Here is a 72,089-nt window from a genome sequence, read left to right on the forward strand (position 1 = left end):
ATATATCCAGTTCCAAACAGTCCAAGAAGCTGTCATGTCTGTTTCCATAGTGTAGTGGTTATCACGTTCTTCTAACACGCGAAAGGTCCCCAGTTCGAAACTGGGTGGAAACAATGTCTTGTTTAAGGCTGTGGTCTGTCTTCAGACCATTTTCACATAAATCCCACTTCACAAGGTATCTCCACTTCCAAACGGAGCAAGGTCCAGTGTTGTCTGTTTCCATAGTGTAGTGGTTATCACGTTCGCCTCACACGCGAAAGGTCCCCAGTTTGAAACTGGGTGGAAAGAAATCTCTTGTTTAAGGCTGTGGTCTGTCTTCAGACCAAGTTTCACATAAAGCCCACTTTACAAGGTATCTCCACTTCCAAACGGAGCAAGGTTCAGTGTTGTCTGTTTCCATAGTGTAGTGGTTATCACGTTCGCCTAACACGCGAAAGGTCCCCAGTTCGAAACTGGGTGGAAACAATGTCTTGTTTAAGGCTGTGGTCTGTCTTCAGACCAAGTCTCACATAAAGCCCACTTCACAAGGTATCTCCACTTCCAAACGGAGCAAGGTCCAGTGTTGTCTGTTTCCATAGTGTAGTGGTTATCACGTTCGCCTCACACGCGAAAGGTCCCCAGTTCGAAACTGGGTGGAAACAATGTCTTGTTTAAGGCTGTGGTCTGTCTTGAGACATCAATCACATTTAGCCCACTTTACAAGATATATCCAGTTCCAAACAGTCCAAGACGCTGTCATGTTTGTTTCCATAGTGTAGTGGTTATCACGTTCGCCTATCACGCGAAAGGTCCCCAGTTCGAAACTGGGTGGAAACAATGTCTTGTTTAAGGCTGTGGTCTGTCTTCAGACCAAGTCTCACATAAAGCCCACTTTACAAGGTATCTCCACTTCCAAACGGAGCAAGGTCCAGTGTTGTCTGTTTCCATAGTGTAGTGGTTATCACGTTCGCCTCACACGCGAAAGGTCCCCATCCTGTCTTGAGCTCTCCAGTTCCAAATGGAGCAAGATAAGTATTGTATGTTTCCATAGTGTAGTGGTTATCACGTTCGCTTTACACGCGAAAGGTCCCCAGTTCGAAACTGGGTGGAAACAGTGTCTTGTTTAAGGCTGTGGTCTGTCTTGAGACAACAATAACATTAAGCCCACTTTACAAGATGTATCCAGTTCCAAACAGTCCAAGAAGCTGTCATGTCTGTTTCCATAGTGTAGTGGTTTTCACGTTCGCCTAACACGCGAAAGGTCCCCAGTTCGAAACTGGGTGGAAACAATGTCTTGTTTAAGGCTGTGGTCTGTCTTCAGACCAAGTCTCACATCAAGCCCACTTTACAAGATATATCCAGTTCCAAACAGTCCAAGAAGCTGTCATGTCTGTTTCCATAGTGTAGTGGTTATCACGTTCTTCTAACACGCGAAAGGTCCCCAGTTCGAAACTGGGTGGAAACAATGTCTTGTTTAAGGCTGTGGTCTGTCTTCAGACCATTTTCACATAAATCCCACTTCACAAGGTATCTCCACTTCCAAACGGAGCAAGGTCCAGTGTTGTCTGTTTCCATAGTGTAGTGGTTATCACGTTCGCCTCACACGCGAAAGGTCCCCAGTTTGAAACTGGGTGGAAACAGTGTCTTGTTTAAGGCTGTGGTCTGTCTTGAGACAACAATAACATTAAGCCCACTTTACAAGATATATCAAGTTCCAAACAGTCCAAGAAGCTGTCATGCCTGTTTCCATAGTGTAGTGGTTATCACGTTCGCCTAACATGCGAAAGGTCCCCAGTTCGAAACTGGGTGGAAACAATGTCTTGTTTAAGGCTGTGGTCTGTCTTCAGACCAAGTCTCACATAAAGCCCACTTTACAAGATATATCCAGTTCCAAACAGTCCAAGAAGCTGTCATGTCTGTTTCCATAGTGTAGTGGTTATCACGTTCTTCTAACACGCGAAAGGTCCCCAGTTCGAAACTGGGTGGAAACAATGTCTTGTTTAAGGCTGTGGTCTGTCTTCAGACCAAGTCTCACATAAAGCCCACTTTACAAGGTATCTCCACTTCCAAACGGAGCAAGGTCCAGTGTTGTCTGTTTCCATAGTGTAGTGGTTATCACGTTCGCCTCACACGCGAAAGGTCCCCAGTTTGAAACTGGGTGGAAAGAAATCTCTTGTTTAAGGCTGTGGTCTGTCTTCAGACCAAGTTTCACATAAAGCCCACTTTACAAGGTATCTCCACTTCCAAACGGAGCAAGGTTCAGTGTTGTCTGTTTCCATAGTGTAGTGGTTATCACGTTTGCCTAACACGCGAAAGGTCCCCAGTTCGAAACTGGGTGGAAACAATGTCTTGTTTAAGGCTGTGGTCTGTCTTCAGACCAAGTCTCACATAAAGCCCACTTCACAAGGTATCTCCACTTCCAAACGGAGCAAGGTCCAGTGTTGTCTGTTTCCATAGTGTAGTGGTTATCACGTTCGCCTCACACGCGAAAGGTCCCCAGTTCGAAACTGGGTGGAAACAATGTCTTGTTTAAGGCTGTGGTCTGTCTTGAGACATCAATCACATTTAGCCCACTTTACAAGATATATCCAGTTCCAAACAGTCCAAGACGCTGTCATGTCTGTTTCCATAGTGTAGTGGTTATCACGTTCGCCTAACACGCGAAAGGTCCCCAGTTCGAAACTGGGTGGAAACAATGTCTTGTTTAAGGCTGTGGTCTGTCTTCAGACCAAGTCTCACATAAAGCCCACTTTACAAGGTATCTCCACTTCCAAACGGAGCAAGGTCCAGTGTTGTCTGTTTCCATAGTGTAGTGGTTATCACGTTTGCCTCACACGCGAAAGGTCCCCAGTTCGAAACTGGGTGGAAACAATGTCTTGTTTAAGGCTGTGGTCTGTCTTGAGACACCAATCATATTAAGCCCACTTTACAAGAGCTCTCCAGTTCCAAATGGAGCAAGATAAGTATTGTATGTTTCCATAGTGTAGTGGTTATCACGTTCGCTTTACACGCGAAAGGTCCCCAGTTCGAAACTGGGTGGAAACAGTGTCTTGTTTAAGGCTGTGGTCTGTCTTGAGACAACAATAACATTAAGCCCACTTTACAAGATGTATCCAGTTCCAAACAGTCCAAGAAGCTGTCATGTCTGTTTCCATAGTGTAGTGGTTTTCACGTTCGCCTAACACGCGAAAGGTCCCCAGTTCGAAACTGGGTGGAAACAATGTCTTGTTTAAGGCTGTGGTCTGTCTTCAGACCAAGTCTCACATAAAGCCCACTTTACAAGATATATCCAGTTCCAAACAGTCCAAGAAGCTGTCATGTCTGTTTCCATAGTGTAGTGGTTATCACGTTCTTCTAACACGCGAAAGGTCCCCAGTTCGAAACTGGGTGGAAACAATGTCTTGTTTAAGGCTGTGGTCTGTCTTCAGACCATTTTCACATAAATCCCACTTCACAAGGTATCTCCACTTCCAAACGGAGCAAGGTCCAGTGTTGTCTGTTTCCATAGTGTAGTGGTTATCACGTTCGCCTCACACGCGAAAGGTCCCCAGTTCGAAACTGGGTGGAAACAGTGTCTTGTTTAAGGCTGTGGTCTGTCTTGAGACAACAATAACATTAAGCCCACTTTACAAGATATATCAAGTTCCAAACAGTCCAAGAAGCTGTCATGCCTGTTTCCATAGTGTAGTGGTTATCACGTTCGCCTAACACGCGAAAGGTCCCCAGTTCGAAACTGGGTGGAAACAATGTCTTGTTTAAGGCTGTGGTCTGTCTTCAGACCAAGTCTCACATAAAGCCCACTTTACAAGATATATCCAGTTCCAAACAGTCCAAGAAGCTGTCTGTTTCCATAGTGTAGTGGTTTTCACGTTCGCCTAACACGCGAAAGGTCCCCAGTTCGAAACTGGGTGGAAACAATATCTTGTTTAAGGCTGTGGTCTGTCTTCAGACCAAGTCTCACATAAAGCCCACTTTACAAGATATATCCAGTTCCAAACAGTCCAAGAAGCTGTCATGTCTGTTTCCATAGTGTAGTGGTTATCACGTTCTTCTAACACGCGAAAGGTCCCCAGTTCGAAACTGGGTGGAAACAATGTCTTGTTTAAGGCTGTGGTCTGTCTTCAGACCATTTTCACATAAATCCCACTTCACAAGGTATCTCCACTTCCAAACGGAGCAAGGTCCAGTGTTGTCTGTTTCCATAGTGTAGTGGTTATCACGTTCGCCTCACACGCGAAAGGTCCCCAGTTCGAAACTGGGTGGAAACAGTGTCTTGTTTAAGGCTGTGGTCTTGCTTGAGACAACAATAACATTAAGCCCACTTTACAAGATATATCAAGTTCCAAACAGTCCAAGAAGCTATCATGCCTGTTTCCATAGTGTAGTGGTTATCACGTTCGCCTAACACGCGAAAGGTCCCCAGTTCGAAACTGGGTGGAAACAATGTCTTGTTTAAGGCTGTGGTCTGTCTTCAGACCAAGTCTCACATAAAGCCCACTTTACAAGATATATCCAGTTCCAAACAGCCCAAGAAGCTGTCATGTCTGTTTCCATAGTGTAGTGGTTATCACGTTCTTCTAACACGCGAAAGGTCCCCAGTTCGAAACTGGGTGGAAACAATGTCTTGTTTAAGGCTGTGGTCTGTCTTCAGACCAAGTCTCACATAAAGCCCACTTTACAAGGTACCTCCACTTCCAAACGGAGCAAGGTCCAGTGTTGTCTGATTCCATAGTGTAGTGGTTATCACGTTCGCCTCACACGCGAAAGGTCCCCAGTTCGAAACTGGGTGGAAAGAAATCTCTTGTTTAAGGCTGTGGTCTGTCTTCAGACCAAGTCTCACATAAAGCCCACTTTACAAGATATATCCAGTTCCAAACAGTCCAAGAAGCTGTCATGTCTGTTTCCATAGTGTAGTGGTTATCACGTTCTTCTAACACGCGAAAGGTCCCCAGTTCGAAACTGGGTGGAAACAATGTCTTGTTTAAGGCTGTGGTCTGTCTTCAGACCAAGTCTCACATAAAGCCCACTTTACAAGGTATCTCCACTTCCAAACGGAGCAAGGTCCAGTGTTGTCTGTTTCCATAGTGTAGTGGTTATCACGTTCGCCTCACACGCGAAAGGTCCCCAGTTTGAAACTGGGTGGAAAGAAATCTCTTGTTTAAGGCTGTGGTCTGTCTTCAGACCAAGTTTCACATAAAGCCCACTTTACAAGGTATCTCCACTTCCAAACGGAGCAAGGTTCAGTGTTGTCTGTTTCCATAGTGTAGTGGTTATCACGTTCGCCTAACACGCGAAAGGTCCCCAGTTCGAAACTGGGTGGAAACAATGTCTTGTTTAAGGCTGTGGTCTGTCTTCAGACCAAGTCTCACATAAAGCCCACTTCACAAGGTATCTCCACTTCCAAACGGAGCAAGGTCCAGTGTTGTCTGTTTCCATAGTGTAGTGGTTATCACGTTCGCCTCACACGCGAAAGGTCCCCAGTTCGAAACTGGGTGGAAACAATGTCTTGTTTAAGGCTGTGGTCTGTCTTGAGACACCAATCATATTAAGCCCACTTTACAAGAGCTCTCCAGTTCCAAATGGAGCAAGATAAGTATTGTATGTTTCCATAGTGTAGTGGTTATCACGTTCGCTTTACACGCGAAAGGTCCCCAGTTCGAAACTGGGTGGAAACAGTGTCTTGTTTAAGGCTGTGGTCTGTCTTGAGACAACAATAACATTAAGCCCACTTTACAAGATGTATCCAGTTCCAAACAGTCCAAGAAGCTGTCATGTCTGTTTCCATAGTGTAGTGGTTTTCACGTTCGCCTAACACGCGAAAGGTCCCCAGTTCGAAACTGGGTGGAAACAATGTCTTGTTTAAGGCTGTGGTCTGTCTTCACACCAAGTCTCACATAAAGCCCACTTTACAAGATATATCCAGTTCCAAACAGTCCAAGAAGCTGTCATGTCTGTTTCCATAGTGTAGTGGTTATCACGTTCTTCTAACACGCGAAAGGTCCCCAGTTCGAAACTGGGTGGAAACAATGTCTTGTTTAAGGCTGTGGTCTGTCTTCAGACCATTTTCACATAAATCCCACTTCACAAGGTATCTCCACTTCCAAACGGAGCAAGGTCCAGTGTTGTCTGTTTCCATAGTGTAGTGGTTATCACGTTCGCCTCACACGCGAAAGGTCCCCAGTTCGAAACTGGGTGGAAACAGTGTCTTGTTTAAGGCTGTGGTCTGTCTTGAGACAACAATAACATTAAGCCCACTTTACAAGATATATCAAGTTCCAAACAGTCCAAGAAGCTGTCATGCCTGTTTCCATAGTGTAGTGGTTATCACGTTCGCCTAACACGCGAAAGGTCCCCAGTTCGAAACTGGGTGGAAACAATGTCTTGTTTAAGGCTGTGGTCTGTCTTCAGACCAAGTCTCACATAAAGCCCACTTTACAAGATATATCCAGTTCCAAACAGCCCAAGAAGCTGTCATGTCTGTTTCCATAGTGTAGTGGTTATCACGTTCTTCTAACACGCGAAAGGTCCCCAGTTCGAAACTGGGTGGAAACAATGTCTTGTTTAAGGCTGTGGTCTGTCTTCAGACCAAGTCTCACATAAAGCCCACTTTACAAGGTATCTCCACTTCCAAACGGAGCAAGGTCCAGTGTTGTGTGTTTCCATAGTGTAGTGGTTATCACGTTCGCCTCACACGCGAAAGGTCCCCAGTTCGAAACTGGGTGGAAAGAAATCTCTTGTTTAAGGCTGTGGTCTGTCTTCAGACCAAGTCTCACATAAAGCCCACTTTACAAGATATATCCAGTTCCAAACAGTCCAAGAAGCTGTCATGTCTGTTTCCATAGTGTAGTGGTTATCACGTTCTTCTAACACGCGAAAGGTCCCCAGTTCGAAACTGGGTGGAAACAATGTCTTGTTTAAGGCTGTGGTCTGTCTTCAGACCAAGTCTCACATAAAGCCCACTTTACAAGGTATCTCCACTTCCAAACGGAGCAAGGTCCAGTGTTGTCTGTTTCCATAGTGTAGTGGTTATCACGTTCGCCTCACACGCGAAAGGTCCCCAGTTTGAAACTGGGTGGAAAGAAATCTCTTGTTTAAGGCTGTGGTCTGTCTTCAGACCAAGTTTCACATAAAGCCCACTTTACAAGGTATCTCCACTTCCAAACGGAGCAAGGTTCAGTGTTGTCTGTTTCCATAGTGTAGTGGTTATCACGTTCGCCTAACACGCGAAAGGTCCCCAGTTCGAAACTGGGTGGAAACAATGTCTTGTTTAAGGCTGTGGTCTGTCTTCAGACCAAGTCTCACATAAAGCCCACTTCACAAGGTATCTCCACTTCCAAACGGAGCAAGGTCCAGTGTTGTCTGTTTCCATAGTGTAGTGGTTATCACGTTCGCCTCACACGCGAAAGGTCCCCAGTTCGAAACTGGGTGGAAACAATGTCTTGTTTAAGGCTGTGGTCTGTCTTGAGACACCAATCATATTAAGCCCACTTTACAAGAGCTCTCCAGTTCCAAATGGAGCAAGATAAGTATTGTATGTTTCCATAGTGTAGTGGTTATCACGTTCGCTTTACACGCGAAAGGTCCCCAGTTCGAAACTGGGTGGAAACAGTGTCTTGTTTAAGGCTGTGGTCTGTCTTGAGACAACAATAACATTAAGCCCACTTTACAAGATGTATCCAGTTCCAAACAGTCCAAGAAGCTGTCATGTCTGTTTCCATAGTGTAGTGGTTTTCACGTTCGCCTAACACGCGAAAGGTCCCCAGTTCGAAACTGGGTGGAAACAATGTCTTGTTTAAGGCTGTGGTCTGTCTTCACACCAAGTCTCACATAAAGCCCACTTTACAAGATATATCCAGTTCCAAACAGTCCAAGAAGCTGTCATGTCTGTTTCCATAGTGTAGTGGTTATCACGTTCTTCTAACACGCGAAAGGTCCCCAGTTCGAAACTGGGTGGAAACAATGTCTTGTTTAAGGCTGTGGTCTGTCTTCAGACCATTTTCACATAAATCCCACTTCACAAGGTATCTCCACTTCCAAACGGAGCAAGGTCCAGTGTTGTCTGTTTCCATAGTGTAGTGGTTATCACGTTCGCCTCACACGCGAAAGGTCCCCAGTTCGAAACTGGGTGGAAACAGTGTCTTGTTTAAGGCTGTGGTCTGTCTTGAGACAACAATAACATTAAGCCCACTTTACAAGATATATCAAGTTCCAAACAGTCCAAGAAGCTGTCATGCCTGTTTCCATAGTGTAGTGGTTATCACGTTCGCCTAACACGCGAAAGGTCCCCAGTTCGAAACTGGGTGGAAACAATGTCTTGTTTAAGGCTGTGGTCTGTCTTCAGACCAAGTCTCACATAAAGCCCACTTTACAAGATATATCCAGTTCCAAACAGCCCAAGAAGCTGTCATGTCTGTTTCCATAGTGTAGTGGTTATCACGTTCTTCTAACACGCGAAAGGTCCCCAGTTCGAAACTGGGTGGAAACAATGTCTTGTTTAAGGCTGTGGTCTGTCTTCAGACCAAGTCTCACATAAAGCCCACTTTACAAGGTATCTCCACTTCCAAACGGAGCAAGGTCCAGTGTTGTGTGTTTCCATAGTGTAGTGGTTATCACGTTCGCCTCACACGCGAAAGGTCCCCAGTTCGAAACTGGGTGGAAAGAAATCTCTTGTTTAAGGCTGTGGTCTGTCTTCAGACCAAGTCTCACATAAAGCCCACTTTACAAGATATATCCAGTTCCAAACAGTCCAAGAAGCTGTCATGTCTGTTTCCATAGTGTAGTGGTTATCACGTTCGCCTAACACGCGAAAGGTCCCCAGTTCGAAACTGGGTGGAAACAATGTCTTGTTTAAGGCTGTGGTCTGTCTTCAGACCAAGTCTCACATAAAGCCCACTTCACAAGGTATCTCCACTTCCAAACGGAGCAAGGTCCAGTGTTGTCTGTTTCCATAGTGTAGTGGTTATCACGTTCGCCTCACACGCGAAAGGTTCCCAGTTCGAAACTGGGTGGAAACAATGTCTTGTTTAAGGCTGTGGTCTGTCTTGAGACATCAATCACATTAAGCCCACTTTACAAGATATATCCAGTTCCAAACAGTCCAAGACGCTGTCATGTCTGTTTCCATAGTGTAGTGGTTATCACGTTCGCCTAACACGCGAAAGGTCCCCAGTTCGAAACTGGGTGGAAACAATGTCTTGTTTAAGGCTGTGGTCTGTCTTCAGACCAAGTCTCACATAAAGCCCACGTTACAAGGTATCTCCAATTCCAAACGGAGCAAGGTCCAGTGTTGTCTGTTTCAATAGTGTAGTGGTTATCACGTTCGCCTCACACGCGAAAGGTCCCCAGTTCGAAACTGGGTGGAAACAATGTCTTGTTTAAGGCTGTGGTCTGTCTTGAGACACCAATCATATTAAGCCCACTTTACAAGAGCTCTCCAGTTCCAAATGGAGCAAGATAAGTATTGTATGTTTCCATAGTGTAGTGGTTATCACGTTCGCTTTACACGCGAAAGGTCCCCAGTTCGAAACTGGGTGGAAACAGTGTCTTGTTTAAGGCTGTGGTCTGTCTTGAGACAGCAATAACAATAAGCCCACTTTACAAGATGTATCCAGTTCCAAACAGTCCAAGAAGCTGTCTGTTTCCATAGTGTAGTGATTTTCACGTTCGCCTAACACGCGAAAGGTCCCCAGTTCGAAACTGGGTGGAAACAATAGCTTGTTTAAGGCTGTGGTCTGTCTTCAGACCAAGTCTCACATAAAGCCCACTTTACAAGATATATCCAGTTCCAAACAGTCCAAGAAGCTGTCATGTCTGTTTCCATAGTGTAGTGGTTATCACGTTCTTCTAACACGCGAAAGGTCCCCAGTTCGAAACTGGGTGGAAACAATGTCTTGTTTAAGGCTGTGGTCTGTCTAAAGACCATTTTCACATAAATCCCACTTCACAAGGTATCTCCACTTCCAAACGGAGCAAGGTCCAGTGTTGTCTGTTTCCATAGTGTAGTGGTTATCACGTTCGCCTCACACGCGAAAGGTCCCCAGTTCGAAACTGGGTGGAAACAGTGTCTTGTTTAAGGCTGTGGTCTTGCTTGAGACAACAATAACATTAAGCCCACTTTACAAGATATATCAAGTTCCAAACAGTCCAAGAAGCTATCATGCCTGTTTCCATAGTGTAGTGGTTATCACGTTCGCCTAACACGCGAAAGGTCCCCAGTTCGAAACTGGGTGGAAACAATGTCTTGTTTAAGGCTGTGGTCTGTCTTCAGACCAAGTCTCACATAAAGCCCACTTTACAAGATATATCCAGTTCCAAACAGCCCAAGAAGCTGTCATGTCTGTTTCCATAGTGTAGTGGTTATCACGTTCTTCTAACACGCGAAAGGTCCCCAGTTCGAAACTGGGTGGAAACAATGTCTTGTTTAAGGCTGTGGTCTGTCTTCAGACCAAGTCTCACATAAAGCCCACTTTACAAGGTATCTCCACTTCCAAACGGAGCAAGGTCCAGTGTTGTCTGATTCCATAGTGTAGTGGTTATCACGTTCGCCTCACACGCGAAAGGTCCCCAGTTCGAAACTGGGTGGAAAGAAATCTCTTGTTTAAGGCTGTGGTCTGTCTTCAGACCAAGTCTCACATAAAGCCCACTTTACAAGATATATCCAGTTCCAAACAGTCCAAGAAGCTGTCATGTCTGTTTCCATAGTGTAGTGGTTATCACGTTCTTCTAACACGCGAAAGGTCCCCAGTTCGAAACTGGGTGGAAACAATGTCTTGTTTAAGGCTGTGGTCTGTCTTCAGACCAAGTCTCACATAAAGCCCACTTTACAAGGTATCTCCACTTCCAAACGGAGCAAGGTCCAGTGTTGTGTGTTTCCATAGTGTAGTGGTTATCACGTTCGCCTCACACGCGAAAGGTCCCCAGTTTGAAACTGGGTGGAAAGAAATCTCTTGTTTAAGGCTGTGGTCTGTCTTCAGACCAAGTTTCACATAAAGCCCACTTTACAAGGTATCTCCACTTCCAAACGGAGCAAGGTTCAGTGTTGTCTGTTTCCATAGTGTAGTGGTTATCACGTTCGCCTAACACGCGAAAGGTCCCCAGTTCGAAACTGGGTGGAAACAATGTCTTGTTTAAGGCTGTGGTCTGTCTTCAGACCAAGTCTCACATAAAGCCCACTTCACAAGGTATCTCCACTTCCAAACGGAGCAAGGTCCAGTGTTGTCTGTTTCCATAGTGTAGTGGTTATCACGTTCGCCTCACACGCGAAAGGTCCCCAGTTCGAAACTGGGTGGAAACAATGTCTTGTTTAAGGCTGTGGTCTGTCTTGAGACATCAATCACATTAAGCCCACTTTACAAGATATATCCAGTTCCAAACAGTCCAAGACGCTGTCATGTCTGTTTCCATAGTGTAGTGGTTATCACGTTCGCCTAACACGCGAAAGGTCCCCAGTTCGAAACTGGGTGGAAACAATGTCTTGTTTAAGGCTGTGGTCTGTCTTCAGACCAAGTCTCACATAAAGCCCAATTTACAAGGTATCTCCAATTCCAAACGGAGCAAGGTCCAGTGTTGTCTGTTTCCATAGTGTAGTGGTTATCACGTTCGCCTCACACGCGAAAGGTCCCCAGTTCGAAACTGGGTGGAAACAATGTCTTGTTTAAGGCTGTGGTCTGTCTTCAGACCATTTTCACATAAATCCCACTTCACAAGGTATCTCCACTTCCAAACGGAGCAAGGTCCAGTGTTGTCTGTTTCCATAGTGTAGTGGTTATCACGTTCGCCTCACACGCGAAAGGTCCCCAGTTCGAAACTGGGTGGAAACAGTGTCTTGTTTAAGGCTGTGGTCTGTCTTGAGACAACAATAACATTAAGCCCACTTTACAAGATATATCAAGTTCCAAACAGTCCAAGAAGCTGTCATGCCTGTTTCCATAGTGTAGTGGTTATCACGTTCGCCTAACACGCGAAAGGTCCCCAGTTCGAAACTGGGTGGAAACAATGTCTTGTTTAAGGCTGTGGTCTGTCTTCAGACCAAGTCTCACATAAAGCCCACTTTACAAGATATATCCAGTTCCAAACAGCCCAAGAAGCTGTCATGTCTGTTTCCATAGTGTAGTGGTTATCACGTTCTTCTAACACGCGAAAGGTCCCCAGTTCGAAACTGGGTGGAAACAATGTCTTGTTTAAGGCTGTGGTCTGTCTTCAGACCAAGTCTCACATAAAGCCCACTTTACAAGGTATCTCCACTTCCAAACGGAGCAAGGTCCAGTGTTGTGTGTTTCCATAGTGTAGTGGTTATCACGTTCGCCTCACACGCGAAAGGTCCCCAGTTCGAAACTGGGTGGAAAGAAATCTCTTGTTTAAGGCTGTGGTCTGTCTTCAGACCAAGTCTCACATAAAGCCCACTTTACAAGATATATCCAGTTCCAAACAGTCCAAGAAGCTGTCATGTCTGTTTCCATAGTGTAGTGGTTATCACGTTCGCCTAACACGCGAAAGGTCCCCAGTTCGAAACTGGGTGGAAACAATGTCTTGTTTAAGGCTGTGGTCTGTCTTCAGACCAAGTCTCACATAAAGCCCACTTCACAAGGTATCTCCACTTCCAAACGGAGCAAGGTCCAGTGTTGTCTGTTTCCATAGTGTAGTGGTTATCACGTTCGCCTCACACGCGAAAGGTTCCCAGTTCGAAACTGGGTGGAAACAATGTCTTGTTTAAGGCTGTGGTCTGTCTTGAGACATCAATCACATTAAGCCCACTTTACAAGATATATCCAGTTCCAAACAGTCCAAGACGCTGTCATGTCTGTTTCCATAGTGTAGTGGTTATCACGTTCGCCTAACACGCGAAAGGTCCCCAGTTCGAAACTGGGTGGAAACAATGTCTTGTTTAAGGCTGTGGTCTGTCTTCAGACCAAGTCTCACATAAAGCCCACGTTACAAGGTATCTCCAATTCCAAACGGAGCAAGGTCCAGTGTTGTCTGTTTCAATAGTGTAGTGGTTATCACGTTCGCCTCACACGCGAAAGGTCCCCAGTTCGAAACTGGGTGGAAACAATGTCTTGTTTAAGGCTGTGGTCTGTCTTGAGACACCAATCATATTAAGCCCACTTTACAAGAGCTCTCCAGTTCCAAATGGAGCAAGATAAGTATTGTATGTTTCCATAGTGTAGTGGTTATCACGTTCGCTTTACACGCGAAAGGTCCCCAGTTCGAAACTGGGTGGAAACAGTGTCTTGTTTAAGGCTGTGGTCTGTCTTGAGACAGCAATAACAATAAGCCCACTTTACAAGATGTATCCAGTTCCAAACAGTCCAAGAAGCTGTCTGTTTCCATAGTGTAGTGATTTTCACGTTCGCCTAACACGCGAAAGGTCCCCAGTTCGAAACTGGGTGGAAACAATAGCTTGTTTAAGGCTGTGGTCTGTCTTCAGACCAAGTCTCACATAAAGCCCACTTTACAAGATATATCCAGTTCCAAACAGTCCAAGAAGCTGTCATGTCTGTTTCCATAGTGTAGTGGTTATCACGTTCTTCTAACACGCGAAAGGTCCCCAGTTCGAAACTGGGTGGAAACAATGTCTTGTTTAAGGCTGTGGTCTGTCTAAAGACCATTTTCACATAAATCCCACTTCACAAGGTATCTCCACTTCCAAACGGAGCAAGGTCCAGTGTTGTCTGTTTCCATAGTGTAGTGGTTATCACGTTCGCCTCACACGCGAAAGGTCCCCAGTTCGAAACTGGGTGGAAACAGTGTCTTGTTTAAGGCTGTGGTCTTGCTTGAGACAACAATAACATTAAGCCCACTTTACAAGATATATCAAGTTCCAAACAGTCCAAGAAGCTATCATGCCTGTTTCCATAGTGTAGTGGTTATCACGTTCGCCTAACACGCGAAAGGTCCCCAGTTCGAAACTGGGTGGAAACAATGTCTTGTTTAAGGCTGTGGTCTGTCTTCAGACCAAGTCTCACATAAAGCCCACTTTACAAGATATATCCAGTTCCAAACAGCCCAAGAAGCTGTCATGTCTGTTTCCATAGTGTAGTGGTTATCACGTTCTTCTAACACGCGAAAGGTCCCCAGTTCGAAACTGGGTGGAAACAATGTCTTGTTTAAGGCTGTGGTCTGTCTTCAGACCAAGTCTCACATAAAGCCCACTTTACAAGGTATCTCCACTTCCAAACGGAGCAAGGTCCAGTGTTGTCTGATTCCATAGTGTAGTGGTTATCACGTTCGCCTCACACGCGAAAGGTCCCCAGTTCGAAACTGGGTGGAAAGAAATCTCTTGTTTAAGGCTGTGGTCTGTCTTCAGACCAAGTCTCACATAAAGCCCACTTTACAAGATATATCCAGTTCCAAACAGTCCAAGAAGCTGTCATGTCTGTTTCCATAGTGTAGTGGTTATCACGTTCTTCTAACACGCGAAAGGTCCCCAGTTCGAAACTGGGTGGAAACAATGTCTTGTTTAAGGCTGTGGTCTGTCTTCAGACCAAGTCTCACATAAAGCCCACTTTACAAGGTATCTCCACTTCCAAACGGAGCAAGGTCCAGTGTTGTCTGTTTCCATAGTGTAGTGGTTATCACGTTCGCCTCACACGCGAAAGGTCCCCAGTTTGAAACTGGGTGGAAAGAAATCTCTTGTTTAAGGCTGTGGTCTGTCTTCAGACCAAGTTTCACATAAAGCCCACTTTACAAGGTATCTCCACTTCCAAACGGAGCAAGGTTCAGTGTTGTCTGTTTCCATAGTGTAGTGGTTATCACGTTCGCCTAACACGCGAAAGGTCCCCAGTTCGAAACTGGGTGGAAACAATGTCTTGTTTAAGGCTGTGGTCTGTCTTCAGACCAAGTCTCACATAAAGCCCACTTCACAAGGTATCTCCACTTCCAAACGGAGCAAGGTCCAGTGTTGTCTGTTTCCATAGTGTAGTGGTTATCACGTTCGCCTCACACGCGAAAGGTCCCCAGTTCGAAACTGGGTGGAAACAATGTCTTGTTTAAGGCTGTGGTCTGTCTTGAGACATCAATCACATTAAGCCCACTTTACAAGATATATCCAGTTCCAAACAGTCCAAGACGCTGTCATGTCTGTTTCCATAGTGTAGTGGTTATCACGTTCGCCTAACACGCGAAAGGTCCCCAGTTCGAAACTGGGTGGAAACAATGTCTTGTTTAAGGCTGTGGTCTGTCTTCAGACCAAGTCTCACATAAAGCCCAATTTACAAGGTATCTCCAATTCCAAACGGAGCAAGGTCCAGTGTTGTCTGTTTCCATAGTGTAGTGGTTATCACGTTCGCCTCACACGCGAAAGGTCCCCAGTTCGAAACTGGGTGGAAACAATGTCTTTTTTAAGGCTGTGGTCTGTCTTGAGACACCAATCATATTAAGCCCACTTTACAAGAGCTCTCCAGTTCCAAATGGAGCAAGATAAGTATTGTATGTTTCCATAGTGTAGTGGTTATCACGTTCGCTTTACACGCGAAAGGTCCCCAGTTCGAAACTGGGTGGAAACAGTGTCTTGTTTAAGGCTGTGGTCTGTCTTGAGACAACAATAACATTAAGCCCACTTTACAAGATGTATCCAGTTCCAAACAGTCCAAGAAGCTGTCATTTCTGTTTCCATAGTGTAGTGGTTTTCACGTTCGCCTAACACGCGAAAGGTCCCCAGTTCGAAACTGGGTGGAAACAATGTCTTGTTTAAGGCTGTGGTCTGTCTTCAGACCAAGTCTCACATAAAGCCCACTTTACAAGATATATCCAGTTCCAAACAGTCCAAGAAGCTGTCATGTCTGTTTCCATAGTGTAGTGGTTATCACGTTCTTCTAACACGCGAAAGGTCCCCAGTTCGAAACTGGGTGGAAACAATGTCTTGTTTAAGGCTGTGGTCTGTCTTCAGACCATTTTCACATAAATCCCACTTCACAAGGTATCTCCACTTCCAAACGGAGCAAGGTCCAGTGTTGTCTGTTTCCATAGTGTAGTGGTTATCACGTTCGCCTCACACGCGAAAGGTCCCCAGTTCGAAACTGGGTGGAAACAGTGTCTTGTTTAAGGCTGTGGTCTGTCTTGAGACAACAATAACATTAAGCCCACTTTACAAGATATATCAAGTTCCAAACAGTCCAAGAAGCTGTCATGCCTGTTTCCATAGTGTAGTGGTTATCACGTTCGCCTAACACGCGAAAGGTCCCCAGTTCGAAACTGGGTGGAAACAATGTCTTGTTTAAGGCTGTGGTCTGTCTTCAGACCAAGTCTCACATAAAGCCCACTTTACAAGATATATCCAGTTCCAAACAGCCCAAGAAGCTGTCATGTCTGTTTCCATAGTGTAGTGGTTATCACGTTCTTCTAACACGCGAAAGGTCCCCAGTTCGAAACTGGGTGGAAACAATGTCTTGTTTAAGGCTGTGGTCTGTCTTCAGACCAAGTCTTACATAAAGCCCACTTTACAAGGTATCTCCACTTCCAAACGGAGCAAGGTCCAGTGTTGTGTGTTTCCATAGTGTAGTGGTTATCACGTTCGCCTCACACGCGAAAGGTCCCCAGTTCGAAACTGGGTGGAAAGAAATCTCTTGTTTAAGGCTGTGGTCTGTCTTCAGACCAAGTCTCACATAAAGCCCACTTTACAAGATATATCCAGTTCCAAACAGTCCAAGAAGCTGTCATGTCTGTTTCCATAGTGTAGTGGTTTTCACGTTCGCCTAACACGCGAAAGGTCCCCAGTTCGAAACTGGGTGGAAACAATGTCTTGTTTAAGGCTGTGGTCTGTCTTCAGACCAAGTCTCACATAAAGCCCACTTCACAAGGTATCTCCACTTCCAAACGGAGCAAGGTCCAGTGTTGTCTGTTTCCATAGTGTAGTGGTTATCACGTTCGCCTCACACGCGAAAGGTCCCCAGTTCGAAACTGGGTGGAAACAATGTCTTGTTTAAGGCTGTGGTCTGTCTTGAGACATCAATCACATTAAGCCCACTTTACAAGATATATCCAGTTCCAAACAGTCCAAGACGCTGTCATGTCTGTTTCCATAGTGTAGTGGTTATCACGTTCGCCTAACACGCGAAAGGTCCCCAGTTCGAAACTGGGTGGAAACAATGTCTTGTTTAAGGCTGTGGTCTGTCTTCAGACCAAGTCTCACATAAAGCCCACGTTACAAGGTATCTCCAATTCCAAACGGAGCAAGGTCCAGTGTTGTCTGTTTCCATAGTGTAGTGGTTATCACGTTCGCCTCACACGTGAAAGGTCCCCAGTTCGAAACTGGGTGGAAACAATGTCTTGTTTAAGGCTGTGGTCTGTCTTGAGACACCAATCATATTAAGCCCACTTTACAAGAGCTCTCCAGTTCCAAATGGAGCAAGATAAGTATTGTATGTTTCCATAGTGTAGTGGTTATCACGTTCGCTTTACACGCGAAAGGTCCCCAGTTCGAAACTGGGTGGAAACAGTGTCTTGTTTAAGGCTGTGGTCTGTCTTGAGACAACAATAACAATAAGCCCACTTTACAAGATGTATCCAGTTCCAAACAGTCCAAGAAGCTGTCTGTTTCCATAGTGTAGTGGTTTTCACGTTCGCCTAACACGCGAAAGGTCCCCAGTTCGAAACTGGGTGGAAACAATATCTTGTTTAAGGCTGTGGTCTGTCTTCAGACCAAGTCTCACATAAAGCCCACTTTACAAGATATATCCAGTTCCAAACAGTCCAAGAAGCTGTCATGTCTGTTTCCATAGTGTAGTGGTTATCACGTTCTTCTAACACGCGAAAGGTCCCCAGTTCGAAACTGGGTGGAAACAATGTCTTGTTTAAGGCTGTGGTCTGTCTTCAGACCATTTTCACATAAATCCCACTTCACAAGGTATCTCCACTTCCAAACGGAGCAAGGTCCAGTGTTGTCTGTTTCCATAGTGTAGTGGTTATCATTTGCCTCACACGCGAAAGGTCCCCAGTTCGAAACTGGGTGGAAACAGTGTCTTGTTTAAGGCTGTGGTCTTGCTTGAGACAACAATAACATTAAGCCCACTTTACAAGATATATCAAGTTCCAAACAGTCCAAGAAGCTATCATGCCTGTTTCCATAGTGTAGTGGTTATCACGTTCGCCTAACACGCGAAAGGTCCCCAGTTCGAAACTGGGTGGAAACAATGTCTTGTTTAAGGCTGTGGTCTGTCTTCAGACCAAGTCTCACATAAAGCCCACTTTACAAGATATATCCAGTTCCAAACAGCCCAAGAAGCTGTCATGTCTGTTTCCATAGTGTAGTGGTTATCACGTTCTTCTAACACGCGAAAGGTCCCCAGTTCGAAACTGGGTGGAAACAATGTCTTGTTTAAGGCTGTGGTCTGTCTTCAGACCAAGTCTCACATAAAGCCCACTTTACAAGGTATCTCCACTTCCAAACGGAGCAAGGTCCAGTGTTGTCTGTTTCCATAGTGTAGTGGTTATCACGTTCGCCTCACACGCGAAAGGTCCCCAGTTCGAAACTGGGTGGAAAGAAATCTCTTGTTTAAGGCTGTGGTCTGTCTTCAGACCAAGTCTCACATAAAGCCCACTTTACAAGAGCTCTCCAGTTCCAAATGGAGCAAGATAAGTATTGTATGTTTCCATAGTGTAGTGGTTATCACGTTCGCTTTACACGCGAAAGGTCCCCAGTTCGAAACTGGGTGGAAACAGTGTCTTGTTTAAGGCTGTGGTCTGTCTTGAGACAACAATAACATTAAGCCCACTTTACAAGATGTATCCAGTTCCAAACAGTCCAAGAAGCTGTCATGTCTGTTTCCTTAGTGTAGTGGTTTTCACGTTCGCCTAACACGCGAAAGGTCCCCAGTTCGAAACTGGGTGGAAACAATGTCTTGTTTAAGGCTGTGGTCTGTCTTCAGACCAAGTCTCACATAAAGCCCACTTTACAAGATATATCCAGTTCCAAACAGTCCAAGAAGCTGTTATGTCTGTTTCCATAGTGTAGTGGTTATCACGTTCTTCTAACACGCGAAAGGTCCCCAGTTCGAAACTGGGTGGAAACAATGTCTTGTTTAAGGCTGTGGTCTGTCTTCAGACCAAGTCTCACATAAAGCCCACTTTACAAGGTATCTCCACTTCCAAACGGAGCAAGGTCCAGTGTTGTGTGTTTCCATAGTGTAGTGGTTATCACGTTCGCCTCACACGCGAAAGGTCCCCAGTTCGAAACTGGGTGGAAAGAAATCTCTTGTTTAAGGCTGTGGTCTGTCTTCAGACCAAGTCTCACATAAAGCCCACTTTACAAGATATATCCAGTTCCAAACAGTCCAAGAAGCTGTCATGTCTGTTTCCATAGTGTAGTGGTTATCACGTTCGCCTAACACGCGAAAGGTCCCCAGTTCGAAACTGGGTGGAAACAATGTCTTGTTTAAGGCTGTGGTCTGTCTTCAGACCAAGTCTCACATAAAGCCCACTTCACAAGGTATCTCCACTTCCAAACGGAGCAAGGTCCAGTGTTGTCTGTTTCCATAGTGTAGTGGTTATCACGTTCGCCTCACACGCGAAAGGTCCCCAGTTCGAAACTGGGTGGAAACAATGTCTTGTTTAAGGCTGTGGTCTGTCTTGAGACATCAATCACATTAAGCCCACTTTACAAGATATATCCAGTTCCAAACAGTCCAAGACGCTGTCATGTCTGTTTCCATAGTGTAGTGGTTATCACGTTCGCCTAACACGCGAAAGGTCCCCAGTTCGAAACTGGGTGGAAACAATGTCTTGTTTAAGGCTGTGGTCTGTCTTCAGACCAAGTCTCACATAAAGCCCACGTTACAAGGTATCTCCAATTCCAAACGGAGCAAGGTCCAGTGTTGTCTGTTTCCATAGTGTAGTGGTTATCACGTTCGCCTCACACGCGAAAGGTCCCCAGTTCGAAACTGGGTGGAAACAATGTCTTGTTTAAGGCTGTGGTCTGTCTTGAGACACCAATCATATTAAGCCCACTTTACAAGAGCTCTCCAGTTCCAAATGGAGCAAGATAAGTATTGTATGTTTCCATAGTGTAGTGGTTATCACGTTCGCTTTACACGCGAAAGGTCCCCAGTTCGAAACTGGGTGGAAACAGTGTCTTGTTTAAGGCTGTGGTCTGTCTTGAGACAACAATAACAATAAGCCCACTTTACAAGATGTATCCAGTTCCAAACAGTCCAAGAAGCTGTCTGTTTCCATAGTGTAGTGGTTTTCACGTTCGCCTAACACGCGAAAGGTCCCCAGTTCGAAACTGGGTGGAAACAATATCTTGTTTAAGGCTGTGGTCTGTCTTCAGACCAAGTCTCACATAAAGCCCACTTTACAAGATATATCCAGTTCCAAACAGTCCAAGAAGCTGTCATGTCTGTTTCCATAGTGTAGTGGTTATCACGTTCTTCTAACACGCGAAAGGTCCCCAGTTCGAAACTGGGTGGAAACAATGTCTTGTTTAAGGCTGTGGTCTGTCTTCAGACCATTTTCACATCAATCCCACTTCACAAGGTATCTCCACTTCCAAACGGAGCAAGGTCCAGTGTTGTCTGTTTCCATAGTGTAGTGGTTATCATTTGCCTCACACGCGAAAGGTCCCCAGTTCGAAACTGGGTGGAAACAGTGTCTTGTTTAAGGCTGTGGTCTTGCTTGAGACAACAATAACATTAAGCCCACTTTACAAGATATATCAAGTTCCAAACAGTCCAAGAAGCTATCATGCCTGTTTCCATAGTGTAGTGGTTATCACGTTCGCCTAACACGCGAAAGGTCCCCAGTTCGAAACTGGGTGGAAACAATGTCTTGTTTAAGGCTGTGGTCTGTCTTCAGACCAAGTCTCACATAAAGCCCACTTTACAAGATATATCCAGTTCCAAACAGCCCAAGAAGCTGTCATGTCTGTTTCCATAGTGTAGTGGTTATCACGTTCTTCTAACACGCGAAAGGTCCCCAGTTCGAAACTGGGTGGAAACAATGTCTTGTTTAAGGCTGTGGTCTGTCTTCAGACCAAGTCTCACATAAAGCCCACTTTACAAGGTATCTCCACTTCCAAACGGAGCAAGGTCCAGTGTTGTCTGTTTCCATAGTGTAGTGGTTATCACGTTCGCCTCACACGCGAAAGGTCCCCAGTTCGAAACTGGGTGGAAAGAAATCTCTTGTTTAAGGCTGTGGTCTGTCTTCAGACCAAGTCTCACATAAAGCCCACTTTACAAGAGCTCTCCAGTTCCAAATGGAGCAAGATAAGTATTGTATGTTTCCATAGTGTAGTGGTTATCACGTTCGCTTTACACGCGAAAGGTCCCCAGTTCGAAACTGGGTGGAAACAGTGTCTTGTTTAAGGCTGTGGTCTGTCTTGAGACAACAATAACATTAACTTGTTACTGCTTTAACGCCCCCTAATGGACCCGGGGGCGGGCCCGTACTGGATAAATCGCCAAAACAAATCCTGAAAATTCTATTTCTGAAAATATGATTCAAACTCCCATTTAATATTTTTTTGTGGTAATCCAACTATATGTAAACCGATTTTCAGTTGTCTACATGCATCCGTTACAAATAAATACAATTTTAAACACACCATGACACATCCTCATTTTTTACATATGGAGCAGCCTCCTCCCATAACTAAGCCATTTAAATGTGTTTCTGCATTATCCGTACCTTAAATAACGTTATAGAACATTCATTTACCTTCAAAACATCTAAAAAAACAGACTTGAACTGCATGGTTATGTCCATAAAGTTGTTTATTCACTTGCTCACGACATTGAGAAAAAACGTTCACTTTCTTGTATGTTTCTGATGGCGATCTCCTCGCTCTCTTCCTGACAACACTACACGAAGTTATCACGTGATGTTATATATAGTTACAAAGCTTAAGACCCCCTCTTTCAGAATCTTTGGATTTTATTGGCTGTTAAACACATGTTTGTCATGAGTGACAGGCATTACCACCAATGGCATCAGCTCTCAATCATGCAGCTGCTCAGGCATGTCCTATCATATCACTTTACACTTCTTGTAAGACTTCTCAGTAGTGATTGACACCTGTTTTACCGAATAATAGAGATTCTAACAAAAAAGTAGGTAGGTCATTTGCCCTGATTGCTCAGTCCTGGAGTTTAGATTTTTGAAAGCGCAACTCAAGAGTCTCAGCTGCGCTCCCGGTGCGTAAATGGGCCATTTTGTTTACCTTCAAATGCGCACAGCAAGTGGTTTGGTCCACACGATCCTGAGGGCTTGTTTGTGCATATTTTTGGCTGCAATTTGTCTCCCTTGTACTCATCCATCATGGCAAGACGAGGATTGCAGATGAGTGAAATATATGGGATGATTTTTGATGAAGACGTCGACGGAAGCCAGTGGACTCAGCATGGACTAGCATGCTAGCATGGACTCAGCATGGACTCAGCATGGACTAGCATGGACTCGGAAGAGTGAATGGAATCGATGCCATCCTCGATGCGTAAGTAATTTAAATCAACTACTTTTTAGTGCATACCAGTAAGCTATGCATATGCCTTATTCTCTTTAGTGCTTTATTTTTTTTTTTATCATTGTGGGATGTAGTTTGTTAGTAATGGATATTGGTTAGCATGCTGCTGCTGTATTCACGTAGCTGCAATGTAGGTTACAACATACTAACATAGCACAACCTGCTTCTTGCCTCAAATCGCATAGAAATGTTTTATTTACATCTGCTAAATGCATGCTGAATGCATAATGCCTATGTTATTATCACACTTCAACTTGACTATGGTGTTTTTTACGTATGTTTACATTTTACACATTTGTGCATTAGCTTAGTAAATAACATGAAGCAACATTCAATTGTAAGGCATGACCCAGTCAAAATATTGATATTGTCCAACGTTTTTATCTTGCAGTGACCCAGCTCCAGCTTCAGTATCACCCTCACCCCCACCACCACCCCTGTCGCCACCACCACCACCACCACCACCCCTGTCGCCATCACTACTACCAGCTGCACAGTCTCCAACAGTGACACAATCCAATCTCAAAAGAAATTATAATATTAGTCTAAAATGGAGTTATATATGTCTGTACAACGAAAAAAAACAATGATATACAATGAGAACATTTTTTATGCATTTGGAGAGCTTGGAGAGGTTTTGGACACTTGGAGACGCCTGAATGCACCATTTAGATATTGCTGTGCAACACCTGGACATTTTTAGATATCTGCTCCAAACTTTGTACTTTGTTTCTCAGGAACATGTTGAATCAGGAAATATAGGACATGACAGTTTTTTTTTTCCTTGAAACCATCCACACACTGTCAAACATAAAAATGAAAGGCGTTTTTTACATTTTTTACATTTTGTTCTGTATATGATGCTTTGAAATTGATACTTAATGATGAAAATAAAAGTCAGGAGGTGAATGCATGTCTTGGCCCATTTGTCTTCTTCAATTTAAGATATGACTGATCTTTGTATCTTGTGTACAACTTCAGATATTGAGTGTTATTATGTGTAAGTACAAATCGTTCCAAATTAAGGCGAAATATCCCACTGCAGTAACAGGTTAAGCCCACTTTACAAGATGTATCCAGTTCCAAACAGTCCAAGAAGCTGTCATGTCTGTTTCCATAGTGTAGTGGTTTTCACGTTCGCCTAACACGCGAAAGGTCCCCAGTTCGAAACTGGGTGGAAACAATGTCTTGTTTAAGGCTGTGGTCTGTCTTCAGACCAAGTCTCACATAAAGCCCACTTTACAAGATATATCCAGTTCCAAACAGTCCAAGAAGCTGTCATGTCTGTTTCCATAGTGTAGTGGTTATCACGTTCTTCTAACACGCGAAAGGTCCCCAGTTCGAAACTGGGTGGAAACAATGTCTTGTTTAAGGCTGTGGTCTGTCTTCAGACCATTTTCACATAAATCCCACTTCACAAGGTATCTCCACTTCCAAACGGAGCAAGGTCCAGTGTTGTCTGTTTCCATAGTGTAGTGGTTATCACGTTCGCCTCACACGCGAAAGGTCCCCAGTTCGAAACTGGGTGGAAACAGTGTCTTGTTTAAGGCTGTGGTCTGTCTTGAGACAACAATAACATTAAGCCCACTTTACAAGATATATCAAGTTCCAAACAGTCCAAGAAGCTGTCATGCCTGTTTCCATAGTGTAGTGGTTATCACGTTCGCCTAACACGCGAAAGGTCCCCAGTTCGAAACTGGGTGGAAACAATGTCTTGTTTAAGGCTGTGGTCTGTCTTCAGACCAAGTCTCACATAAAGCCCACTTTACAAGATATATCCAGTTCCAAACAGCCCAAGAAGCTGTCATGTCTGTTTCCATAGTGTAGTGGTTATCACGTTCTTCTAACACGCGAAAGGTCCCCAGTTCGAAACTGGGTGGAAACAATGTCTTGTTTAAGGCTGTGGTCTGTCTTCAGACCAAGTCTCACATAAAGCCCACTTTACAAGGTATCTCCACTTCCAAACGGAGCAAGGTCCAGTGTTGTGTGTTTCCATAGTGTAGTGGTTATCACGTTCGCCTCACACGCGAAAGGTCCCCAGTTCGAAACTGGGTGGAAAGAAATCTCTTGTTTAAGGCTGTGGTCTGTCTTCAGACCAAGTCTCACATAAAGCCCACTTTACAAGATATATCCAGTTCCAAACAGTCCAAGAAGCTGTCATGTCTGTTTCCATAGTGTAGTGGTTATCACGTTCTTCTAACACGCGAAAGGTCCCCAGTTCGAAACTGGGTGGAAACAATGTCTTGTTTAAGGCTGTGGTCTGTCTTCAGACCAAGTCTCACATAAAGCCCACTTTACAAGGTATCTCCACTTCCAAACGGAGCAAGGTCCAGTGTTGTCTGTTTCCATAGTGTAGTGGTTATCACGTTCGCCTCACACGCGAAAGGTCCCCAGTTTGAAACTGGGTGGAAAGAAATCTCTTGTTTAAGGCTGTGGTCTGTCTTCAGACCAAGTTTCACATAAAGCCCACTTTACAAGGTATCTCCACTTCCAAACGGAGCAAGGTTCAGTGTTGTCTGTTTCCATAGTGTAGTGGTTATCACGTTCGCCTAACACGCGAAAGGTCCCCAGTTCGAAACTGGGTGGAAACAATGTCTTGTTTAAGGCTGTGGTCTGTCTTCAGACCAAGTCTCACATAAAGCCCACTTCACAAGGTATCTCCACTTCCAAACGGAGCAAGGTCCAGTGTTGTCTGTTTCCATAGTGTAGTGGTTATCACGTTCGCCTCACACGCGAAAGGTCCCCAGTTCGAAACTGGGTGGAAACAATGTCTTGTTTAAGGCTGTGGTCTGTCTTGAGACATCAATCACATTAAGCCCACTTTACAAGATATATCCAGTTCCAAACAGTCCAAGACGCTGTCATGTCTGTTTCCATAGTGTAGTGGTTATCACGTTCGCCTAACACGCGAAAGGTCCCCAGTTCGAAACTGGGTGGAAACAATGTCTTGTTTAAGGCTGTGGTCTGTCTTCAGACCAAGTCTCACATAAAGCCCACTTTACAAGGTATCTCCAATTCCAAACGGAGCAAGGTTCAGTGTTGTCTGTTTCCATAGTGTAGTGGTTATCACGTTCGCCTCACACGCGAAAGGTCCCCAGTTCGAAACTGGGTGGAAACAATGTCTTGTTTAAGGCTGTGGTCTGTCTTGAGACACCAATCATATTAAGCCCACTTTACAAGAGCTCTCCAGTTCCAAATGGAGCAAGATAAGTATTGTATGTTTCCATAGTGTAGTGGTTATCACGTTCGCTTTACACGCGAAAGGTCCCCATTTCGAAACTGGGTGGAAACAGTGTCTTGTTTAAGGCTGTGGTCTGTCTTGAGACAACAATAACATTAAGCCCACTTTACAAGATGTATCCAGTTCCAAACAGTCCAAGAAGCTGTCATGTCTGTTTCCATAGTGTAGTGGTTTTCACGTTCGCCTAACACGCGAAAGGTCCCCAGTTCGAAACTGGGTGGAAACAATGTCTTGTTTAAGGCTGTGGTCTGTCTTCAGACCAAGTCTCACATAAAGCCCACTTTACAAGATATATCCAGTTCCAAACAGTCCAAGAAGCTGTCATGTCTGTTTCCATAGTGTAGTGGTTATCACGTTCTTCTAACACGCGAAAGGTCCCTAGTTCGAAACTGGGTGGAAACAATGTCTTGTTTAAGGCTGTGGTCTGTCTTCAGACCATTTTCACATGAATCCCACTTCACAAGGTATCTCCACTTCCAAACGGTGCAAGGTCCAGTGTTGTCTGTTTCCATAGTGTAGTGGTTATCACGTTCGCCTCACACGCGAAAGGTCCCCAGTTCGAAACTGGGTGGAAACAGTGTCTTGTTTAAGGCTGTGGTCTGTCTTGAGACAACAATAACATTAAGCCCACTTTACAAGATATATCAAGTTCCAAACAGTCCAAGAAGCTGTCATGCCTGTTTCCATAGTGTAGTGGTTATCACGTTCGCCTAACACGCGAAAGGTCCCCAGTTCGAAACTGGGTGGAAACAATGTCTTGTTTAAGGCTGTGGTCTGTCTTCAGACCAAGTCTCACATAAAGCCCACTTTACAAGATATATCCAGTTCCAAACAGCCCAAGAAGCTGTCATGTCTGTTTCCATAGTGTAGTGGTTATCACGTTCTTCTAATACGCGAAAGGTCCCCAGTTCGAAACTGGGTGGAAACAATGTCTTGTTTAAGGCTGTGGTCTGTCTTCAGACCAAGTCTCACATAAAGCCCACTTTACAAGGTATCTCCACTTCCAAACGGAGCAAGGTCCAGTGTTGTCTGTTTCCATAGTGTAGTGGTTATCACGTTCGCCTCACACGCGAAAGGTCCCCAGTTCGAAACTGGGTGGAAAGAAATCTCTTGTTTAAGGCTGTGGTCTGTCTTCAGACCAAGTTTCGCATAAAGCCCACTTTACAAGGTATCTCCACTTCTAAACGGAGCAAGGTTCAGTGTTGTGTGCTTCCATAGTGTAGTGGTTATCACGTTCGCCTAACACGCGAAAGGTCCCCAGTTCGAAACTGGGTGGAAACAATGTCTTGTGTAAGGCTGTGGTCTGTCTTCAGACCAAGTTTCACATAAAGCCCACTTCACAAGGTATCTCCACTCCCAAACGGAGCAAGGTCCAGTGTTGTCTGTTTCCATAGTGTAGTGGTTATCACGTTCGCCTCACACGCGAAAGGTCTCCAGTTCGAAACTGGGTGGAAACTATGTCTTGTTTAAGGCTGTGGTCTGTCTTGAGACACCAATCACATTAAGCCCACTTTACAAGATATATCCAGTTCCAAACAGTCCAAGAAGCTGTCATGTCTGTTTCCATAGTGTAGTGGTTATCACGTTCGCCTAACACGCGAAAGGTCCCCAGTTCGAAACTGGGTGGAAACAATGTCTTGTTTAAGGCTGTGGTCTGTCTTCAGACCAAGTCTCACATAAAGCCCACTTTACAAGGTATCTCAACTTCCAAACGGAGCAAGGTCCAGTGTTGTCTGTTTCCATAGTGTAGTGGTTATCACGTTCGCCTCACACGCGAAAGGTCCCCAGTTCGAAACTGGGTGGAAAAAAATCTCTTGTTTAAGGCTGTGGTCTGTCTTCAGACCAAGTTTCACATAAATCCCACTTTACAAGGTATCTCCACTTCCAAACGGAGCAAGGTTCAGTGTTGTCTGTTTCCATAGTGTAGTGGTTATCACGTTTGCCTCACAAGCGAAACCTCCCCAGTTCGAAACCGGGTGGAAACAATCTCTTGTTTAAGGCTGTGGTCTGTCTTGAGACACCAATCATATTAAGCCCACTTTACAAGAGCTCTCCAGTTACAAATGGAGCAAGATAAGTATTGTATGTTTCCATAGTGTAGTGGTTATCACGTTCGCTTTACACGCGAAAGGTCCCCAGTTCGAAACTGGGTGGAAACAGTGTCTTGTTTAAGGCTGTGGTCTGTCTTGAGACAACAATAACATTAAAACCACTTTACAAGATATATCCAGTTCCAAACAGTCCAAGAAGCTGTCATGTCTGTTTCCATAGTGTAGTGGTTATCAAGTTCGCGTAACACGCGAAAGGTCCCCAGTTCGAAACTGGGTGGAAACAATGTCTTGTTTAAGGCTGTGGTCTGTCTTCAGACCAAGTCTCACATAAAGCCCACTTTACAAGGTATCTCCACTTCCAAACGGAGCAAGGTCCAGTGTTGTCTGTTTCCATAGTGAAGTGGTTATCACAATCGCCAAACACGCGAAAGGTCCCCAGTTCGAAACTGGGTGGAAAAAAATCTCTTGTTTAAGGCTGTGGTCTGTCTTGAGACAACAATCACATTAAGCCCACTTTACAAGATATATCCAGTTCCAAACAGTCCAAGAAGCTGTCATATCTGTTTCCATAGTGTAGTGGTAATCACGTTCGCCTAACACGCGAAAGGTCCCCAGTTCGAAACTGGGTGGAAACAATGTCTTGTTTAAGGCTGTGGTCTGTCTTCAGACCAAGTCTCACATAAAGCCCACTTTACAAGATATATCCAGTTCCAAACTGTCCAAGAAGCTGTCATGTCTGTTTCCACAGTGTAGTGGTTATCACGTTCTTCTAACACGCGAAAGGTCACCAGTTCGAAACTGGGTGGAAACAATGTCTTGTTTAAGGCTGTGGTCTGTCTTCAGACCAAGTCTCACATAAAGCCCACTTTACAAGGTATCTCCACTTCCAAACGGAGCAAGGTCCAGTGTTGTCTGTTTCCATAGTGTAGTGGTTATCACGTTCGCCTCACACGCGAAAGGTCCCCAGTTCGAAACTGGGTGGAAAGAAATCTCTTGTTTAAGGCTGTGGTCTGTCTTCAGACCAAGTTTCACATAAAGCCCACTTTACAAGGTATCTCCACTTCCAAACGGAGCAAGGTTCAGTGTTGTCTGTTTCCATAGTGTAGTGGTTATCACGTTCGCCTAACACGCGAAAGGTCCCCAGTTCGAAACTGGGTGGAAACAATGTCTTGTTTAAGGCTGTGGTCTGTCTTCAGACCAAGTCTCACATAAAGCCCACTTCACAAGGTATCTCCACTTCCAAAGGAGCAAGGTCCAGTGTTGTCTGTTTCCATAGTGTAGTGGTTATCACGTTCGCCTCACACGCGAAAGGTCCCCAGTTCGAAACTGGGTGGAAACAATGTCTTGTTTAAGGCTGTGGTCTGTCTTGAGACATCAATCAAATTAAGCCCACTTTACAAGATATATCCAGTTCCAAACAGTCCAATACGCTGTCATGTCTGTTTCCATAGTGTAGTGGTTATCACGTTCGCCTAACACGCGAAAGGTCCCCAGTTCGAAACTGGGTGGAAACAATGTCTTGTTTAAGGCTGTGGTCTGTCTTCAGACCAAGTCTCACATAAAGCCCACTTTACAAGGTATCTCCACTTCCAAACGGAGCAAGGTCCAGTGTTGTCTGTTTCCATAGTGTAGTGGTTATCACGTTCGCCTCACACGCGAAAGGTCCCCAGTTCGAAACTGGGTGGAAACAATGTCTTGTTTAAGGCTGTGTTCTGTCTTGAGACACCAATCATATTAAGCCCACTTTACAAGAGCTCTCCAGTTCCAAATGGAGCAAGATAAGTATTGTATGTTTCCATAGTGTAGTGGTTATCACGTTCGCTTTACACGCGAAAGGTCCCCAGTTCGAAACTGGGTGGAAACAGTGTCTTGTTTAAGGCTGTGGTCTGTCTTGAGACAACAATAACTTTAAGCCCACTTTACAAGATGTATCCAGTTCCAAACAGTCCAAGAAGCTGTCATGTCTGTTTCCATAGTGTAGTGGTTTTCACGTTCGCCTAACACGCGAAAGGTCCCCAGTTCGAAACTGAGTGGAAACAATGTCTTGTTTAAGGCTGTGGTCTGTCTTCAGACCAAGTCTCACATAAAGCCCACTTTACAAGGTATCTCCACTTCCAAACGGAGCAAGGTCCAGTGTTGTCTGTTTCCATAGTGTAGTGGTTATCACGTTCGCCTCACACGCGAAAGGTCCCCAGTTCGAAACTGGGTGGAAAGAAATCTCTTGTTTAAGGCTGTGGTCTGTCTTCAGACCAAGTCTCACATAAAGCCCACTTTACAAGATATATCCAGTTCCAAACAGTCCAAGAAGCTGTCATGTCTGTTTCCATAGTGTAGTGGTTATCACGTTCTTCTAACACGCGAAAGGTCCCCAGTTCGAAACTGGGTGGAAACAATGTCTTGTTTAAGGCTGTGGTCTGTCTTCAGACCAAGTCTCACATAAAGCCCACTTTACAAGGTATCTCCACTTCCAAACGGAGCAAGGTCCAGTGTTGTCTGTTTCCATAGTGTAGTGGTTATCACGTTCGCCTCACACGCGAAAGGTCCCCAGTTTGAAACTGGGTGGAAAGAAATCTCTTGTTTAAGGCTGTGGTCTGTCTTCAGACCAAGTTTCACATAAAGCCCACTTTACAAGGTATCTCCACTTCCAAACGGAGCAAGGTTCAGTGTTGTCTGTTTCCATAGTGTAGTGGTTATCACGTTCGCCTAACACGCGAAAGGTCCCCAGTTCGAAACTGGGTGGAAAAAATGTCTTGTTTAAGGCTGTGGTCTGTCTTCAGACCAAGTCTCACATAAAGCCCACTTCACAAGGTATCTCCACTTCCAAACGGAGCAAGGTCCAGTGTTGTCTGTTTCCATAGTGTAGTGGTTATCACGTTCGCCTCACACGCGAAAGGTCCCCAGTTCGAAACTGGGTGGAAACAATGTCTTGTTTAAGGCTGTGGTCTGTCTTGAGACATCAATCACATTAAGCCCACTTTACAAGATATATCCAGTTCCAAACAGTCCAAGACGCTGTCATGTCTGTTTCCATAGTGTAGTGGTTATCACGTTCGCCTAACACGCGAAAGGTCCCCAGTTCGAAACTGGGTGGAAACAATGTCTTGTTTAAGGCTGTGGTCTGTCTTCAGACCAAGTTTCGCATAAAGCCCACTTTACAAGGTATCTCCACTTCCAAACGGAGCAAGGTTCAGTGTTGTCTGTTTCCATAGTGTAGTGGTTATCACGTTCGCCTAACACGCGAAAGGTCCCCAGTTCGAAACTGGGTGGAAACAATGTCTTGTGTAAGGCTGTGGTCTGTCTTCAGACCAAGTCTCACATAAAGCCCACTTCACAAGGTATCTCCACTTCCAAACGGAGCAAGGTCCAGTGTTGTCTGTTTCCATATTGTAGTGGTTATCATTAGCCTCACACGCGAAAGGTCCCCAGTTCGAAACTGGGTGGAAACAATCTCTTGTTTAAGGCTGTGGTCTGTCTTGAGACAACAATCACATTAAGCCCACTTTACAAGATATATCCAGTTCCAAACAGTCCAAGAAGCTGTCATGTCTGTTTCCATAGTGTAGTGGTTATCACGTTCGCCTAACACGCGAAAGGTCCCCAGTTCGAAACTGGGTGGAAACAATGTCTTGTTTAAGGCTGAGGTCTGTCTTCAGACCAAGTTTTACATAAAGCCCACTTCACAAGGTATCTCCACTTCCAAACGGAGCAAGGTCCAGTGTTGTCTGTTTCCATAGTGTAGTGGTTATCACGTTCGCCTCACACGCGAAAGGTCTCCAGTTCGAAACTGGGTGGAAACAATCTCTTGTTTAAGGCTGTGGTCTGTCTTGAGACAACAATCACATTAAGCCCACTTTACAAGATATATCCAGTTCCAAACAGTCCAAGAAGCTGTCATGTCTGTTTCCATAGTGTAGTGGTTATCACGTTCGCCTAACACGCGAAAGGTCCCCAGTTCGAAACTGGGTGGAAACAATGTCTTGTGTAAGGCTGTGGTCTGTCTTCAGACCAAGTCTCATATAAAGCCCACTTTACAAGGTATCTCCACTTCCAAACGGAGCAAGGTCAAGTGTTGTCTGTTTCCATAGTGTAGTGGTTATCACGTTCGCCTCACACGCGAAAGGTCCCCAGTTCGAAACTGGGTGGAAACAATGTCTTGTTTAAGGCTGTGGTCTGTCTTCAGACCAAGTTTCACATAAAGCCCACTTCACAAGGTATCTCCACTTCCAAACGGAGCAAGGTCCAGTGTTGTCTGTTTCCATATTGTAGTGGTTATCATTAGCCTCACACGCTAAAGGTCCCCAGTTCGAAACTGGGTGGAAACAATGTCTTGTTTAAGGCTGTGGTCTGTCTTGAGACAACAATCACATTAAGCCCACTTTACAAGATTTATCCAGTTCCAAACAGTCCAAGAAGCTGTCATGTCTGTTTCCATAGTGTAGTGGTTATCACGTTCGCCTAACACGCGAAAGGTCCCCAGTTCGAAACTGGGTGGAAACAATGTCTTGTTTGAGGCTGTGGTCTGTCTTCAGACCAAGTCTCACATAAAGCCCACTTTACAAGGTATCTCCACTTCCAAACGGAGCAAGGTCCATTGTTGTCTGTTTCCATAGTGTAGTGGTTATCACGTTCGCCTCACACGCGAAAGGTCCCCAGTTTGAAACTGGGTGGAAAAAAATCTCTTGTTTAAGGCTGTGGTCTGTCTTCAGACCAAGTTTCACATAAATCCCACTTTACAAGGTATCTCCACTTCCAAACGGAGCAAGGTTCAGTGTTGTCTGTTTCCATAGTGTAGTGGTTATCACGTTCGCCTCACAAGCGAAACCTCCCCAGTTCGAAACCGGGTGGAAACAATCTCTTGTTTAAGGCTGTGGTCTGTCTTGAGACACCAATCATATTAAGCCCACTTTACAAGAGCTCTCGAGTTACAAATGGAGCAAGATAAGTATTGTATGTTTCCATAGTGTAGTGGTTATCACGTTCGCTTTACACGCGAAAGGTCCCCAGTTCGAAACTGGGTGGAAACAGTTTCTTGTTTAAGGCTGTGGTCTGTCTTGAGACAACAATAACATTAAAACCACTTTAAAAGATATATCCAGTTCCAAACAGTCCAAGAAGCTGTCATGTCTGTTTCCATAGTGTAGTGGTTATCACGTTCGCGTAACACGCGAAAGGTCCCCAGTTCGAAACTGGGTGGAAACAATGTCTTGTTTAAGGCTGTGGTCTGTCTTCAGACCAAGTCTCACATAAAGCCCACTTTACAAGGTATCTCCACTTCCAAACGGAGCAAGGTCCAGTGTTGTCTGTTTCCATAGTGAAGTGGTTATCACGTTCGCCTCACACAAGAAAGGTCCCCAGTTCGAAACTGGGTGGAAACAATCTCTTGTTTAAGGCTGTGGTCTGTCTTGAGACAACAATCACATTAAGCCCACTTTACAAGATATATCCAGTTCCAAACAGTCCAAGAAGCTGTCATGTCTGTTTCCATAGTGTAGTGGATATCACGTTCGCCTAACACGCGAAAGGTCCCCAGTTCGAAACTGGGTGGAAACAATGTCTTGTTTAAGGCTGTGGTCTGTCTTCAGACCAAGTCTCACATAAAGCCCACTTTACAAGGTATCTCCACTTCCAAACGGAGCAAGGTCCAGTGTTGTCTGTTTCCATAGTGTAGTGGTTATCACGTTCGCCTCACACGCGAAAGGTCTCCAGTTCGAAACTGGGTGGAAACAATCTCTTGTTTAAGGCTGTGGTCTGTCTTGAGACAACAATCACATTAAGCCCACTTTACAAGATATATCCAGTTCCAAACAGTCCAAGAAGCTGTCATGTCTGTTTCCATAGTGTAGTGGTTATCACGTTCGCCTAACACGCGAAAGGTCCCCAGTTCGAAACTGGGTGGAAACAATGTCTTGTTTAAGGCTGAGGTCTGTCTTCAGACCAAGTTTTACATAAAGCCCACTTCACAAGGTATCTCCACTTCCAAACGGAGCAAGGTCCAGTGTTGTCTGTTTCCATAGTGTAGCCGTTATCACGTTCGCCTCACACGCGAAAGGTCCCCAGTTCGAAACTGGGTGGAAACAATGTCTTGTTTAAGGCTGTGGTCTGTCTTGAGACACCAATCATATTAAGCCCACTTTACAAGAGCTCTCCAGTTCCAAATGGAGCAAGATAAGTATTGTATGTTTCCACAGTGTAGTGGTTATCACGTTCGCTTTACACGCGAAAGGTCCCCAGTTCGAAACTGGGTGGAAACAATGTCTTGTTTAAGGCTGTGGTCTGTCTTCAGACCAAGTGTCGCATAAAGCCCACTTCACAAGGTATCTCCACTTCCAAACGGAGCAAGGTCCAGTGTTGTCTGTTTCCATAGTGTAGTGGTTATCACGTTCGCCTCATAGCGAAAGGTCCCCAGTTCGAAACTGGGTGGAAACAATGTCTTGTTTAAGGCTGTGGTCTGTCTTGAGACACCAATCATATTAAGCCCACTTTACAAGATATATCCAGTTTCAAACAGTCCAAGAAGCTGTCATGTCTGTTTCCATAGTGTAGTGGTTATCACGTTCGCCTAACACGCGAAAGGTCCCCAGTTCGAAACTGGGTGGAAACAATGTCTTGTTTAAGGCTGTGGTCTGTCTTCAGACCAAGTCTCACATAAAGCCCACTTTACAAGATATATCCAGTTCCAAACAGTCCAAGAAGCTGTCATGTCTGTTTCCATAGTGTAGTGGTTATCACGTTCTTCTAACACGCGAAAGGTCCCCAGTTCGAAACTGGGTGGAAACCATGTCTTGTTTAAGGCTGTGGTCTGTCTTCAGACCAAGTCTCATATAAAGCCCACTTTACAAGGTATCTCCACTTCCAAACGGAGCAAGGTCCAGTGTTGTCTGTTTCCATAGTGTAGTGGTTATCACGTTCGCCTCACACGCGAAAGGTCCCCAGTTCGAAACTGGGTGGAAAGAAATCTCTTGTTTAAGGCTGTGGTCTGTCTTCAGACCAAGTTTCACATAAAGCCCACTTTAAAAGGTATGTCCACTTCCAAACGGAGCAAGGTTCAGTGTTGTCTGTTTCCATAGTGTAGTGGTTATCACGTTCGCCTAACACGCGAAAGGTCCCCAGTTCGAAACTGGGTGGAAACAATGTCTTGTTTAAGGCTGTGGTCTGTCTTCAGACCAAGTCTCACATAAAGCCCACTTTACAAGGTATCTCCATTTCCAAATGGAGCAAGGTCCAGTGTTGTCTGTTTCCATAGTGTAGTGGTTATCACGTTCGCCTCACACGCGAAAGGTCCCCAGTTCGAAACTGGGTGGAAACAATGTCTTGTTTAAGGCTGTGGTCTGTCTTCAGACCAAGTTTCACATAAAGCCCACTTCACAAGGTATCTCCACTTCCAAACGGAGCAAGGTCCAGTGTTGTCTGTTTCCATAGTGTAGTGGTTATCACGTTCGCCTCACACGCGGGGGCCAGCCGCGTATACCTGTAGAACGCTGACTAGCCAATCACAAGAGAGGAAAAAATGACACGTGCCAGCGGGTTTATTAATAGTTTTCCCACTGAAAACATCGTTTCGAATCCCGGTTAAGGTGAAAATGTAGGTGTTATTTTTCACCTTTAGACCTTTATATTAAATAAGAAACACTTTACTAAAATGAAATAGGTTTTTAAAAATAAACTTATGCAATGTTATGGTAGAAGTATGTTATAAGCTGTGCTTGTGAAAAAATAACAGTCAGGATTTTTTTCAGTAAAAGCAATGAACACACTTTTAATGAACACATAACCATTCACAATCAAACAACAATTAACAATAAACAATAACAGACATTAAATTAGAGCAGAATAAATATGCATCTTATATAAGAGAATTTAACCAAATAAATGAAAGAATAAATAACTAATACACAAAAAAATATATATCTACATAAATAAGCAAGTGTAACAAAATATAAAATGTATACACACTATAAAGTAAAAAAATAAACAAATACAATTTCAATATATACTGTTTATGTTTACACTATATAAAATCACCCTCTCCTACATCATATACAATTTATACTTTACTATATATATTTACACTATACCATATTATATTATTATTATATTTATTATTACATATCAATTATTATATTATATTACATTAGGCTATATTATATTATATATAGATTATTAATTAATATTATAATATAGGCAAGGAGAGGCCAGTCCCAACTCTGGTTGACACTGGTGGGACCCAGGTCCACCTAGCGCTGCGTGTTCAGCTCCTCCAGGTGCACCTGGAACACCCCCAGGAACCGTCGCTGAGGACTCACCGTCTCCACATGCATCTCTCTCTCTGTGTGTGTGTGTGTGTGTGTGTGTGTCAAGATGATGTGATAGGAGTCAGAACATGGATGTGTATCCGTATAAATAACAATCAAACTGGAAACATTGCCCCTTAATGATACAAACTTTCAAATGCACAACAATTTCAGCAAAAGCAACTAGATTGAATGAACAATAAGAAAACAGCAAACGTGTGTGTGTGTGTGTGTGTGTGTGTTTCAAGATGGTGTCATAGGAGACAGAACAGGGATGTCTATCCGTACAAATAACAATACAACTGGAAACATTGCAACAAGAATACAAACTTTAACATGCATAATAATTTGAGCAAAAGCAACTAGATTGAATGAAAAAAACAGTGTGTGTCTATCTGTGCGTCTGAGTGAGTGAGTGAGTGTGTGTGCAACTGTGCATATTTACAATCCCTTTGCTTTCTCTGTGGCCCATCTCTCCTTTTCAGCTTCATAAAAGGAGGTTTGTAAGAATTCAGCCCAAGTCATCTCGTGAGTCATCCCCTCTGATTGATAGAGGGAAAAGACTCTGGCAGGACAATACACATATTTCCCTGCCACACCAGGGAACCCAGTATGTACATGTGGACTGTCTGGACCTTGTTTGAGCGGCTTGTGGCAGAACCTGCAAAGCCGACCAGTCGGATGCTGCTCAAGGGCCTTCCGCTTCCCCCGCTCCTCAATGACCCGCCTGGATTCTGCAGAACGCTGCTTTGCAGCCTCTAGTTCACGCTTAAAAAAAGGCGTCTCTGCAAAGTCCAGAAACGGCATCCGAGGGTCAGTGAGGCCTTCCCCTGCATAGGTCTGGTGCATCTTTGTGGAGCAGTAAAAGTACTTCACCTCTCCCGACTGATAAAAGAAGTGAATGGAGGAGCCATCACCAAGGTAACGGGACTTAGGTTGACCACATGCGAGACAGTTCCTCGTCCTCTTTGGCAAAGGCTGCTGATGCTGTTGCTGTTGCACGAGCTCCTTCACCAGTTGTTCTATCTCCCCCTTAGTTAGAGAGGACTCCTGGGTCTTACAAGGCGGATTCACCGGTGCAGGTGGGAGGGTTACCACTGGAACGGTCACAGTTTCACTCCCCTCCGTTAGGTGACGCCATAGTTGCTGGGTCTCCAGGAGCTTCTCTGGGCTGGTGTTGAGACATGAACTGGTGTTTGTCAGCTTGGCCAGGTGCTTCACGTACCGTGAGAGATGCTGCTTGGTGGTGGGGTGTAACAGGCTGTTAGGATCCCTGGAGGCAGCCTGTACAAGAGCAGCATACTCAAAGTCCACTTTGGTGAGCAGGTCTTTCTGGCCATGGTGCTTTGCCAGAAGGCCATCAATGGCATCCCTCATTGGCTGTGTCCAGCGAGAGTGATCCAGCACATAAAGTATACCACCTGCCTTGATGGGACCTGTGCGTGCAGCACGTGGAGATACAGACCGGGGCAAAGGCGGAGTCACCGGGACAGCTAAAGGAAAGGAAGAGAGAGAGAGAGAAAAAAAAAACAGCCATTTATTTTCACTTTGTTCCTCATGAAATTATTGTAGCATTCATATACAAAGTCAGTTATTTTAAGAGAGAAAAAAAATAGCTAAATTACCTTCCACTTTGACAGGCTGTGCAGGTTGACTCACAGCATGTGAGTCAAGAGTAGTCACAGCAAAGCGGTCATCCAGGAACATCTCCTCAGGAGCATCATCTGTGAATACCTCACAGAGAGCAGTCAGATCTGAGAGATGCTCTCCCTCTCCAGCAACGGGCACCTTCTGGGACTTGTGCTTGTCCCAGTCCAGCGGGACAGGGCGACAGCCAGGCTCCAAGTACTGCAGGCCAAACCTTTCTCCTGTGTCTGTGTGTGAGACACGTAAGACAGGATACTTTGCCTGGCCTGTCACCGCCTCAGAGAGCTTATTCAGCTCCATGATCAGGACCGGATCAAAAACTGCAGGCAGCTTAATGTTTGGCAACTTCAGGTCCACAAGGCGCTGAAAATTCCAGCGAGCCACGCCAGTCATGCCCTGCGCCTGAAAAAGTTCTGTGGAGACCTGAGTGCCGGTGACCCATTTTGCCTGGTGAAAATGGAACCCCTCCTGCTGAGAGGTGCCTCTCACAGGGATCCACAGGGGTACTGCTGCCCCCTCTCCCTTGACATGGTTCAGCTGCACTGTTCCACCATGCCTGTACAGGATTCCCTCTCCAACCACGGGGTCACTCAGGCATCCTCTGAGGATGTGGACACGCTGAATCCTCCACACCTTCAGCATTGATGGCTTAAACAGTGGCACACCATCAGGATCACACTCTGCGTAGAATCTGCGCAGGATGCTCTCCACTCTCTCCAGCAGCTCTTTGGGGGGCGGGATCCTGGTGCGACAGTGTTCCCGGATGTGCTGCTTTGTTGGACTAGCAGGCACAATCCCACAAAAAATGTAGACCTGGGTCAGTCGCTGCAGGTCGGTCTGGTCCACAACGCTAAAAGCTGCTGAGAGGAACTTGCAAAAAGAGCTGTGCAGTGGATGGTGCTCTGACACACACTCTCTGGAGAAGCGTCGCATGCAGTGAAACAAGTCCAGCTTGATGTTCATGCCGCAGTTAAACTTGCTGCGGGAGGCACAGGTGTTGGGGAGGTGCCCAGAGGTTGCCTCAGCCATGATAGCCTCGGTGGTCTTCCAAGCGTCCCAGAGGAGGTGCTCCTGGGGCCCGGTGTTTGGCACCCTGAAGGCTGCACAGCAATCCCTGACCAGACACAAAGAAAAGTTACAGTTACAAGCATGCAGTTGATTTGCTTTATTTAGTGTCACTACACAGAAATAACTGGAAAGGCAAATGTGGCTGTTGGCTCTTACCTGTCAACCCACTGGTAGTTTGCTTTTGGAAGCCCTGCCGAAATGTAACGGCGGGACAGCCCCTCGTACATCGGCTCCAAGGATTTGTCACTCTCTGACTGCAGCATCACCCATGACAATATCATCCAATTCTCATTCATAATGGCATAGGATGACATAGTGCCTGATGCCAGCACTACCTTTCGGGCCACCTTGCGTGTGTGGTCAGCCCTTAAGGCCTGTCCAAAAGTGCCTTGCAGCAGCAGAGTGAGGGTGTCTTCCTGCCTGTGGTACTCCTGAATGAGACAGTCAACCAGGTAGTGAGCTGAAACTGTCACTCCATACCAGCCATCCACATCACCATACCCACCAAAGGGAGCAGGAGTTGCAGTTGTTCTCACTGCCCCTGTGATGGTTCGCTGTCCATAAAGGCCACCGTCTCCATCCAGGACGTTCTTGACAGTGTACATGTAAGCCAAATGCGCACGCTCGTACCGGAGATTGAGAGACTCATTCACCTGATTGGCCATGTCGTTGGAAGACTTTCCGGAGCGGCGCAGCTCATCCAACACAGTCTTACATATCGCCTTTTTGTGTGTCAGAAAAGCTGGCAAGATGTTCCTGAAGCGGCTTGGCAGCATGTCCACCCACTGCGGTTTGTCAGCAAACCAGTACCTCTTACAGGCTCTGCAACTGAGCCGAGAGGCCAGTATGTAGTACTGGCCGCTTGTGCCGATGATGACACAAGGTCGTCCAACTCCCGATGACACCACGTGAGGATTCGGACAGCCGTACAGGCACGGCAGGGTGTAGGTGCTCTTTACCCTTTCCATGATGGTGTGCTCTGGCTTCCATATAAAGAATGGATGAAGCTGGAAGTACTTTGGAGATGGCAGTTCGTACACCGAATCAATGAGCTCAGGCTGAGGTGGATGACGCCACAAGGAGAGCATGTTCATCAGGTGTCTCACTGGTCGAGAGCCTGGCCACAGTCCCAAGGCTTCCATCTCAGTCTTCATCCACATTCTCTGCTGGTGAGAGCAGTTCCATCGGCTCACATCCTGGTCGTAGCTTGGGAGTGGTGGTGCTGCTGAGGGTGCTGCAGACGGGGCAGAGACTGCTGAGGGTGCTGCAGACGGGGCAGAGACTGCTGAGGGTGCTGCAGACGGGGCAGAGACTGCTGAGGGTGCTGCAGACGGGGCAGAGACTGCTGAGGGTGCTGCAGATGCAGTACAGACTGCTGGAGTGATAGTGAGAAGTAGGGGGGAGGGAAGAAAGGGGGACAGAGACAGAGTTAAAGAGTGAAAAACATATTACAAAATAAATAATTCACACTGAACGTCTGAGAAAGTGCAGTGTGTTTCATAGACACAGAAACTTTAAAGAGTGCTACTGCTGTGTGTGTGTGTGTGTGTGTGTGTGTGTGTGTGTGTGTGTGTGTGTGTGTGTGTGTGTGTGTGTGTGTGTGCGCATGCGTGCGTGTGATCAAAGTGGTTGTAGGAGAACCAAAGACCATTGGCTGCAGAGGCTGCTCTGGGAGGACGCACCGGTCTCAAAGGTGATGTGGTCTTGCTTGCAGATAACCCCAAGGCAAGCAGCTCGGGAGGCACTGGCAATGGAACCCTCACTGGAACTGGTAGAACAAAATTAGAACACTGATGTCCGTCAAGTAGAGTTAAGTTAGCAGGTGTATGTGTGCTTATACCAACCTGGAGGTGGAGATGCAAGGGCACTAACAGGCCGGTCTGGTTTGGAGAGCGTTGCTGTTGGTTTCAGCCTCCCTAACACAGGAAAAATATGTCAGTCTTATCCCTTTTTAGCATTATCCATTAGTAAATGTGTTAATTATCACCATGTAACGCATGCAAACCCATAGAACATATGTTAGGGTGTGGTATTTTTATGTATCTACACCGCATGGGTAATCTACAGCTTCATGTATCAAACTGAATGTAATTAAAGTCCAAAATATATATAAAAAAGCTAAATATTTGCTATACCACCTATGCATATTGGAAGCGTAGTTATTTTATGCTGTAGATCATTTAAAATACCAAACCCTTAAGGTATAGCAACAAAATAACATGCAAAACAAGAACTGAACTGTACTTACCCTCAACAATGAGCTATAAATGCCTTCAATGTTAGTAGAACAATTGAACACAAGCATTAGAACAGACCAGAACGTGGCCTTACCAACAAATCAATGTAGAACAGATAATCCTGATTCATGTCAGGATCATCAGAACAGACCAGAACGTGGCCTAACCAACAAATCAATGTAGAACAGATAATCCTGATTCATGTCAGGATCATCACTAGAATGCAGTAGGAGTAAACCTTTGACCACTGGGACTCCAACAACTCCTGAACCTGAAAGTAGAGTAAGGACAGTTTAAGTTTCCAAGCATTTTCTGCTTAAACAAACGGAGTGGTGAATAAACACCTCTACTATTTGCAATTCATGGGCATTATAACAGGCCTGATGTTGGCCTAGAAAACTCATAAGGCAGTGCGGAGTAGATAAGATTGATGTCAGAATCATCCCCAGTGTGCAGTAAGATCGTTGACCACAGTAGTATAACGCCAGCATACAACCATATTGTTAGATGAACATGGCCAGAACACAAATGGGATAACAGTTTATGTTATGGTTCAGTTTTGGAAGGCAATTCATCATGTAAAAGAACCGTACCAGTCCTGAAATATTTTATTTAAAAACCTGTCTTTGCTCCTGGTGACACTCCTGGTATGGCAGCTGCTGCTGCTGCTGCTACTGGTACAGCAACTGGTTACACACAGACACAGAGAAATCAATTGGAAAGACATCAGATACAAAATGGACATAGCCATCATTACTTCTGACATTCCACCAGTGTAATAAGAGCATACTTACAGCTCTGCAGTTGTAGCTTAGCGGGTGACATGCTCAACATCGCCTTCTCCAGTTCTTCATCCTCATCCATCCCTGTGGCACAGACAAGGAATAAAGTGAATGAAAACATCAATTAATATGCCCGATTTATGACTAAAATGATCTAGAATTAAAAACATTTGTCATCAAGACATTTAAACAAAAATATGACTAAAGTGACTTACTCAGGGGTTCAGCTAGGGCTCTTGAGGCAGGCTCAGTGGGTGTGGAAGCAGAGGCGGATTGCTGCCTCTTCCGTAGGTACTGCTGCAGCTTGTACATACGTGTCCCTGGGACGCAGCTCTTCCCCATGATGAAGGCTGCGTAGCGATCAGATCTGCTGTCCCATATCTCCTTCCAGGTGCTCTTAGCCCGGGCCCCAAAGCCAACCAGCTGGTCATCTTCTGATGGGGCTGCCACAGCACCTACTCTACTGGCCTCATAGGCGAGAAGAGACTGGATATCTGAAAAACTGAGAGCAAAACTCACAAACGACAGTAGGCTGTCCTTGATATGCCCCTCGGCCTTACAGATACCTTCAGCCTCCTCCTTACGGAGATGCTTGATAAGATAACATGTGTAGCCTACATCATTCTCCAAAAGCCACCTGAAAGTCTTCCCTTTGTACTTGCCAAACTGCAGGATGTAGTCTCCTAGCACCTCCGTCCTGTCTGAGGCATCGCCCCCTCTCTGACGGACCACAGCCAGAGCATTCTGCCGCACGAGGTCCTCCCTCATAGGAGCAGACTTGTCCTGCCGACTGGGGTCATCCTTCATCCGTCTAGCTTCTTCAGACGGGTCCTGTCTGAGAAATCCGAGTGTTCCCCTGCGGAACACAACACTTACCTTCCCTGGGAAGAACAGCACTCTCTGCATCTTGACCTAAAAAAAAATATATGTTTGGGTTATTTTACTGTAAGAAGATGCATGAAAAAGATTCTTGTCAAATAAATACTGATATTGTAGGTATTTCTCACATCATAATAAATAGCCTCACTCAAAAAGAATCCGCATTTAAAAAATCGTACTGCAGTACATCTTCTCTGAACTTCAGTCAAATAGTTCAGAGGGCAGAGAAAACAATAGTTCCTCACACCTCTTTGATCCTTATCTACTCGGCGTGCACGTGCACGTGTCTGTGAAATCAACAGGGGGGTGGGAGGGTCTTTGCAGTAGCAGGAGTTGAAAGCACAGTGTGTGTGTGTGTGTGTGTGTGTACGCACGCGCGTGCATGTGTCTTTGAAATCAACAGGGGGGTGGGAGGGTCTTTGCAGCAGTAGGAGTTGAAAGCACTGTGTGTGTGTGTGTGTGTGTGTGTGTGTGTGTGTGTGTGTGTGTGTGTGTGTGTGTGTGTGTGTGTGTGTGTGTATGTGTGTGTACACGCGCGTGCACGTGTCTTCGAAATCTGTGTGTGTGTGTGTGTGTGTGTGTGTGTGTGTGTGTGTGTGTGTGTGTGTGTGTGTGTGTGTGTGTGTGTGTGTGTGGTTAAAATTCGTATGAATTCGTCAGACAGACAGTAGCCCATCCAAGCCTATAAATAACCTGCCACAAGGCCCACAACAACTAATTATGTTATATATACACATGCTGAGTATTGGTTATTTACCGTCACACCATTCACATACAAGTAAAACACGATCATTTTAATTCATGATGGACCTATAGGACATAAACGTTAGCGTCAGTCTACCAGTAGAACGATGCTGAGGTAAAAAATACCTGACGTGACGTCACCGCTAACTTACGCGGTTAACAGGACTTTGGAATAAACCGACTGACACCGACGTTAACATTATAAAATGAAATCTAAACACTTGAATATATAAAACGATCATGTTATTTCACTCTTCAATACGTTATTTTACCACAAGCTATCAAAACACCAGCGTTACGTTACGCCAGCGTCATTCAATAATACTAGGGATGCGATGCTAACGTTGGCGATATATCAATTTATGTATGTATTGTCAGATACGGACTGACAAGTTAATGTATTGCAATGATATGAAAACTGTACATATGAACGTGTAAAACCATCGTTTTTATTAATTATATAGTGCGCAGTTTAACTACAATCCCTATTTGTATCGCTTGGCAACCAAGCGGTGCTAGCCTAGCCAAACGATGGCACAAAATATAGTGTTAGAAGGGCGCTGACTGAATAAAAGCACGTAAAACCATATAAATTGGCACATTACCCCAAAAATATCGATATCTTCATTCATTAATTGATATGTAATTAGACCAAACATGTCTGAGAGGGAAAAGCCGGTCGGCTCACTCATCAATCCAACGAATTAGCAGCGATCAAAAATATTACTATTGGCAAGCTTACTGCTATTAAAAACAACTAACGATATGGTGGTACATTTAATATTGTTGCTGTAAATGTATTCTAAAAAACATATCTTACCTTAGATCGATAAATACTGAATAAAATCCGAGTAGCGAGTCGCTTGACCTGTCGTCTCCACCGTCTCCTCAGAATAAACTTTTTTCAAAGTTGCGCGGCTCTAAAAAAAAATCGACTGCTCAACAGCGCCAAAATATCCACCGGTGGCTAAAGTTATATTACATCCGTACTGTTAAGACTACCATAGAGAATGAATGGGAAAAGTTAAGAAAGTTAGTCTTAGCCATCCACGGCTCCCGCGCGGGAGGTCCCCAGTTCGAAACTGGGTGGAAACAATGTCTTGTTTAAGGCTGTGGTCTGTCTTGAGACATCAATCACATTAAGCCCACTTGACAAGATATATCCAGTTACAAACAGTCCAAGACACTGTCATGTCTGTTTCCATAGTGTAGTGGTTATCACGTTCGCCTAACACGCGAAAGGTCCCCAGTTCGAAACTGGGTGGAAACAATGTCTTGTTTAAGGCTGTGGTCTGTCTTCAGACCAAGTTTTACATAAAGCCCACTTCACAAGGTATCTCCACTTCCAAACGGAGCAAGGTCCAGTGTTGTCTGTTTCCATAGTGTAGCCGTTATCACGTTCGCCTCACACGCGAAAGGTCCCCAGTTCGAAACTGGGTGGAAACAATGTCTTGTTTAAGGCTGTGGTCTGTCTTGAGACACCAATCATATTAAGCCCACTTTACAAGAGCTCTCCAGTTCCAAATGGAGCAAGATAAGTATTGTATGTTTCCACAGTGTAGTGGTTATCACGTTCGCTTTACACGCGAAAGGTCCCCAGTTCGAAACTGGGTGGAAACAATGTCTTGTTTAAGGCTGTGGTCTGTCTTCAGACCAAGTGTCGCATAAAGCCCACTTCAAAAGGTATCACCACTTCCAAACGGAGCAAGGTCCAGTGTTGTCTGTTTCCATAGTGTAGTGGTTATCACGTTCGCCTCACACGCGAAAGGTCCCCAGTTCGAAACTGGGTGGAAACAATGTCTTGTTTAAGGCTGTGGTCTGTCTTGAGACACCAATCATATTAAGCCCACTTTACAAGATATATCCAGTTTCAAACAGTCCAAGAAGCTGTCATGTCTGTTTCCATAGTGTAGTGGTTATCACGTTCGCCTAACACGCGAAAGGTCCCCAGTTCGAAACTGGGTGGAAACAATGTCTTGTTTAAGGCTGTGGTCTGTCTTCAGACCAAGTCTCACATAAAGCCCACTTTACAAGATATATCCAGTTCCAAACAGTCCAAGAAGCTGTCATGTCTGTTTCCATAGTGTAGTGGTTATCACGTTCTTCTAACACGCGAAAGGTCCCCAGTTCGAAACTGGGTGGAAACCATGTCTTGTTTAAGGCTGTGGTCTGTCTTCAGACCAAGTCTCATATAAAGCCCACTTTACAAGGTATCTCCACTTCCAAACGGAGCAAGGTCCAGTGTTGTCTGTTTCCATAGTGTAGTGGTTATCACGTTCGCCTCACACGCGAAAGGTCCCCAGTTCGAAACTGGGTGGAAACCATGTCTTGTTTAAGGCTGTGGTCTGTCTTCAGACCAAGTCTCATATAAAGCCCACTTTACAAGGTATCTCCACTTCCCAACGGAGCAAGGTCCAGTGTTGTCTGTTTCCATAGTGTAGTGGTTATCACGTTCGCCTCACACGCGAAAGGTCCCCAGTTCGAAACTGGGTGGAAAGAAATCTCTTGTTTAAGGCTGTGGTCTGTCTTCAGACCAAGTTTCACATAAAGCCCACTTTACAAGGTATGTCCACTTCCAAACGGAGCAAGGTCCAGTGTTGTCTGTTTCCATAGTGTAGTGGTTATCACGTTCGCCTCACACGCGAAAGGTCTCCAGTTCGAAACTGGGTGGAAACAATCTCTTGTTTAAGGCTGTGGTCTGTCTTGAGACAACAATCACATTAAGCCCACTTTACAAGATATATCCAGTTCCAAACAGTCCAAGAACCTGTCATGTCTGTTTCCATAGTGTAGTGGTTATCACGTTCTTCTAACACGCGAAAGGTCCCCAGTTCGAAACTGGGTGGAAACAATGTCTTGTTTAAGGCTGTGGTCTGTCTTCAGACCAAGTCTCATATAAAGCCCACTTTACAAGGTATCTCCACTTCCAAACGGAGCAAGGTCCAGTGTTGTCTGTTTCCATAGTGTAGTGGTTATCACGTTCGCCTCACACGCGAAAGGTCCCCAGTTCGAAACTGGGTGGAAACAATGTCTTGTTTAAGGCTGTGGTCTGTCTTCAGACCAAGTTTCACATAAAGCCCACTTCACAAGGTATCTCCACTTCCAAACGGAGCAAGGTCCAGTGTTGTCTGTTTCTATAGTGTAGTGGTTATCACGTTCGCCTCACACGCGAAAGGTCCCCAGTTCGAAACTGGGTGGAAACAATGTCTTGTTTAAGGCTGTGGTCTGTCTTGAGACATCAATCACATTAAGCCCACTTTACAAGATATATCCAGTTCCAAACAGTCCAAGATGCTGTCATGTCTGTTTCCATAGTGTAGTGGTTATCACGTTCGCCTAACACGCGAAAGGTCCCCAGTTCGAAACTGGGTGGAAAAAAATCTCTTGTTTAAGGCTGTGGTCTGTCTTCAGACCAAGTTTCACATAAATCCCACTTTACAAGGTATCTCCACTTCCAAACGGAGCAAGGTTCAGTGTTGTCTGTTTCCATAGTGTAGTGGTTATCACGTTCGCCTCACAAAAGAAACCTCCCCAGTTCGAAACCGGGTGGAAACAATCTCTTGTTTAAGGCTGTGGTCTGTCTTGAGACACCAATCATATTAAGCCCACTTTACAAGAGCTCTCGAGTTACAAATGGAGCAAGATAAGTATTGTATGTTTCCATAGTGTAGTGGTTATCACGTTCGCCTCACAAGCGAAACCTCCCCAGTTCGAAACCGGGTGGAAACAATCTCTTGTTTAAGGCTGTGGTCTGTCTTGAGACAACAATAACATTAAAACCACTTTACAAGATATATCCAGTTCCAAACAGTCCAAGAAGCTGTCATGTCTGTTTCCATAGTGTAGTGGTTTTCACGTTCGCCTAACACGCGAAAGGTCCCCAGTTCGAAACTGGGTGGAAACAATGTCTTGTTTAAGGCTGTGGTCTGTCTTCAGACCAAGTCTCACATAAAGCCCACTTTACAAGATATATCCAGTTCCAAACAGTACAAGAGGTTGTCATGTCTGTTTCCATAGTGTAGTGGTTATCACGTTCTTCTAACACGCGAAAGGTCCCCAGTTCGAAACTGGGTGGAAACAATGTCTTGTTTAAGGCTGTGGTCTGTCTTCAGACCAAGTCTCACATAAAGCCCACTTCACAAGGTATCTCCACTTCCAAACGGAGCAAGGTCCAGTGTTGTCTGTTTCCATAGTGTAGTGGTTATCACGTTCGCCTCACACGCGAAAGGTCCCCAGTTCGAAACTGGGTGGAAACAATGTCTTGTTTAAGGCTGTGGTCTGTCTTGAGATATCAATCACATTAAGCCCACTTTACAAGATATATCCAGTTCCAAACAGTCCAAGACACTGTCATGTCTGTTTCCATAGTGTAGTGGTTATCACGTTCGCCTAACACGCGAAAGGTCCCCAGTTCGAAACTGGGTGGAAACAATGTCTTGTTTAAGGCTGTGGTCTGTCTTCAGACCAAGTCTCACATAAAGCCCACTTTACAAGGTATCTCCACTTCCAAACGGAGCAAGGTCCAGTGTTGTCTGTTTCCATAGTGTAGTGGTTATCACGTTCGCCTCACACGCGAAAGGTCCCCAGTTCGAAACTGGGTGGAAACAATGTCTTGTTTAAGGCTGTGGTCTGTCTTGAGACACCAATCATATTAAGCCCACTTTACAAGAGCTCTCCAGTTCCAAATGGAGCAAGATAAGTATTGTATGTTTCCATAGTGTAGTGGTTATCACGTTCACTTTACACGCGAAAGGTCCCCAGTTCGAAACTGGGTGGAAACAATGTCTTGTTTAAGGCTGTGGTCTGTCTTGAGACAACAATAACATTAAGCCCACTTTACAAGATATATCCAGTTCCAAACAGTCCAAGAAGCTGTCATGTCTGTTTCCATAGTGTAGTGGTTATCACGTTCGCCTCACACGCGAAAGGTCCCCAGTTCGAAACTGGGTGGAAACAATGTCTTGTTTAAGGCTGTGGTCTGTCTTCAGACCAAGTTTCACATAAAGCCCACTTCACAAGGTATCTCCACTTCCAAACGGAGCAAGGTCCAGTGTTGTCTGTTTCCATAGTGTAGTGGTTATCACGTTCGCCTCACACTCGAAAGGTCCCCAGTTCGAAACTGGGTGGAAACAATGTCTTGTTTAAGGCTGTGGTCTGTCTTGAGACATCAATCACATTAAGCCCACTTTACAAGATATATCCAGTTCCAAACAGTCCAAGATGCTGTCATGTCTGTTTCCATAGTGTAGTGGTTATCACGTTCGCCTAACACGCGAAAGGTCCCCAGTTCGAAACTGGGTGGAAACAATGTCTTGTTTAAGGCTGTGGTCTGTCTTCAGACCAAGTCTCACATAAAGCCCACTTTACAAGGTATCTCCACTTCCAAACGGAGCAAGGTCCAGTGTTGTCTGTTTCCATAGTGTAGTGGTTATCACGTTCGCCTCACACGCGAAAGGTCCCCTGTTCGAAACTGGGTGGAAACAATGTCTTGTTTAAGGCTGTGGTCTGTCTTCAGACCAAGTCTCACATAAAGCCCACTTTACAAGATATATCCAGTTCCAAACAGTCCAAGAAGCTGTCATGTCTGTTTCCATTGTGTAGTGGTTATCACGTTCTTCTATCACGCGAAAGGTCCCCAGTTCGAAACTGGGTGGAAACAATGTCTTGTTTAAGGCTGTGGTCTGTCTTCAGACCAAGTCTCACATAAAGCCCACTTTACAAGGTATCTCCACTTCCAAACGGAGCAAGGTCCAGTGTTGTCTGTTTCCATAGTGTAGTGGTTATCAAGTTCGCCTCACACGCGAAAGGTCCCCAGTTCGAAACTGGGTGGAAAGAAATCTCTTGTTTAAGGCTGTGGTCTGTCTTCAGACCAAGTTTCACATAAAGCCCACTTTACAAGGTATCTCCACTTCCAAACGGAGCAAGGTTCAGTGTTGTCTGTTTCCATAGTGTAGTGGTTATCACGTTCGCCTAACACGCGAAAGGTCCCCAGTTCGAAACTGGGTGGAAACAATGTCTTGTTTAAGGCTGTGGTCTGTCTTCAGACCAAGTCTCACATAAAGCCCACTTTACAAGGTATCTCCACTTCCAAACGGAGCAAGGTCCAGTGTTGTCTGTTTCCATAGTGTAGTGGTTATCACGTTCGCCTCACACGCGAAAGGTCCCCAGTTCGAAACTGGGTGGAAACAATGTCTTGTTTAAGGCTGTGGTCTGTCTTCAGACCAAGTTTCACATAAAGCCCACTTCACAAGGTATCTCCACTTCCAAACGGAGCAAGGTCCAGTGATGTCTGTTTCCTTAGTGTAGTGGTTATCACGTTCGCCTCACACGCGAAAGGTCCCCAGTTCGAAACTGGGTGGAAACAATGTCTTGTTTAAGGCTGTGGTCTGTCTTGAGACATCAATCACATTAAGCCCACTTTACAAGATATATCCAGTTCCAAACAGTCCAAGATGCTGTCATGTCTGTTTCCATAGTGTAGTGGTTATCACGTTCGCCTCACAAGCGAAACCTCCCCAGTTCGAAACCGGGTGGAAACAATCTCTTGTTTAAGGCTGTGGTCTGTCTTGAGACACCAATCCTATTAAGCCCACTTTACAAGAGCTCTCCAGTTACAAATGGAGCAAGATAAGTATTGTATGTTTCCATAGTGTAGTGGTTATCATGTTCGCTTTACACGCGAAAGGTCCCCAGTTCGAAACTGGGTGGAAACAGTGTCTTGTTTAAGGCTGTGGTCTGTCTTGAGACAACAATAACATTAAAATCACTTTACAAGATATATCCAGTTCTAAACAGTCCAAGAAGCTGTCATGTCTGTTTCCATAGTGTAGTGGTTATCACGTTCGCCTAACACGCGAAAGGTCCCCAGTTCGAAACTGGGTGGAAACAATGTCTTGTTTAAGGCTGTGGTCTTTCTTCAGACCAAGTCTCACATAAAGCCCACTTTACAAGGTATCTCCACTTCGAAACGGAGCAAGGTCCAGTGTTGTCTGTTTCCATAGTGTAGTGGTTATCACGTTCGCCTCACACGCGAAAGGTCTCCAGTTCGAAACTGGGTGGAAACAATCTCTTGTTTAAGGCTGTGGTCTGTCTTGAGACAACAATCACATTAAGCCCACTTTACAAGATATATCCAGTTCCAAACAGTCCAAGAAGCTGTCATGTCTGTTTCCATAGTGTAGTGGTTATCACGTTCGCCTAACACGCGAAAGGTCCCCAGTTCGAAACTGGGTGGAAACAATGTCTTGTTTAAGGCTGAGGTCTGTCTTCAGACCAAGTTTTACATAAAGCCCACTTCACAAGGTATCTCCACTTCCAAACGGAGCAAGGTCCAGTGTTGTCTGTTTCCATAGTGTAGCCGTTATCACGTTCGCCTCACACGCGAAAGGTCCCCAGTTCGAAACTGGGTGGAAACAATGTCTTGTTTAAGGCTGTGGTCTGTCTTGAGACACCAATCATATTAAGCCCACTTTACAAGAGCTCTCCAGTTCCAAATGGAGCAAGATAAGTATTGTATGTTTCCACAGTGTAGTGGTTATCACGTTCGCTTTACACGCGAAAGGTCCCCAGTTCGAAACTGGGTGGAAACAATGTCTTGTTTAAGGCTGTGGTCTGTCTTCAGACCAAGTGTCGCATAAAGCCCACTTCACAAGGTATCTCCACTTCCAAACGGAGCAAGGTCCAGTGTTGTCTGTTTCCATAGTGTAGTGGTTATCACGTTCGCCTCACACGCGAAAGGTCCCCAGTTCGAAACTGGGTGGAAACAATGTCTTGTTTAAGGCTGTGGTCTGTCTTGAGACACCAATCATATTAAGCCCACTTTACAAGATATATCCAGTTTCAAACAGTCCAAGAAGCTGTCATGTCTGTTTCCATAGTGTAGTGGTTATCACGTTCGCCTAACACGCGAAAGGTCCCCAGTTCGAAACTGGGTGGAAACAATGTCTTGTTTAAGGCTGTGGTCTGTCTTCAGACCAAGTCTCACATAAAGCCCACTTTACAAGATATATCCAGTTCCAAACAGTCCAAGAAGCTGTCATGTCTGTTTCCATAGTGTAGTGGTTATCACGTTCTTCTAACACGCGAAAGGTCCCCAGTTCGAAACTGGGTGGAAACCATGTCTTGTTTAAGGCTGTGGTCTGTCTTCAGACCAAGTCTCATATAAAGCCCACTTTACAAGGTATCTCCACTTCCAAACGGAGCAAGGTCCAGTGTTGTCTGTTTCCATAGTGTAGTGGTTATCACGTTCGCCTCACACGCGAAAGGTCCCCAGTTCGAAACTGGGTGGAAACAATGTCTTGTTTAAGGCTGTGGTCTGTCTTCAGACCAAGTTTCACATAAAGCCCACTTTACAAGGTATCTCCACTTCCAAACGGAGCAAGGTTCAGTGTTGTCTGTTTCCATAGTGTAGTGGTTATCAAGTTCGCCTCACACGCGAAAGGTCCCCAGTTCGAAACTGGGTGGAAAGAAATCTCTTGTTTAAGGCTGTGGTCTGTCTTCAGACCAAGTTTCACATAAAGCCCACTTCACAAGGTATCTCCACTTCCAAACGGAGCAAGGTCCAGTGTTGTCTGTTTCCATAGTGTAGTGGTTATCACGTTCGCCTCACACGCGAAAGGTCCCCAGTTCGAAACTGGGTGGAAAGAAATCTCTTGTTTAAGGCTGTGGTCTGTCTTCAGACCAAGTTTCGCATAAAGCCCACTTTACAAGGTATCTCCACTTCCAAACGGAGCAAGGTTCAGTGTTGTCTGTTTCCATAGTGTAGTGGTTATCACGTTCGCCTAACACGCGAAAGGTCCCCAGTTCGAAACTGGGTGGAAAAAATGTCTTGTGTAAGGCTGTGGTCTGTCTTCAGACCAAGTCTCACATAAAGCCCACTTTACAAGGTATCTCCACTTCCAAACGGAGCAAGATCCAGTGTTGTCTGTTTCCATAGTGTAGTGGTTATCACGTTCGCCTCACACGCGAAAGGTCCCCAGTTCGAAACTGGGTGGAAACAATGTCTTGTTTAACCTGTTACTGCAGTGGGATATTTCGCCTTAATTTGGAACGATTTGTACTTACACATAATAACACTCAATATCTGAAGTTGTACACAAGATACAAAGATCATTCATATCTTAAATTGAAGAAGACAAATGGGCCAAGACATGCATTCACCTCCTGACTTTTATTTTCATCATTAAGTATCAATTTCAAAGCATCATATACAGAACAAAATGTAAAAAATGTAAAAAACGCCTTTCATTTTTATGTTTGACAGTGTGTGGATGGTTTCAAGGAAAAAAAAAACTGTCATGTCCTATATTTCCTGATTCAACATGTTCCTGAGAAACAAAGTACAAATTTTGGAGCAGATATCTAAAAATGTCCAGGTGTTGCACAGCAATATCTAAATGGTGCATTCAGGCGTCTCCAAGTGTCCAAAACCTCTCCAAGCTCTCCAAATGCATAAAAAATGTTCTCATTGTATATCATTGTTTTTTTTCGTTGTACAGACATATATAACTCCATTTTAGACTAATATTATAATTTCTTTTGAGATTGGATTGTGTCACTGTTGGAGACTCTGCAGCTGGTAGTAGTGGTGGCGACAGGGGTGGTGGTGGTGGTGGTGGCGACAGGGGTGGGCGTGGGGGTGAGGGTGATACTGAAGCTGGAGCTGGGTCACTGCAAGATAAAAACGTTGGACAATATCAATATTTTGACTGGGTCATGCCTTACAATTGAATGTTGCTTCATGTTATTTACTAAGCTAATGCACAAATATGTAAAATGTAAACATATGTAAAAAACACCATAGTCAAGTTGAAGTGTGATAATAACATAGGCATTATGCATTCAGCATGCATTTAGCAGATGTAAATAAAACATTTCTATGCGATTTGAGGCAAGAAGCAGGTTGTGCTATGTTAGTATGTTGTAACCTACATTGCAGCTACGTGAATACAGCAGCAGCATGCTAACCAATATCCATTACTAACAAACTACATCCCACAATGATAAAAAAAAAATAAAGCACTAAAGAGAATAAGGCATATGCATAGCTTACTGGTATGCACTAAAAAGTAGTTGATTTAAATTACTTATGCATCGAGGATGGCATCGATTCCATTCACTCTTCCGAGTCCATGCTAGTCCATGCTGAGTCCATACTAGCATGCTAGTCCATGCGGAGTCCACTGGCTTCCGTCGACGTCTTCATCAAAAATCATCCCATATATTTCACTCATCTGCAATCCTCGTCTTGCCATGATGGATGAGTACAAGGGAGACAAATTGCAGCCAAAAATATGCACAAACAAGCCCTCAGGATCGTGTGGACCAAACCACTTGCTGTGCGCATTTGAAGGTAAACAAAATGGCCCATTTACGCACCGGGAGCGCAGCTGAGACTCTTGAGTTGCGCTTTCAAAAATCTAAACTCCAGGACTGAGCAATCAGGGCAAATGACCTACCTACTTTTTTGTTAGAATCTCTATTATTCGGTAAAACAGGTGTCAATCACAACTGAGAAGTCTTACAAGAAGTGTAAAGTGATATGATAGGACATGCCTGAGCAGCTGCATGATTGAGAGCTGATGCCATTGGTGGTAATGCCTGTCACTCATGACAAACATGTGTTTAACAGCCAATAAAATCCAAAGATTCTGAAAGAGGGGGTCTTAAGCTTTGTAACTATATATAACATCACGTGATAACTTCGTGTAGTGTTGTCAGGAAGAGAGCGAGGAGATCGCCATCAGAAACATACAAGAAAGTGAACGTTTTTTCTCAATGTCGTGAGCAAGTGAATAAACAACTTTATGGACATAACCATGCAGTTCAAGTCTGTTTTTTTAGATGTTTTGAAGGTAAATGAATGTTCTATAACGTTATTTAAGGTACGGATAATGCAGAAACACATTTAAATGGCTTAGTTATGGGAGGAGGCTGCTCCATATGTAAAAAATGAGGATGTGTCATGGTGTGTTTAAAATTGTATTTATTTGTAACGGATGCATGTAGACAACTGAAAATCGGTTTACATATAGTTGGATTACCACAAAAAAATATTAAATGGGAGTTTGAATCATATTTTCAGAAATAGAATTTTCAGGATTTGTTTTGGCGATTTATCCAGTACGGGCCCGCCCGCGGGTCCATTAGGGGGCGTTAAAGCAGTAACAAGTTAAGGCTGTGGTCTGTCTTCAGACCAAGTTTCACATAAAGCCCACTTCACAAGGTATCTCCACTTCCAAACGGAGCAAGGTCCAGTGTTGTCTGTTTCCATAGTGTAGTGGTTATCACGTTCGCCTCACACGCGAAAGGTCCCCAGTTCGAAACTGGGTGGAAACAATGTCTTGTTTAAGGCTGTGGTCTGTCTTGAGACAACAATCACATTAAGCCCACTTTACAAGATATATCCAGTTCCAAACAGTCCAAGAAGCTGTCATGTCTGTTTCCATAGTGTAGTGGTTTTCACGTTCGCCTAACACGCGAAAGGTCCCCAGTTCGAAACTGGGTGGAAACAATGTCTTGTTTGAGGCTGTGGTCTGTCTTCAGACCAAGTCTCACATAAAGCCCACTTTACAAGGTATCTCCACTTCCAAACGGAGCAAGGTCCAGTGTTGTCTGTTTCCATAGTGTAGTGGTTATCACGTTCGCCTCACACGCGAAAGGTCCCCAGTTCGAAACTGGGTGGAAAAAAAATCTCTTGTTTAAGGCTGTGGTCTGTCTTCAGACCAAGTTTCACATAAATCCCACTTTACAAGGTATCTCCACTTCCAAACGGAGCAAGGTTCAGTGTTTTCTGTTTCCATAGTGTAGTGGTTATCACGTTCGCCTCACAAGCGAAACCTCCCCAGTTCGAAACCGGGTGGAAACAATCTCTTGTTTAAGGCTGTGGTCTGTCTTGAGACACCAATCATATTAAGCCCACTTTACAAGAGCTCTCCAGTTACAAATGGAGCAAGATAAGTATTGTATGTTTCCATAGTGTAGTGGTTATCACGTTCGCCTCACAAGCGAAACCTCCCCAGTTCGAAACCGGGTGGAAACAATCTCTTGTTTAAGGCTGTGGTCTGTCTTGAGACAACAATAACATTAAAACCACTTTACAAGATGTATCCAGTTCCAAAGAGTCCAAGAAGCTGTCATGTCTGTTTCCATAGTGTAGTGGTTATCACGTTCGCGTAACACGCGAAAGGTCCCCAGTTCGAAACTGGGTGGAAACAATGTCTTGTTTAAGGCTGTGGTCTGTCTTCAGACCAAGTCTCACATAAAGCCCACTTTACAAGGTATCTCCACTTCCAAACGGAGCAAGGTCCAGTGTTGTCTGTTTCCATAGTGAAGTGGTTATCACGTTCGCCTCACACAAGAAAGGTCCCCAGTTCGAAACTGGGTGGAAACAATCTCTTGTTTAAGGCTGTGGTCTGTCTTGAGACAACAATCACATTAAGCCCACTTTACAAGATATATCCAGTTCCAAACAGTCCAAGAAGCTGTCATGTCTGTTTCCATAGTGTAGTGGTTATCACGTTCGCCTAACACGCGAAAGGTCCCCAGTTCGAAACTGGGTGGAAACAATGTCTTGTTTAAGGCTTTGGTCTGTCTTCAGACCAAGTCTCACATAAAGCCCACTTTACAAGATATATCCAGTTCCAAACAGTCCAAGAAGCTGTCATGTCTGTTTCCATAGTGTAGTGGTTATCACGTTCTTCTAACACGCGAAAGGTCCCCAGTTCGAAACTGGGTGGAAACAATGTCTTGTTTAAGGCTGTGGTCTGTCTTCAGACCAAGTCTCACATAAAGCCCACTTTACAAGGTATCTCCACTTCCAAACGGAGCAAGGTCCAGTGTTGTCTGTTTCCATAGTGTAGTGGTTATCACGTTCGCCTCACACGCGAAAGGTCCCCAGTTCGAAACTGGGTGGAAAGAAATCTCTTGTTTAAGGCTGTGGTCTGTCTTCAGACCAAGTTTCACATAAAGCCCACTTTACAAGGTATCTCCACTTCCAAACGGAGCAAGGTTTAGTGTTGTCTGGATCCATAGTGTAGTGGTTATCACGTTCGCCTAACACGCGAAAGGTCCCCAGTTCGAAACTGGGTGGAAACAATGTCTTGTTTAAGGCTGTGGTCTGTCTTCAGACCAAGTTTCACATAAAGCCCACTTCACAAGGTATCTCCACTTCCAAACGGAGCAAGGTCCAGTGTTGTCTGTTTCCATAGTGTAGTGGTTATCACGTCCGCCTCACACGCAAAAGATCCCCAGTTCGAAACTGGGTGGAAACAATGTCTTGTTTAAGGCTGTGGTCTGTCTTGAGACATCAATCACATTAAGCCCACTTTACAAGATATATCCAGTTCCAAACAGTCCAAGACACTGTCATGTCTGTTTCCATAGTGTAGTGGTTATCACGTTCGCCTAACACGCGAAAGGTCCCCAGTTCGAAACTGGGTGGAAACAATGTCTTGTTTAAGGCTGTGGTCTGTCTTCAGACCAAGTCTCACATAAAGCCCACTTTACAAGGTATCTCCACTTCCAAACGGAGCAAGGTCCAGTGTTGTCTGATTCCATAGTGTAGTGGTTATCACGTTCGCCTCACACGCGGGGGCCAGTCGTGTATTCCTGTAACGGATTACCGGCCAATCGGATTGAAGCATTTTCCTGGGTCCGTGCATTTGATTATTTATTTTATATTCCCCAAGATAGAGGGTTCGTATCCCCATTGAGGCGTTATCGAATGTGAAATAAATGAGTAGAAAGCATTGGAAATACTTGGGGATTAAAAAAACAATTACAACTTTCTATGTAAAATTAGTTTTTTTGTAGTTTATATCAAATGTATAGTAATGCTACTACTTTGAACATAGTACAATTACTACTCCATCAGATTGTCAGTATCTTTGGAGAAATGTAGTAATGTTGTTTAGTTCTTTTCTTGTTTGTCAAAGTGTGTTTATTATTAATATCCCCTGCAGTGCTTAAATCAACCGAACCAGCAGACTTGGATTCATTCTTATGACACAGAGCCTATTGTTGTAGATGGTATAATTACGCTGAGAAAAAGCTATATGGTTTTCATTTAAGCAGGAGTAAAGGCAGTGTGTAATATTTCAAAGAAAGTTCAATTTTTATTAGTCATCATAGTTTTATTGACATTATCTGAAATAATTTGTACTTGTCTCAATATTTACACAAATGGAATAGCGTGGACTGTATGTAAAGATACATGTTTTAGAAATAACATGTATCATTTAAGGCCAACAATTAAATATAACTGCTAACAATGACAAAAGAAAATGACTAACAAATAGCTATTAACAATGACAAACTTCCCTTTAAAAAGATGGAAACTTGATCAAAAGGGAGCATCTGCCTGGCTGGCCTGATGCATTGAGGTCAGTTTAACATACAGTCTTATGTGCACAGATAAAAGAAAGTCAAATATATAACTGACAAAATATACGCATCAAATTATATGTATCAATAGGACTGCATGGTTTTTACAAATGTAGTATGGTAATTATAAGATAAGCATTTCAGAAATGATATGGAACATTTTAAGGCCAGCTTTCAAATATACCTTTTCACAATGACTAAATGAAACTGACAAGCATAGACATACATCCCCTTGCTCCAAATTAGTACTTTATGCGTGTGTTCAATACATGTGAATGTGCACTGTCGTCATGGTGAAGACCTCAGCATCAGGGGCAGAGCATGTGAGATTTCAATAAATACATTAAAGCTCCTTCATCAGTCTCATATTTAGACCTGGGCTGTCCACAGGCAAGACAGGTCTTTGTCTGTCTTCTCTTCTGTTCTGGCTGGTGCTGCTGCTTCTCCTAGATGCCTCCCACAATTTTCTAAATGGAGTCTTGTGTCAGACGTGTGGACAGAGCCACTGTACTGCCCCTGTCAGCCCTGGGCCTGGAACAATTCAGTGGCCATCCACTCTCTTCTTGGCACTGCCAAACTCTTTACACCTGGTTAGGCTGGAGCCTAGGGGACAGTAAAATAAACCAGTTATTATTTTTATGTGACTGAAATGAACACATTTGATTAGCAGGCAGGAAGGCACGCAGAAACACGCAGGCAGGCACACACACACACAGACGCACACATCCACACAGATGCACGCACGCACGCATAAACACAGGCATACGCAGGCAGGCACGCACAGATTCAGGCAGACACATACAGACAACATGCACCCATGCACCCACAGACGCACACACAGACAGACGTACGCACGCAGGCAGGCATAGACGCATGCACGCACACACAGAGGTACACACGCAGAAAGGCATGCACAAACACAGGCAAGCACACACAGATGCACGCATGCATACACAAATGCACTCATGCACACACAGACGTACGCACGCAGGCACGCACAGACGTAGGCAGGCACACACAGACGCACGCACGCACACACACAGAGAGGTACACAGGCAGGCAGGCACACACAGAAGCACGCACGCACGCAGGCAGGCAAGCAGGCAAGCAGGCAGGCACGCGCCGGCAGACGTAGGCGGGCCGGCACGTACAGACATACGCACTCACAGATGCACGCACGCACACACACACTCACACAGACGTACGCACCCAGGCAGGCAGGGACACACAGACGCATGCACACACGCACAGACGTACGCACGCAGGCACGCACACACAGTGCTTTAAGTAGATACTCGTACTTCTACTCAGAAGAAGTGCTGTGCGTGCAGGCATTAGTGTGTGTGTCCTAGCGTGTGTGTTGTAAGAATATTAAGAGTAGTCAGTTTTTAGTCTGCATAGAAAAATATTATGCCAGTATAAGGTACATAGGAACAGGGGGTTCCCCCTTGTAGCAGGCGCACCCATGCACAGGAAGTGTAGAGGCAGTGGAGACCTTTGAAGTCTCTAGAACATTAGACGTGCCACAGGGTCAAACAGAGGGCAAGGATAGAAACTGTCAATACTGTCGAGCAGACAATTTTTTGTCAACAACTATCTGATGGAAACTGCCTGACAACCAAAAACCACCTGAAGCAAGTTGGAAAATCACTTTGATCACAACAGTATAAGAGGGCCGCCTAACCGCCCTCCCTTCAGAAGGCGCCTTCTCCAACTTTACCTTTGTATCGTTGTACTTGGTATCTCTCAGTAAACTTTTTTACTTGAACCTTTATTCGACCGTGTGAGTCTCTACTTTATTCCTGACCAACACTGGACGCAACTTTTCTTACAAATTGGTAACCCCGACGTGTCTACGAACTGGTCAGTTGGTCCAGCTGTTGGCGGAGGTGGGGACCACACCACCTAAGGGCAGGAGGCCCGAAGGTCTAACGGCCTACGGGGATACAGACAAAAACACCGCGGTGAAAACACAAGGTAAAGAGAAACCTTTTTAAAAGAATTCTCCATAGTGTAGTCATTCTTTAGTTTGTCTGTATTCAAGTAGAGCGGTTTCTAAATTTAACAAAACTGAGATATACCAATTGAAAAACTGAATTGCATGCTTCAGTTTGGGTGTGTGGGAAAAGAAGGTTAAGCGACTCAGCCCATGGTACGCTAGTGTGTGCTGTGGGAGGCTCGCAATAACCCAAACTAAAGATTCACTAACAACTCAGCCCAGAAGATCCGGAGTTAGTCCGCGATTGAAGGGAGGCTTGTGAAGTGACAACACACTCAGATTCGGGTACGCAACAAAAGCAGCGACTGAATGTCGCTAGAGAAAAGATTGACTGGATATTAAGATTTTGAGCTATGTGGTAGTTTAACTGTGTGGTGTGTGAAATTAAGTATTTTACTGGATATTAAGATTTTGATCTAGGTGGTAGTTTAACTGTGGTGTGTAAAATTAAGTATTTTACTGGATGTTAAGATTTTGAGCTAGGTGGTAGTTTAACTGTGTTGTGTAGAATTGAGTATTTTACTGGATATTAAGATTTTGATCTAGGTGATAGTTTAACTGTGGTGTGTAAAATTAAGTATTTTACTGGATGTTAAGATTTTGAGCTAGGTGGTAGTTTACCTGTGTTGTGTAGAATCGGAGATTAGTGAAAAGTTTGACTAAGTATTGACTGGATGTCAGAATTTTGAGCCATTTGGCATTGTAACTGTGTTGTGTAGAATCGGAGATTAGTGAAAAGTTTGACTGAGTATTGACTGGATGTCAGAATTTTGAGCCGTGTGACATTATAACTGTGTTGTGTAGAATCAGGGATTTGGCTAAGGGAATAGTTTGACTGAGTACCGGCTGGGATACTATGATATTTTAATGTGATACTGCAATAAGTCACTGTTATTGTTGTTTTAGTGCATCTACTGCCTTATGGCAAACATTGACTATAAAGCAATAGAGAGAAAGATAGAACCAAATAGTGAAAATAGGTGGTGGAAACTCTCGTTTGGTCACACATATAGTCAGTGACAGTGTATACTTACTGAGTGTAGTCAGTGTAGACTTCTTGAGTGTAGTCAGTGACAGTGTATACTTACTTAGTGTAGTCAGTGACAGTATAGACTTTCTGAGTGTAGTCAGTGCCAGTTGAAAAATTGCCTGTGGGCCACTATGTATTTTATAAAGAATACAGAAGAGGATACAGTTAATAAGAGAATACAGAAGAGACTACAGAGAATAAGAGAATACAGAAGAGAGTAAAGATAATAAGAGTATAAAGAAGAGTAAAGAGAATAAGAAAAAAGACAATAAGAGAAGAACTTAAACAGGGGGAGTACTGAAGTCCAATGATAGCAAACCTAGGTAGCAACTGACGTGGTAATTGAAGCAGTGTCTGAGCACGTTAGCCTGCTCTTAGCCCACACTCTTGGCCTACAGCTGGGCCTATATTGGAGTTGCTGTTGAGACCTAAAAGTTATTTACGAAGAATAGTTAGGGAGAGTTTAGTTTTAAGTGTTTTATGAAGTGTTTTTGTGTGGGTCATAGGATAAAAGGGGATGGAATTGTGTGCAAAGAGACATTGTACACGCCTGTGGGTCAATAGGGAAAACATGTATGAGACCGTTTCTTTTTCAGAATAGAAAAAGAAGGGGGGAAGTGTGAATGTGTATTTGACTTGACTTGTGACTTGACTTGACTTGTGACTTGTGTATATTCAATAGAAGGAACATAACTGTTGTGTTTAGTACCAGTATCAAATTGGATACTGATAATACACACCTAAGCTGGTTGCAACCAAACAGCCAAGAACTATAAAAATATATATATATATACAGTATAGTGAGAAATAGGGATTAAAATAGTAAGAAAATAATAAAGAATACCAAAGTCCGCCTCCTTATAGAGACGCAGACGAGGGAGAGGGCATCATCATCGTAGCCTTAAAGAGGCAGAAATATAATGTGGGCATTATGATAATGATACTGCTAAAATAAATAATACAAGTGCAGATCGATTTGAGGATGAGGAATTTCGGTCTGGCCAACCGAAAAGTCTCTATCCAATGATCGAATTGCCAAATACACCCATAGGGGTAGAGGGTGCAGAGCCCAAGATGTATGTTTTACCGACACTGAACACATGCAGAAATGATGAAGGTAGTAGAAGGGGTGCCGCATCCCTCAAAGGGAGCGGAGAGGTGCACTAGGGAATTTAGATTATTAGTGCAAAGTTATTAATTAAACTTAATCAAAATTGAAAGAGCATTGAGAGTCTGTATGCTAAAGGAAAAATTGTCATAAGAAAGTAGTTAGAACAAGGTAAGCTTCAGGGCACTAAGAATTAAGAAACTGTAACAGTGGCAACAATGTTCACTGATAAAGTTAACCTGCTCTGTGAGAGTAGAAAAGGAGGGGGCAAGACAGAAAGACACACACAGAGGAACACACACACACACACACACACATACAAAGACATAAGTCTTGAAAATACAGAGTTAAGAAGAGAGTTGTGGAAGTAATTGATATTACAATGGGGTTCCCTTATAAGCAAGAGCAGCAGGCATAAGGGGCATATGAAGGTTTGTTTGTTGTGAGAGAAGTTCAAGTTAGAATGGGCTATGTATATTATGGATAAGGACTTAACTGAATAAATGAGGGTTTAAAACATTAAATCATTTCTTGAAATAAAATTAAGAACAGATGTAATTACATATGTATTTAGAGATTAAGGGAAGAGGAAAATGGATAGACAAATGGAAAGTGGTTTGAAGTAGGAAAATGTAAAGTAAGATAAAGGAGGTAAATGGAAAAGTTAAATAAATGGAGAAAGAGGGGTAGGATATGAGAGGAGTAACAGAGAGAAGGGGAGCCGTGCGCAGGCGTCAGTGGAACCTGGAAGCAAGCCAGTTTGAGAATGAGATCAAATGGCCGATATCTAAGGTTGTTTGTGTTGGGTTTTGTGTTAACACCTTAGAAGTATCTATGAATTAGGGCTGGGCGATATGGGAAAAAGTTATATTTCGATTTTTTCCCCCAAAAATTTTCGATTTCGATTTTATATCACGATATGAACAAAACCACCCCAAATTTTTTTGAAAAACGTACATGCAAATACCCGCATTCTGGTGCATTTTACCATGTTTTTCTCTGAGATGTAAATCATGTTATCAGCATATCAAATTCACAATTGATATAGGTTTGGTGGCCTGATAATTATGTTGGCTACATTCAAACTGACCACCTCATTAAAGTATGACTGTTCAGGTCAGAAATGGCCAAATGTGTATTGAAACCCAAAGTCTTTAAGGATGGAAGCTGCCAGAAGTAAACGGTTCACGTAGGGGAAATAGTTTTCATACATGGCAAAGCTTGACAGCATGCCCAGCACACCAATGTTCATTTTATTTGTGGCATTGACATCATCTTTCGTGTGTGAGTCAAAGAGAGGTATACAAGTGAGTGACACATTAAAAAAAAAAAATCTTCGTTGGTGAGTGTGTGTTTAGTCGCTGCTGTCGTTAGAAAAACTGCCATTAGCTAGCTAACGTTAACGCCAGATTAGCTCACGGTTGTTATGGCAATAACAATACGATTATAGCCAGATAATGTCCATTGGGTGGTCCTTAATTGTCCACTACAGGTAAAACTTGGGCAACTCTGACTTACTTTCCTCTTCTTCGAAAAAAAAATCCGTATGTCCATTTCTGTGGTCTGCTTCTAGCGCGACGCTCCGATCAAATCAGAGAATGAATGAACATTAATGACAGTTGAATCTGCGTGCGTGATGAGGCTGCGTAGTACACCAGGAAAACGCGGAGTGGATTTATATTGCTGTGGGTATTCCCCACTGATAAAGTTGAACGGATTTAATTGTGAAGCAATGGAAAGAATAATGGACTAGTAGACCAGCAGTCACGCACGCACTATTTTGACTGCAAAAGTGGGGGGGTCGAAACGACTTGTTTTGAAAAGTGAGGGGGTCTTGTACCCCCCCCCCCCCCCCAATTACATTGTCGCGACGCCCATGGGCTACGTGCGGCGCTGTATTCGCGGGTCTGTGAAAACATTGATTTTTTTTTTTTTTTTTTGAAGGCGCCGTCTAATCGAACGTCTCATTTAAAACCGTAGAAAAAAATTACATCGCGATTAAAATCGAAATCGAAAAATCGCCCAGCCCTACTATGAATATAACATGGATTTAAGTGTCCCTTGCAGGTTGAGTGGTAGAATGGAAAACCCGAAGGCCCCTTCACACCTGATTGCCCTAAAGGCAACCTCTACTTCGGAGGTGGTGAAAAAGCTAAGAGCAGACAAACTTCGGTATCAGGATACAATAGCTGTGGGGACGGGGTATAGGGACACCAATGCATGAATAGACCGCATGGTACAGACGGCCTCACGGGCAAAGGGGGAAATTGGTGGTATGTTCGAGGGCATGTCCGGTTCGAGGTGCTGTGGATGTTTGGGACCGCATTTGGGGACCGAGGGAGCACAGGCAGGACGAGACATTGAGGGGATGCTGGGCCTGGTGTCCGAGGGGGCCCAGAGCGGGGTTGCACCGGGTGGGAGTAGCACTCCCCTGTGGCACCCAGGGAGGTGGGTGGTGCCCCCAGTTTTTTGACCCGGGCATGAAGCCAAACGCAGCTTGTATGGCAGGTTCCAGCTCAGCCAGCAGATCCACATGGGTGACTCCGAAGGGTGCGGACGCGGGCAGCTGTTGTGGGGCAACGATTGATTTAACGGGGAAAGGCTTAGCGGTAGAATTGACAGTGGCGAGAGCAGACCTATGGTGGAATTGTGGGGGAGGCAAATTATATAACTTCCTTCCAGTCAATTGGAAGGGTACGTGTGCATTAGTAGTACTGGTCTCGCCTATTGAAATACGCACAGACGCAGAAATAACCGGGGGAAAGAAAAGTAGGCGCAGAACGGCTGTACTCGACCGAGATGAAGAAGGTCGCAACCCAGATGGTGTTTGAATAGATGACATAGGACAAGCTCGGAGCATACCCAACCAGTACAAGCTAGAACATGAGAGCCTAGCGGGGTTGGAAGCATTCCCGATAAGGGGGGGCAATATTTTTTGGTAACTATTAACAAAAATGTGAACCGCAACAACCTCATCCACTATAATGTGCAGAGACTAGCCAACCTCACAACGGCAGCTATTGACCCAATTCATGAGCAACTGTCACAACCGTCGCTTATTGCATTACAGAATAGAATGGCATTGGACATGCTGTTAGCTAAGGAGGGCGGGGTAGGTGAAATATTTGGGGGAATGTGCTGTATGATCATAGCTAACAACAACGCACCGGATGGGAAGCTAACCAAAAGTCTGGGTAAATTGAGAGCACTGGCGGCAGAATTGAAACAACAATCTGGAGTGAGTGGGTGGGCAGCAAAAGTGGCTGCAAAAGCATCCTTGTTGGCCCATACACCCCGGACTGTCCCATGGGGAACCCATGGTGTAAATGGGGCCAAAAAGTCAAGGTGGCCGGATGGCTGTGCTGGAGGTTGGCAGAGATATTCGCACCTGAGAAACGTGAGTTGCTAAAGTCCAGCATGATGATCAGGAACGTGAGATTGAAACTGCATTGGATTATTACAAAGATAGTTTTGATAGCATGTATGGCCCCTCGGCTGTTGAGGCTGAGGGGTTTATGAACTAACCTCTGTCTCAGTTCTTCTGAAACCCCCACAGGTGAAGCAGGATGGAAAATGGGGATGCTCTTCTCATTAAATTGCTTAGGGAAACTGCTCATGTTAATGCATAATACGCTTTGCTGTGGCGAATGGGGGAAACTACTGATTTACACAAGACACACCACACAGCAACACACTCCACACAGAACATGCAAAACAACACATTGATAGTACATAACAAGGTATGGGGTGTGTATCAAGCCTGAGCCCCGAGCTTGTCATTTGGGAGACCCATGAGTAAAAGCCGCTAGCAACCCAATCCATGCTGGATGGGCCAGTCTCCGGGAAGGGGGCCCGAGACCTAGCGGGGGTTACGGGTGAAGGACTCAGCTTGATGGCTCATAACTGCTGATGTGCGCTTGCTTGTATGATATCCCTGGTTGATAGCGTAAATTGTATGTGTTAACATAACTTAATATTTTTAGGGGAACATGCTGTTTGCTAGAAGCTAGTGTTAACCCATTAAATGGGTTAAAAGGAGGGAGATGTAAGAATATTAAGAGTAGTCAATTTTTAGTCTGCATAGAAAAATATTATGCCAGTATAAGGTACATAGGAACAGGGGGTTCCCCCTTGTAGCAGGCGCACCCATGCACAGGAAGTGTAGAGGCAGTGGAGACCTTTGAAGTCTCTAGAACATTAGACGTGCCACAGGGTCAAACAGAGGGCAAGGATAGAAACTGTCAATACTGTCGAGCAGACAATTTTTTGTCAACAACTATCTGATGGAAACTGCCTGACAACCAAAAACCACCTGAAGCAAGTTGGAAAATCACTTTGATCACAACAGTATAAGAGGGCCGCCTAACCGCCCTCCCTTCAGAAGGCGCCTTCTCCAACTTTACCTTTGTATCGTTGTACTTGGTATCTCTCAGTAAACTTTTTTACTTGAACCTTTATTCGACCGTGTGAGTCTCTACTTTATTCCTGACCAACACTGGACGCAACTTTTCTTACAGTGTCCACATGTGTTTTCTGCGCGACATGTTGTGCAACCCACACATGATGACTGGAGAGAGCTGAGGGGAGATAGGAGGGAGAATAGGCCTCAGACACACACACCACAGGGAGATACTCCTATCTAAAACACACACACACCATCTCACAGCATACACACACATTCACACAGACACAGAGGTTGTACTCACACTCTGTTCCCTCAGCTTGTCATACAGCAGCTCCTGGCGTTTATTGGCGACATCCAGCTTTCTCTTGGTTTGCTGAAACAGAGGGAGGAGATGAGAGCAGGAAGGAGGTCAGATACTCAACTTGAACAGCCACCAAACACTCTCTTCTGTGTGTGCGTGTGTCCTGGCGTGTTTGTGAGTGTAAGTGTATGTATGTGTGCGTGCGTGCGTGCGTGCGTGCGTGCGTCTGTGTGTTCTTTCACATTCTGTGAGCCTGGGCAGAAGAAGTGCTGTGTGTGTGTGTGTGTGTGTGTGTGTGTGTGTGTGTGTGTGTGTGTGTGTGTGTGTGAGAGAGAGAGCAAGATGGGAGAAGGAAGAGAGGGGGGCAGGAGAGGTGTTGCATAGATCAAAGACTGAGGGGAAATTACATAACATTTGATTAACACTGTAGACAGACTTCAGTTGATTGTTTGAAAGTCTACTGTGGTTCTAGTATAGTATTTACAACGTAATTTGTACATTATATGTAGCCTATGTTATATTGTATATTGTAAAAGAGAGCTCGTATCAATCCCTTAGTAGTCCAGCTGTTAGTTGGTGCAATGCATTAAGCCAATAGCTCTTACCAAGCCAGTGATTCTGACGAGTTATCAACACATTACAAGTCAAATCCATGGTGTAAGGATGAGTTAACATCACAACATGAAAACCGTGCACATAAATATAAAATACAATCATGTTCATTCATTATTACGTTATTTAAACACAAGCCTGTAGCGTCAATCTCTTAGCAAGCTAGCAATGCTGAGGTATAGGTAGCTAACTCATCAACACAACATTACAACCCTGTCAGAAACGAACTGACAAGACTATTTAACGTCACGACATGAAAGCTGGACACATGACTATATAAAACGATCATGTCCATTCATTATTTGACGTGTCATTTCACCACAAGTCTACATCATTACCTAGCTAGCGATGCTAGCCAATTGGTGACACTAAATGTGTCAGTACCGTCCTTACAATATAAGATCATGTAACAACAGGAATACCATACACAATACCAATGATTGTTATTATGTTCATTCATTATTTAACACATGATTACTCCAAACTTGTCTAATGTGAGAGAGAAAATCCTGTCATCAACCAAACGAATTAGCAGCGAACACTAATGTTACCACAAAGCAGGAAATATATGGCGTTATAACTTAAATGAATCCTGTATTTTTACATTCCCCCCAAACAACGTAGCTTACCTTAAATGCATGCACATTAGCGTGAATAAAAGTAGCGAATCTCTGGTGACTTGTCCCGTCTCCTGTCAGAAGTTTGCCTGAAGTAAAATTTCAAAGACGGCGCGTCTTTAAAAAACCTCGGAACAGCGCCAAAAAGTCGTTGTGGCCAAAATAATATTACAGCCACACTTTTTAGCAGTAACATTGGAAATGCATGGGACAGCATTTAGGTCCTTTTAGCTAAATTATCCACGGCGGCCCCGCGGGTGGTCCCCAGTTCGAAACTGGGTGGAAACAATGTCTTGTTTAAGGCTGTGGTCTGTCTTGAGACACCAATCATATTAAGCCCACTTTACAAGAGCTCTCCAGTTCCAAATGGAGCAAGATAAGTATTGTATGTTTCCATAGTGTAGTGGTTATCACGTTCGCTTTACACGCGAAAGGTCCCCAGTTCGAAACTGGGTGGAAACAGTGTCTTGTTTAAGGCTGTGGTCTGTCTTGAGACAACAATAACATTAAGCCCACTTTACAAGATATATCCAGTTCCAAACAGTCCAAGAAGCTGTCATGTCTGTTTCCATAGTGTAGTGGTTTTCACGTTCGCCTAACACGCGAAAGGTCCCCAGTTCGAAACTGGGTGGAAACAATGTCTTGTTTAAGGCTGTGGTCTGTCTTCAGACCAAGTCTCACATAAAGCCCACTTCACAAGGTATCTCCACTTCCAAACGGAGCAAGGTCCAGTGTTGTCTGTTTCCATAGTGTAGTGGTTATCACGTTCGCCTCACACGCGAAAGGTCCCCAGTTCGAAACTGGGTGGAAACAATGTCTTGTTTAAGGCTGTGGTCTGTCTTCAGACCAAGTCTCACATAAAGCCCACTTTACAAGGTATCTCCACTTCCAAACGGAGCAAGGTCCAGTGTTGTCTGTTTCCATAGTGTAGTGGTTATCAAGTTCGCCTCACACGCGAAAGGTCCCCAGTTCGAAACTGGGTGGAAAGAAATCTCTTGTTTAAGGCTGTGGTCTGTCTTCAGACCAAGTTTCACATAAAGCCCACTTTACAAGGTATCTCCACTTCCAAACGGAGCAAGGTTCAGTGTTGTCTGTTTCCATAGTGTAGTGGTTATCACGTTCGCCTAACACGCGAAAGGTCCCCAGTTCGAAACTGGGTGGAAACAATGTCTTGTTTAAGGCTGTGGTCTGTCTTCAGACCAAGTCTCACATAAAGCCCACTTTACAAGGTATCTCCACTTCCAAACGGAGCAAGGTCCAGTGTTGTCTGTTTCCATAGTGTAGTGGTTATCACGTTCGCCTCACACGCGAAAGGTCCCCAGTTCGAAACTGGGTGGAAACAATGTCTTGTTTAAGGCTGTGGTCTGTCTTCAGACCAAGTTTCACATAAAGCCCACTTCACAAGGTATCTCCACTTCCAAACGGAGCAAGGTCCAGTGTTGTCTGTTTCCATAGTGTAGTGGTTATCACGTTCGCCTCACACGCGAAAGGTCCCTAGTTCGAAACTGGGTGGAAACAATGTCTTGTTTAAGGCTGTGGTCTGTCTTGAGACATCAATCACATTAAGCCCACTTTACAAGATATATCCAGTTCCAAACAGTCCAAGATGCTGTCATGTCTGTTTCCATAGTGTAGTGGTTATCACGTTCGCCTAACACGCGAAAGGTCCCCAGTTCGAAACTGGGTGGAAACAATGTCTTGTTTAAGGCTGTGGTCTGTCTTCAGACCAAGTCTCACATAAAGCCCACTTTACAAGGTATCTCCACTTCCAAACGGAGCAAGGTCCAGTGTTGTCTGATTCCATAGTGTAGTGGCTATCACGTTCGCCTCACACGCGAAAGGTCCCCAGTTCGAAACTGGGTGGAAAAAAATCTCTTGTTTAAGGCTGTGGTCTGTCTTCAGAACAAGTTTCACATAAATCCAACTTTACAAGGTATCTCCACTTCCAAACGGAGCAAGGTTCAGTGTTGTCTGTTTCCATAGTGTAGTGGTTATCACGTTCGCCTCACAAGCGAAACCTCCCCAGTTCGAAACCGGGTGAAAAAATCTCTTGTTTAAGGCTGTGGTCTGTCTTGAGACACCAATCCTATTAAGCCCACTTTACAAGAGCTCTCCAGTTACAAATGGAGCAAGATAAGTATTGTATGTTTCCATAGTGTAGTGGTTATCATGTTCGCTTTACACGCGAAAGGTCCCCAGTTCGAAACTGGGTGGAAACAGTGTCTTGTTTAAGGCTGTGGTCTGTCTTGAGACAACAATAACATTAAAACCACTTTACAAGATATATCCAGTTCTAAACAGTCCAAGAAGCTGTCATGTCTGTTTCCATAGTGTAGTGGTTATCACTTTCGCCTAACACGCGAAAGGTCCCCAGTTCGAAACTGGGTGGAAACAATGTCTTGTTTAAGGCTGTGGTCTGTCTTCAGACCAAGTCTCACATAAAGCCCACTTTACAAGATATATCCAGTTCCAAACAGTCCAAGAAGCTGTCATGTCTGTTTCCATAGTGTAGTGGTTATCACGTTCTTCTAACACGCGAAAGGTCCCCAGTTCGAAACTGGGTGGAAACAATGTCTTGTTTAAGGCTGTGGTCTGTCTTCAGACCAAGTCTCACATAAAGCCCACTTTACAAGCTATCTCCACTTTCAAACGGAGCAAGGTCCAGTGTTGTCTGTTTCCATAGTGTTGTGGTTATCAAGTTCGCCTCACACGCGAAAGGTCCCCAGTTCGAAACTGGGTGGAAAGAAATCTCTTGTTTAAGGCTGTGGTCTGTCTTCAGACCAAGTTTCACATAAAGCCCACTTTACAAGGTATCTCCACTTCCAAACGGAGCAAGGTTCAGTGTTGTCTGTTTCCATAGTGTAGTGGTTATCACGTTCGGCTAACACGCGAAAGGTCCCCAGTTCGAAACTGGGTGGAAACAATGTCTTGTTTAAGGCTGTGGTCTGTCTTCAGACCAAGTCTCACATAAAGCCCACTTTACAAGGTATCTCCACTTCCAAACGGAGCAAGGTCCAGTGTTGTCTGTTTCCATAGTGTAGTGGTTATCACGTTCGCCTCACACGCGAAAGGTCTCCAGTTCGAAACTGGGTGGAAACAATGTCTTGTTTAAGGCTGTGGTCTGTCTTCAGACCAAGTTTCACATAAAGCCCACTTCACAAGGTATCTCCACTTCCAAACGGAGCAAGGTCCAGTGTTTTCTGTTTCCATAGTGTAGTGGTTATCACGTTCGCCTCACACGCGAAAGGTCCCCAGTTCGAAACTGGGTGGAAACAATGTCTTGTTTAAGGCTGTGGTCTGTCTTGAGACATCAATCACATTAAGCCCACTTTACAAGATGTATCCAGTTCCAAACAGTCCAAGATGCTGTCATGTCTGTTTCCATAGTGTAGTGGTTATCACGTTCGCCTAACACGGGAAAGGTCCCCAGTTCGAAACTGGGTGGAAACAATGTCTTGTTTAAGGCTGTGGTCTGTCTTCAGACCAAGTCTCACATAAAGCCCACTTTACAAGGTATATCCACTTCCAAACGGAGCAAGGTCCACTGTTGTCTGTTTCCATAGTGTATTGGTTATCACGTTCGCCTCACACGCGAAAGGTCCCCAGTTCGAAACTGGGTGGAAAAAAATCTCTTGTTTAAGGCTGTGGTCTGTCTTCAGACCAAGTTTCACATAAATCCAACTTTACAAGGTATCTCCACTTCCAAACGGAGCAAGGTTCAGTGTTGTCTGTTTCCATAGTGTAGTGGTTATCACGTTCGCCTCACAAGCGAAACCTCCCCAGTTCGAAACCGGGTGGAAACAATCTCTTGTTTAAGGCTGTGGTCTGTCTTGAGACACCAATCCTACTAAGCCCACTTTACAAGAGCTCTCCAGTTACAAATGGAGCAAGATAAGTATTGTATGTTTCCATAGTGTAGTGGTTATCATGTTCGCTTTACACGCGAAAGGTCCCCAGTTCGAAACTGGGTGGAAACAGTGTCTTGTTTAAGGCTGTGGTCTGTCTTGAGACAACAATAACATTAAAACCACTTTACAAGATATATCCAGTTCTAAACAGTCCAAGAAGCTGTCATGTCTGTTTCCATAGTGTAGTGGTTATCACGTTCGCCTAACACGCGAAAGGTCCCCAGTTCGAAACTGGGTGGAAACAATGTCTTGTTTAAGGCTGTGGTCTGTCTTCAGACCAAGTCTCACATAAAGCCCACTTTACAAGGTATCTCCACTTCCAAACGGAGCAAGGTCCAGTGTTGTCTGTTTCCAT

At 44.6% G+C, this 72,089-nt stretch overlaps 1 protein-coding gene across 1 annotated transcript; it reads right to left on the minus strand.

Annotated features, from left to right (window-relative positions):
* Positions 1–41,082: 41,082 nt before the first annotated feature.
* On the minus strand, positions 41,083–42,191 carry LOC308372950 (uncharacterized protein). Its single transcript, XM_080848312.1, has 4 exons — positions 41,965–42,191; positions 41,762–41,833; positions 41,588–41,653; positions 41,083–41,238 (listed from the first exon to the last, which is right to left on the minus strand). The coding sequence occupies exons 1-4, from the start codon at positions 42,089–42,091 to the stop codon at positions 41,108–41,110; spliced, it is 396 nt and encodes a 131-aa protein (XP_080704438.1). The 5' UTR covers positions 42,092–42,191; the 3' UTR covers positions 41,083–41,107.
* Between the last annotated feature and the right edge of the window lie 29,898 nt (positions 42,192–72,089).

Source organism: Sprattus sprattus (assembly GCF_963457725.1).
Source record: "Sprattus sprattus genome assembly, chromosome: 12".
NCBI classification, from domain to species: domain Eukaryota; kingdom Metazoa; phylum Chordata; class Actinopteri; order Clupeiformes; family Clupeidae; genus Sprattus; species Sprattus sprattus.

Coding starts and splice junctions, on each gene's coding strand:
- LOC308372950 (XM_080848312.1), bottom strand. CDS start 42,091: ATGGGGAAGAGCTGCGTCCCAGGGACACGTATGTACAAGCTGCAGCAG. Junction 41,834..41,964: donor AGCCCTAGCTGAACCCCTGA/GTAAGTCACTTT, acceptor TCTGTGCCACAG/GGATGGATGAGGATGAAGAA. Junction 41,654..41,761: donor TAAGCTACAACTGCAGAGCT/GTAAGTATGCTC, acceptor GTGTGTAACCAG/TTGCTGTACCAGTAGCAGCA.